Raw genomic sequence first — 72,089 nt, forward strand, 5'->3', positions numbered from 1 at the left:
TAGCACAGAAGGGCAAACCCAACATGGAGGGGGCAGCGGAGAAGCACATGGGTTAGAACGAGCAGCACAGAGCGAGGTGGATATTGAGAGAAAAGCACACAAGGGAGACAGCTGGAAAATTAAGCGTACTCATGGAATGCTTTACCAAAAAGTAGTGACTGAAACCAAGCAGTTGCACGACGCAAGTTATAAAGCTATATTCCTGGGGAGAGACAAAAACAAGAAGAGGAAGCAAAGCCTCACAAACTAACAATTAATAGTAAGCAAATAAGAGTAACCATAAAGCCAACCGATGGTAAGCAATCGGTGGGCTTTAACCCCCTGTAAGTTGAACATTGGTCTTTTCACATACCAAACACCTTCTGCTGTCTGGTAGGCAAGACCTAAAAATGAAAGAAACACACCCTTAGCATTTCTCTCAAGTGTACCAGGCTTGGATTTCCATGAATCGGCAATGAAACACATATCACTGCAACAGATACACTTAAGCCAGTTAGGACATACAGTCTATCAATCCAGAAGTGTGTGGGAGTAGGAGGATTTCACGTTACTTCCATTATATTAAATCGGCTTCCCAATCCTTACATCTTGTAAGTTTTGAAATATTATAATATATCCCAGCGGAACCTTACAAGTAAATGGATGGTGTCCGCTTCTGAAAATTTGGCAACCGAATCCTTACATTTATCAACTGGTTCCTTTGCAGAATGATACTACCCAAATCATTTGGGAAGGACTTAAGGCAAGAGTGTCCATAAAGCGGTCAATTCTGCCCAGGAGTAAAGGTTCTTCTGACATGCCCAGATGTCTGAAATATTTGAAATATTAATAGGCGGCTCACCAAGTGAAAGAATGGGGTTCTATTCTGAAAACTAATGTGGTTTCCTTGTTTTGGAAGTAGTGCTGGTTGTAGGCATCTTCGGATACTAGTGAGGATGCCTAATTAATAGACCCTGATTGTTGCACTTGAACCTGATTATAATTGATGGAAATGTCGGATTAAGTAGCCTTTAAGGGGAGTTTGATATTGTTTGCTCCTCCGTATACCCTACGTTAAATCCTTGACTTTAAAGTAGCAGGAGATGGGAAATATGACAAGTGGAAAAGATAAAAGAGCTGTAGAATGGCCAGTGGTCTATATTACAATGTATTTTCAGGGTTGAAACGTCATTTATTTTTAGGAAAGTGGCAAGAAGTTCAAGCAACTAGAAAAGGTGATATCTGTACAAAATAAGAGGTCCATACAAAACCCCAAAGGTACACGTTGGCTGATTTGAATGATTTAAAACAGTACAGCTGCAGCTCAAGGGGTCGATACAACACCAATTCCAAATGAATGGACAGGATAATGTGGAAAGAAGAATAAAAGAAAAACGGACCAAAATGCATGGCTGTATTCACAGTATGAGGCCAGCAGGGCCAATCACAACTGAACATATTGTATGAATGATGCTACATTCCTTTGAGATGCCAGGCTATGGTGACACACAGATAAGAGTAATGACTTAATTGTCCATAACATACCAAAATCACTGTTTATGTTGCTGAAAGAAGTAGAGTACACATTGGAGGCGGCGTGGCTTGCCAGCCGAACATGGCGGACGTGTGAGCCTGAAGCTCCTCGTCGGCCCATTTCATATACTGTCGTCATAGGTGTCCTAAAGGCCCAGAGCGGGCACTGCGGTCGGTGTAAACACTGCGGGCCCGACAGAGTCACGTCTGGAGACCCGCAGACGGCCCGGCATCCTGAGGAAGCGGAGCCTCGTGGACAATCAAAGCGGCATGGCGCTGCTGGCCTGGCCAGTCTGGCGGCTGCAATGCGACCCAGAGTGAAGCTGAGGTAGAGCTCGCATATCGCTGACACATGGGTGGGTCCACCTTCCAATGCGGGAGAGGTGCATCGAAGACTGGGGCCTGGTAGAGTATCGACGGACCCGATGCAAGACTGTCGGGGAGCGGCGTTGGAACCCAGAATGGCTCGGAGGGACATGCCTGGCCGAGAGTGGAGGGCGGAAACCGCAGAGTACTGTGGCCGTTGTGGCCAGCAAAGGAGAGCAGTAAGAGGCTGGAAAACCACATGAACACCACAAAAACTGAGTATATATATTAAGCCTAGTGGATTAATGCCGGGGAGAACACGCTCTCGACTGTCCTCACATAAGAGGGGTGCTGCCAAACTCAGGATCCGGGTTAAACAGAGTGGCCCACACTGGGCTGCTCAACAAGTAAGGGAGGCCCCCCGAGAGAAGGGAACGGATGAACTTGGCCTGAGCTATAGGGCCTAGGCAGGGAGCCCCATAGGGAGGTGCTGAAGACCCTTCAACTTTGAGGACCAAATGTGGACTGCCCCTGGCCTCCGCCCTGGACTTCTGGAACACATGATTATACCAGAGTCCTGGCCCGGGGGCCCTGCAAGGAAGATTGATGATTCAGGCTGGCTCCCGCGCTCTCCGAGCATCCCAGCTCCCTCCTCATTCTTAGGCAATAAGCAGAGCTGAGGAAAAGGTTCACTGAAGTTGGGAAGCCTGTAAGCCTAGTAGTAAAGACAGAGGATACCTGTTTTAAAGGCAGAGAGTTGGCTGCACAGAGAAATAACAGAGGTGAGTGAAAGCCCCTAAGACCCTGCTGAGAGGTCCCCTCCCATGTGTGGGCACACCTGGGCTGATACGCTGTGCAACTATAATCTGGAAAGCCATGGCGCTCGGCAAAAGGCAAGGGCAGACATTGGCAAGCATAGAATGAAATCGACTGTGATACCCAGGAACAAAAGATCGCCCCTCCGGACCCCAGCAAGTGTATCTGCAATTCCTGCCACCAGAAGACCCAGTGCAGCAGCAACTAGTTACGTTTTTGGAGGCCATAGCAGACACCAAGGCAACGTTACACCAAGATATAAGTACAGTTTCAGAAGTGCTTGGATTCTTGAGAGCTGAATACCAAAAATTGCCTGATGGAGTGGAGACAGTAGAATCCTCTGTAGCGAAACTCACACCAGCACAAACAGCACTGGCATTGCAAATGACAGACATAGCCAGTAGGGTAGGAGCACTTGAGTGCAGAGTGGAAGATGCGGAAGGGCGCAATAAAAGGAATAATATTCCGGTGGTGGGATTGGCTGAGAAAGTGAAAGGCAGAGACGTGGTTGGCTACCTTGAACTATGGCTTCACACAATGGTTGCACCAGAAGGCCTATCTCCTTTTTACACACTGGAGAGGGTACACCAGGTCCCGGCTCGGCCGCCAGCCCCTGGCAGTCCTACACACCCTGTAGTGGCTAAACCTTTACATTATAAAGATAGTGACCTGCTGTTACAGAAAGCCCGAGCGGACGGTCCATACACAGTAAATAATTGCAAAGCCTCCATCTTTCCTGACTACACTCTGGAGGTCAAAAAAAGGAGGATCTTGTTTCTTGAAGTGAAGAAGGCCCTACTCAGTTAGGGACAACAGTACTCCCTGATGTTCCCTGTGTTCCCTATTAGATGGACAGGCTCACTTTTGCAAAGATCCTCAAATGGCATGGGACTGGCTTAAGGCGTACAGGGCTGGGAGGCCAGCACCGAAAGAAGGAACCCCCCGGGAACAATGTGAGGGAGAAGGCCCAGATGAGGCCTATCGAAAAAAACAAGCCCTTCCCAGAGTGAGAAGGAGAGACCTGCGGCACTCCAGGCAGTAACAGAGATAGTGCAAGGTGCTGGAACACTGTCAGAGATGGACTCACAATCAATAAAGGGCACGGAGGGAACAGACTCAGATGGTTCCCGGGACAGCAGTGTGGCTCTGCCAAGGGTCACCCCAAGAACCGCCGATGAGATAATTTGATAAAGTTTGGGAGACGACCTGGGCTCCAGAGACTAAGCATGGATAGTTGTGCCCCGCCGGCCACCGGGGGGTCTGCCTGGGCCAATATGAGAGATGGGCCGATGCCTTAGAGTCCACAACTAGCCAGATTGATAAAGAAGGGAGGTAAATGCTGCTTACAGGTAAACTGAGTGACCGAGACATTACAATTGGCAGCATATATGCCCCAAACCAATTGGTATTCCAATGAGAACTCTTGTCCCGAATGGCTGAATTCGTGATGGGTGCCTTGATATTTAGAGGAGACTATAATTGTGTCGCAGACACAGAGCTAGATAGGTCACATCCCCTGCTGCCAGGGGCCCAAACACATCATACGACAATAGGCTACCAGGAATTGAAAGGTCATTGGGGATTAGTGGGCACATGACGGACACAGGATGCAATGGAGATAGAATACTCCTTTTTCTCCCCTCTACATCAATTGCACACAAGACTAGATGTCTTCCTTTGCACCTCAGACTTTACAGAGTCCATTATTCACACTGAATATCTGGAACGTACCTTCTCTGACACCAGGCCATTATTAATGAGTCACCAACCCCTGGAGCTGAGGCCCCCAATTCCCCTATGGAGGTTTAATCCTGGGCAATTAGAAGATGCTCCCTTTAGGTAATCCCTGGGCACTTCCATCAAGACCTTCTTTGCTACTAATGCACACCCCACCTCCACAAGCCTGGTGGAGTGGGAAGCCTTCAAGGTGGTGGTCTTTGGGCATTGTTTAGGCCAATCAGTAGGGGTCAGAAGGACGCTTCAGAAGGAACTAGAAATAATCGAGAAAAGGTTGTGAGAACTTGAGAACACACAGGGCACAGTTGCAGCAGAGCTGGAAAATCTCATAGATGCTAGGACCAAGTATGCTGAAGCACTGGAACGCTTACATAGGTATGAATATAACAACTGCCTTACTGGGGTCCAGGAAGAAGAGGGCAAAGCCGGTCGTCTACTCGCGTGGCTGATTAAGCCGGAACTGCGAGGCACTCCAATGACAGCTGTTAGTACAGAAATGGGTGTAGCCGTGCATGAACGGGGAGCAATAAATACCCTGTTCCGTGAATATTATGAAGAGTTCTACGCAGCCCCACCCCCAGTCACCCGAGAGGCAGTTAGAGATTTCCTGGCACCATTGCAGTTGGTAACACGGGACATACCGACTCGTGAATTCTTGGGGGGCCCAGTGACCCTACTGGAGGTTTGCAAAACCATAGCTTCAATGGCCACCAGGAAAATGCTGGGACCGGATGGACTCCCGGCTGAGTTTTACTCTGCACTTGCCTCTAAGTTAGCACCCCAACTGATTACCCTTCATGCTGAGTCCCTGAGATTGGGACGTCATCCCAAAACTACACAAAGCGCGCTGGTGATCCTGCTCCCCAAGACGTCAAATTCGGGGGCCCGAGTGACAGAATACAGACCTCTATTTATGTTCAGCGTGGATTTTAAGATCCTAAGCAAGGTCTTGGCACTCAGACTGCTTCCGCTTATGAATATGCTAATTCACACAGATCAGAATGGGTTTATCCCGTCTCGGAACATCTCTTTTAATTTGAGAAGGCTTTATTCTGTGCTATACCACCCTGCGGTGGGAACACGCCCACAGGCGGCAATATTGTCAATAGACCTAGAGAAGGCCTTTGACACAGTGAGCTGAGATTATCTGCTGGAGACCATTGACCGGATGGGACTGGGAGAGGGCTGTATTAAGTGAGTTAAAGTACTATACATGCAGCCCACGGCAAAAGTAAAAATGGGCAGGACGATATCTGCCCAATAAGAAATTTCCTATGGAATCCGACAGGGATGCTCCCTGTCACCTGTGTTGTTTGCCCTGGCGATGGACCCGCTGGCTGCACGGTTTCGCCACGGGGATATGGACAAGGATTGTGTATAGATGGCAAACCTACACCATCTCCCTGTATGCTGATACCTCCTGATTTATTTGAATGAGGCGGTGACCGGCTCAGACACAGCCATGGCATTTTTTAATAGATTTACTGACCTATCAGAGTTGCAGGTCAATAATACCAAAAGATATCTGTTTCTAGTGTCAGGCCCTCTGCTGAGGCCCCGAATTTACCGGAAAGCCTAATGGGCAAAGACTATATTTAAATACCTGGGTATCCATGTCTACCACTCGACCCGCGAGAGGGTAATCTGGATAGGGCTCATAGATCGCTCAAATCTTATGACTTGTTTTGGAGCTTCCTGAATCTAACATGGCGCGAATATCGCTGACTAACATGGTCATGCTACCTGCCTATTATACTTCTTTGTTAATCTTCCCCTAATATTGCTAAACAGATGGTTAACTACTCTAAACTCACATGTGAGAGATTTCATGTTGGGAGTGGGATGGAAGAGAGTTTCCCTAAAAACACTGCAGCGTCCAATGAGGAAAGGGGGCCTGGGAGTCCCGAATTTAGAATTTTATCAATTAGCCTCCCAACTGCAATGGCTAGCGCAATGGTTGTAGGGTGTGAATACAGAGGGGATGTTTCTGTCCATGCCCGGCTTATGTCCCATTTATTTGTTAGCAAAGATACTGGACTACACAATGGTAACTGCCTCTATTGCAGACTGCAGCCCTGAAATGATGGAAACGATGCATGTCCAAAATGGTGGAAACCCCCAGATACACGCTGATCCTCCCACTGGGGAACCTGACCCATGGAGTTCCACGCTTGATATTTGGGTAGGAGCAACTGCTTGCTTGGATGGAGGTGGGGCTAGAGGCAGTAGGAGACTGCTATAGTGAGAACGCCCTGATCCCCTTTGAGGACTTAGTAGAAAATAATGTCCTCCCCGTGGGCCAGTTCATACAATACGAAGCTCGGATTTGCACCTTTGGAACGTTATGGGGCAGAGGTCGTGAAGAACCGTTTACACATACTATCCTACATGCCTTGCTCACCTTAGGCACAGCTGGACACCAAGTAAATTGGTTTTATAAGGCACTGATAGAGACCACTTTGATGCCCTTAACCAAGATTAGATCTAAGTGGGAACAGTCCTTAAACAAAGAATTCACTGATCAAGACTGGGGAAAAGTGCTGGCATCGCCTAAGTCGGTGTCCCAAAACACCAACTGAAATATACCCAATTTAATTTTGTCCGTATGACCTATATGACCCTGCACAGGCTTCAGACTATTCATGAAGCCGAGATGCGCAATTACTCGAGGTGTACCTTCCAAGACGCAGACTTTATACACATGGTCTGGGACTGTGAGTTCTTGCGTCTGTTTTGGGGTGCAGTAATGACACAGCTAGGAACCACCTTCGAGATAGTAGTGGACAATTCCATAGAAGTGTGCTTGTTGGGCCTGTTCCCATGCCCTCCAAGACGGAAAGTAGGGAACACATTCACAGACTTAGTAATGGCACTAGTGAAGAGACGAGAGGCAATGACATTGAAATCTAGTACAGGGCCACAGTTTGAGGCCTGGAGAAGGGACGTCTCTAATTGGGCTGCGGCTGAAGGCCAAGCATTGACCAGGGAAGAAGCGAGAGGCCTAAGGCAACGCCCTATAGCAGACCGATGAAGAGAACTAATGCATGCCTGAGAGTTCCCGACACAGGTGAGTGGTGATGAAGGGGAGGATGGAGAGGTAATAATGCCTGCAAGTAAAATTGCAAATACATAGGTTATTGGAAACACAACCCACCCAAGATAGTCCTATACAAAGTATAGGTACTAAGGACCGGATTCTTGCATGGGATCCAATACCAAACACAAATTCCTATCTTTCACCCTTCTGAGGTAGCACGCAGCAGCCCAAGCACCCCACGCACCTATGACATGAAGTTCCCACCTGCAGAGTTGAGCCTAAAGGCTCAGAGTGTATTAGTAATTTCCTTTATTTTCTATTTTCTTAGTATCGCATTATTTATATCGCTTTGTAATTTGGCTATATGAATACTGGTATACTGAACACACTAGACGAGTCACACACCCCCAGACAAAAGATATTTTAAGTATAACCTACTCCGGCAAGACCTTGCAACAATGTAGATAGAGTCCAATAAACGATACGTTCATCCACTGTAATGCGTTAATACCTGGGGCACAATGCATCATTATAAATAGGGATAAAGTTTATATCTATTAAGCACATAAAGCATTATTTGCAGTGTACAAATACTGCAAACGTATGTATACATAACGGAAATGCCAATAAAAATATATATATAAAAAAAAGAGTACACACTGGACTATGCAAGGAGGATCATGTACTTCCAAGTACTGACAAAAATTGAATAATTAAAAGCTTCTCTGCGGATCTAACAACCTATCACAGAGTAGAGGTAGTTTGGCCAAATTTAGAACCATCCGATAAACAGACATATTTCTTATGTGCCTATGAGAATTCCAGTGAATCGGATGGAGTGTTGGAGCATTCACATATTATTGCCCGGGGAAGCATACATTGATCTTTGATTCGGGCTGAGACTAACAGCTCTTATTTTGTGCACCGAAAAAATCTATTTGCCTGACAATATTCGATGGATCCTTATAATGATAAAATCTGAATCTGCAGACTTATACACCAACAGAAGGACCTTAGTTCCGGGAAATGTCCTAGTATGGCAGTTGTACTACTGGAATACATTTACAAGGAATGGGGATGTTTTTGGGACAGGGGTAAAAGGGTGGCCAATTGCCCATTAAGGACAACCCCAAAAGTGTAACTTGTAGTATTTACATACCTTCTCAATCGGTTTGTTCAGCTCACATGCATGGGAAGATGTACTGCTAGATAACAGGTTGCATTAGGCATTGAAATGATTCACATATCTACCAAGTCTTTGGACAATGGATTTTACAAAGAGGAAAACTGTTGTATTTTGTATAAAAACAGTAATATATAAACGTACTCCAGGGATTGTCTACATGTATAATTTAAAGTATTGGGAATAGTACAGGAAATCCACAACTTTTGGCGATTTCCTTGACTTTTGAGTGAGATTTTTAGAACCCTCAGAATGTTGGACAGCTACACAAGTTGTAGGCATGGTTCTACAAGGAAAGACTTTAGATTGCAGCAAAAATACTTATACATCAACCTCTAGACCATTTTGGGGGAAAGCATTTCGTTGAAATGTAGTGGTTTAGATTTGACCGAGAGGTGCATGGTGTTTAAACAACTTAGTTGCTGAGGCCTCTCTCGCCCAGTACTGACCTCTTTGTTTAATGTTAAGATCCTTCGTGCTTAAGCCTTCACAACATTTATTCCACAGAAAGTATCCAGGACAAATGTGCATCCTTTTTTTCCCCTACATCTTGGGGATTCTAAAGGTACCCGGGGTTGTGGATTTTATTTCCCTGGAGGGAACTGAGAATATATCCAGTATGTAGCAACATGTTTTTCTGAAACTGGCATAAACAAAAGGTTTACTAGGGTGAAATCACAATGTTCACAGCTTTCATGAAAAGCAAAGTTGAAAAAAATAAAAAAACAATTATACCACACACTGTGTTTGCATTTTTCTAATTGGTTGTCCCTTTTTCCTATATTTTGTGGTTCCAACCTGCATGCAGTTTGTGGTGGAAACAGAGGTGAACCCATGGGTGTAACCAAGAAACAACATTTCTGAAAGCTAGACAAAGTCTGAATTCAGCATGGGGTCATTTGTGTAGGTTGCTCATAATTGTCCAGAGGAGGGGGTGTGGTCAGCAGCATGGCACTGCCGGAGCTCCTGACGAGCTGCACTTAGATCCGCCGCAATACTTTTCCCAAAGAAGCGCAAAACCGCCCAACAGGAACCGCAACACCCCGGGAGCTGCAGGAGGTGCAACCGATACACGAATTACGCGGGGCTTCTCAGTAATCCGAGTTTGTAGCCCCGACTCGGCGTTTCCCTGAGAGGCCAAGATGGCGGCCGTGGCGCCCGAGGATCGCTGAAGCGCATAGAAAACATCCCGAGACCGGCGGAGCCAGGGCACACTGCCTAGAAGACGCCGCAGAGAAGCCTGCCCACGGTGCCAGCCGCCCGGTCCACAGTGGGGCGAAAGACGAGACATAGAATACCGGCCGCCTTTACCAAGATGGCGGCCGGCGCGACTAAATACCGGTAGGAGGGAGCCGGGGCAGGTCGCCACCTTCCCCCCCTCCCCCAACCCCCCCCCGGCAGCGAGACCGGCAGAATACGGAAGCGAAGAGCGGAGGAGCTCCGGTGCGCTTCCCAAGAAGAGGCAATTCCGGTGGGGGGCCGGGGACATTGAAGCATAGAGCCCTTGACACAGACCCAGATCCTACACCATCATGACGGCGGAGATCGGGGGACGCCTGAGGGGGCTGAATGCCACGGGAGCGCTGTGAGTACGGGGAGAGGCTAGCGCTTGGCTCATCCTCTCCCTCCAGGGAGAGGGCTGCTCGCCTGCCAACCTGATTGCCTGACCATCTGAAGGGGGACCCGGGGAACCGGGTGCGAAGACTGTTGGGGAGGTCATAGGTGTCTGTCGGCGTTGTGCTCATTGGGGGCGAGGTGGACATCGCGAGGAGACCGCTCTCACTCCGTGGCAGCTGAAGGGAACTCATAATAGCGGATACGGATAGCGGAGACGAATATATACAGAGGGAACTGCGTCCACGGCTAGCGAGAGGGCAGAAGACGGGGGAGGCAAGGGGTTCACAACCCCCACGATACGACGGCGCAAGGAGGGGGAAGAGGACCCCCCCCCCCTGCTTAGCTCCAGCCATACTTTCGGCTCGCCAGGGGTCAGAGGCTTGTGGTCTGCACCGGTGGACAGACATGGACAACTTTGCGGCGCCAAGACACACGGCGGAGCACCACCCGGTGGCACCCGGAGCGCGGTCAGATACAGCGCTATTGATGGAGGCCATTCAAGCATCCACAGCGGACATACAGGAGTCCCGGGCGGCCCTGGAGGTGAAGATCGGAGAAGTGGGCTCCGAGGTTACACTGCTATGGCAAGACTTCCGGAAACTGTCAGATAGAGTGACGGAGACTGAAACGAGGATAAGCGACAATGATGCGTCGATATCCGCCCTGAAGAAAGATATGGCGGAGCTACAGGCCTCACACCGCCAGCTGCTGTGGAAGGTGGATGATGCGGAAAATAGATCGCGACGCAACAACCTGCGCTTCGTGGGATTTAGAGAAGGAATTGAGGGGAAGAGCATGTCATCCTTCCTCCACGCTTGGCTGAAGAACACCTTCCCGACAGCACAGTTCTCCCCGTGTTTTCTCATTGAAAGAGCGCACAGGGACCACCTGGCGAAACCTCCAGAAGGGGCGATGCCGAGGCCGGTCATTGCGCGTTTCTTAAACTTTGCGGACAGAGACCTGATCTTGAGAGAAGCCAGAAAAATGGGAGAGATACGCTTGGAGAATACGACCATAATGATTTTCCCGGACTATACTCAGGAAGTCTCGAAACAGTGTCGCTCTTTTGACTCAGTAAAGGCAAAGCTGAGGACCTTGGACATTCACTACATACTCCTCTTCCCCGCTAAGCTCAAGGTGCTCTACAAAGATAAGTCCATCTTCTTCTCACACCCGGAGGACGCGTGGCAGTGGCTCGAGGAACGCCCGGTACTGAATAGCAGAGAAGCAGTGGGGAGAGAAGCACTGGAGAGATCACTGCGGGAAAGGGCACGCTGGGAGGAGCCAAAGCCACAGAGACGGAAATCAAGACGAGTGAGGAAGCTGACACCGGCGACACCGTATCAGACCCATGGCACGGGAGACAAGAGGGGTGGCAGATCAGCAACACCTGGAAATGACTCAGTGGTTGGCTCCAGGTTCAGTTGCCTGCGCAAATGGCGTCCGTTCAGAAGGAGAAGATGAGGAAGAATCGGAGGGCCGCGCATCTGGAGGGGAGGGGGACTCGGAGGTGGGGGACTCGGTTAACCCGCTAGTCAAAGAAATTCACCAGTTGGAGCAGGACTCCTCGGGGCAATCCGGCGCGCCCGTGCTGGATACACAAGACTCACACTCATGAACAATGGCGCTCTGGGACTTGAGAGATGGCAGCTCGACGAGTGGGAGCACGCAAGTTGACACGCCCTTCTATGTTCTTTAAGTTTCTCTTACTGTTTTTGAGCTTGTGAAGGGAGGGATGCGTGGGTGGGCGACAGGTCTCCACCATCGGATAGTTTGGTCCTCTGTTAGGATGCAGCTGGAAGGGGGGGGGGAGGCGGGGCGGTGGGTGGGGGAGATGGAAGGTTTTCAAACTCTCTCAAGTTGGGGCACGAGAAGGTTAAGGGGGGAGGGGGGCCACTTTCGCGAAATTCACGCAGCAGCACACGTTGAGCTCACGCACCACCGGCGCAGGCCAGGAGTGGACCATATGCAGCTACCACGTAGTTCAATGGCAAGTACTGTAACCACGCCAAGAGGGGAAGATAGGAGATTGGGCATTTTGACATGGAATGTCAACGGTCTGGGTTCTAAAGTTAAAAGAGGCCTGGTGAACACCTACATTAAAAGGGTTGACCCAGACTTTACCTTCCTGCAGGAAACACACCTCAAGGGCACTCTATGCGCCTTTATCGCTGGGGGGAGACACAGGGTGTTGGCACATGCGGGATACACATCTGACTCTAGAGGGGTGGCAGTCATCGCTAAAAAAGCCTCTCCATTTTGCATTACCCGCACCTGGCTAGACCCACAAGGAACTTACGCCGGAGTGCAGGGCACCTGGAACAGACGCACCTACACATTGGTTTCGGTATATGCACCACCCAAACTGCAACCACGTACGCTCACGGCGCTCAACCGCATACTCTTAGAGACCTCTGATACAATACAAGTGGTGGGAGGAGATTTCAATGATGTTATGGACACAAGACACGATAGGTCAGGAGACGCGACGAGAGGCGAGCGCCAGACACCACTCTGCAGCCAGATGTCCGCCATAGGACTTACAGACATCTGAAGATGGCTTCACCCGACACTGCAGGCATACTCATACTACTCCGGGGCTCATAAGGTGTTCTCGCGCCTTGACTACGTCTTTATGTCCCGCCAATTCCTGAGGGTAGGGGATGTTGCAGAATATAGGGCTAGGGGTATATCAGACCACTCGCCGTTGTACGTAAGAGTAGGACGAGACCAGGATAGACACACGGGATCTTGGCGACTGGCGGCTTGGGATCTACAAAACGAGACTCTACTTAGGGGTATACGGGCCGACATTAAGGTGTACCTAGCTGAAAACGAGGGCACGGTAGATTCAAGAGTTACTCTATGGGAAGCCCTGAAGCCGGCCCTTAGTGACAGGATAAACTCTCGGTTGGGTGAAGAAAGGCGTAGACTCCAGGCTGAGGTGACCTCCCTAGAACAGGCGATCCTAGACAGGGAAAGGGAATATCAGGCCCAAAAACAAGACGAGAACCTCAGACAGCTGCTAGATGTCCAGAAGCAGTATAGAGAACTGGTGAACGAGGAAGCGAAGACCCAGGCACTTGCTACCCTCCACAGGCTGTACGATGTGGGGGACAAGTCGGGGAAACTCCTGGCGTGGCTTAGCAGGAAAGAAAGGGCGGCGAGATGGATTGACAGTGTGAAAGCAGGGAACGGCGTTCCTGTCAACACTGATAGGGAGATAGCCGAAACCTTTGCCACGCATTTTGAGGCATTCTATGCGGCGCGGCACCTTGCCACGCAGGAGAAGGCGCTACAATATTTGGATGAAACTGTCCTGCCGACCCTCCCCCCCCCCCGAGTCCATGGAGGCCCTAGAGGCGGCCATAACGATGGAGGACATCACCGAGGCCATTGCCAGACTGCGACCTGGCAAAACCCCGGGACCAAATGGCTTCCCGGCAGAGTTCTTTAAGCAGGCGGCGGACTTACTGTCGCAGCACCTTGGGGGACTCTTTACAGGTGCCTTTGAGGAAGGAGAGCTGCCCCCTGACCTAGCGAGGGCTACGATTGTCCCGATCTATAAAGAGGGCAAACCACGTGAGGATTGCGCCTCCTACCGACCCATCTCCCTACTGAATACGGAGGTGAAACTGTTGGCCACCATCCTGGCAGCTCAACTGCGAACAGTTATCACGGATCTGGTGCATCTAGATCGATCGGGCTTTTTACCAGACAGGGCCACTAAATTGAACCTTAGGAGGACCCACAACTGGCTGCAGGAGGTACGAGACCGGGCCGATCCCCACTGGTTCCTCTCCCTGGACGCCGAAAAGGCGTTCGATGCAGTGCACTGGCTCTTCCTCTTTGCAGTACTCTGTAAGTTCGGCTTCGGGCCCAATTTCATTCGGTGGATACGGCTCCTCTACACTGCCCCGAGGGCCAATGTACGGGTGAACGGGGTTCTAACCCGAGAGTTCCAGATTCAGAGAGGTACACGGCAGGGGTGCCCCCTGTCTCCCCTCTTGTTCACGCTTACAATAGAGGTGCTCGCTGCCAGGGTCCGACAGAACGATGACATTCGAGGTTTTATGAGCAGTGCCGCCGACTTGATGCCTGCAAAAATCTCGCTATACGCTGACGATGTTTTACTCTACATAACGGAACCAGAAACCACGATCCCAGAGCTCTTCCGAGAATTAGAACGTTATGGCAGGATGGCCGGACACAAAATAAACTGGCACAAATCGGTACTCTACGACCCTAGGGGTTGCAATTGGTGGGGGAGTTTACCAAAAGACCTACTGACAACCACCGAGGGCTTCCAGTACCTCGGGATTTTCATCACCGTCAACGAGGCCCTCTCTTTTAGTAGAAACGTAGAAAGGATCATGCTTAATGCAGTGGCGGATATGAACAGGTGGCGACAGCTCCCGCTGACTCTCCTAGGTAGGGCGGCCATGTATAAAATGGTTACATTGCTGAAATTCCTCTATGCGCTGCAAAACGAATACTACCCGATACAGGCTTCGGTCTTCCGCAGGATACATGCGGACTTGCGATCCTTCCTCTGGTTAGGTAAGCATGCCAGGGTGGCTCTGTCCACCCTCCAGAGACACCAATACAGTGGTGGGATCTCACTTCCTAATCTAGAGGCCTATTATTGGGCAGAACACCTAACGCCAATAAATGACTGGCTTCATGCCCCAGCAGATCACCCGACATACGCATTAGAAAGAGCGAAAATGTCGGAAAAAAAACCTATTATGTTTCCTATATGGTACTCCTGGACGGACCTCCCTCCTCCCGGCCACGTCAGTGACACTGTCCGCATGGACAAAGGCTAACCGTCGCATGGGATGGGATAAAAAGCCCACACGACAGACACCACTGTGGCATTGCAAGTGGCTGGCGGAAATCCACAAACTGAGGGGTTTCCAAAGGTGGGACGATATTGGCATTTCTACGATAGGGGATGTGGTTGCCAAGGGGGAGTTCAAATCGTTTCAGTCCCTTAAGTCAGACTTTGGGCTTCACGACACACAACGGTTTAAATACATACAACTTCGGCACACCTGGAATGCCCAAAATATAGCGCTCATAGGTATTCCCGAATACGCACCTCTAGAGGGGAGGCTCCTACAGGAGCGGGTGCCAGGAAAGGCGGTCTCCCTGACATATAAAACATTAACTAACCATATGTTGGGGGATTTGGCAAAGCTCAGGACCACTTGGGAGGCGGAGGTGGGAGGGATGGAGGACTTGGATTGGGACATAGTACTGATGCATCCCCGGGAGGTGGCAATCAAATCCCGATTGCGACTGATTCAATTAAATATTCTCCACAGAACCTACTATGACAGACAGCGGCTATGCAGAATGGGAAAAGTGGAGGACCCAAGTTGCCTTAGATGCCATCAGGAAGTTGGGGATTTCTACCACACGATATGGTCTTGCAGTGTCATACACACATATTGGACCCAGGTGTTCGAAGAACTGGAGGAGATCCTAGAGGCCCCGATCCCACAAGATCCCAAACTAGCTTTATTGGGCATGACCAACGAGGTAGACCTGACACGTCCCCTTCTTACATTTCTGGTCCTAGCATTGGTAGTGGCGAAAAGGGACATTGCAAAGCACTGGGGAGCGCCAGGCCCCCCCGACATGGAGGAATGGAGAAGAGGGATGGATGTCTACATGGCGGCCAAAAGGGTAACATATAAGGCAAGGGGATGTCCCAAAAAATTCCGCAGAGTTTGGTCTAAGTGGGGGGGGAGTTTTTTTCAGCAAAAGAAAAAAAAATGCAGATGTTCAGAATGTCCCTTGAAATGCTCAGAACTATATACTGGCTTACACCGAAAGCGCTCTATTGAGAATTGCCGCCCGACCTCAGGGATATGGGCTAAATGGTCGTGTATCTAATTGCTAGTGATGAGAGGCGATATCTGTCGCTATTGTTGGGAATGCTCAGGTATATGTAACTTGATCTTTGTGAATCTGCATTAAAAATAATTAAAAAAATAATAATAATAATTGTCCAGAGGAAAATAATTGTTCAATTAAAAAAAATTAAATAAGTAGGAAAAATATAGTTTAGTGACAACATTTTCATCTGTAATTTTTTCGCCATGATTTAGAAAGTCACATATTGTTACGTTCATCAGAACCTTCTGGTTCACAGTGATAAAAGAGGAAAGAAGCACACTGCCTTTCATTTTTGATCTGCTATACTTATCCAAATAGGTTTGATCTTGCCCACTGATTGCCGTAAATCTGTGGTTCGGGCTATTATCTTATTACAAGTTGACTGCAGCAATTCTTTAGACACGGGATTCCCTCAATATCTCACACAGTGGACTCAACTCATTCAGAATATTGCTACCAGGCTTCTTTTTGATCTGCTGCCTTATTGTTCCATCTCCATTCATCTCAGAGCGGTGCACTGGTTTTGCCTTGATGCACTTCAAAACGATGGTCCCATATTTGTGTGGCTCTAAAGAGTTTTTCTGCTCCACAGGTCATATTCTGTGTTTTGTTGAGGTCTTGCTTGGAAATATCCCTAACATCAGATGGGATTGCATTGTTGGACGTTTCTTTTTCTAGAGAATGCACCTAAATACTAGAACATTCTCTCTGCAAACCTGTTTCTGGAATCTGACTATTATATTTCCGCTATGGTTGAAAAACGTGACTTTCTCTTTTTCCACTAGTACTTTTAGCAACAGGACACTTGGTAGTGGGTAATAGCCACACTTTAGAACAAGCATTAGAAAAGCAATTGGTCTCGCATTTTTTTGAGTTAAGGCTATTGGCATAGCTCAACAGCTACCAGACAGAAATTGCCACTTTGCAGGTGTCGAACAGAGCATTGATCCGTGAAACGGCCTGCCTGGAAGCCTAAATCGATGTTGATAGCCTACAAAATAAAAAGGCAGATCAGGATGACCCGGAGGAACCGCTGGACGTATTGAGATGGCCAATGCAAGCAAACAATGAGTGAAATCGCCTGGGCGTGACACGCAAAGGTGGGGGAATCAGACCCAATGCACCAATAAAAACCGTGTATTTCTAAATGGCACAACAGCAAACAAATGGCAATTCATGGGCATGCCAAAACGATAGAGGAGATAACAAAAGGTCTTGCAGACATTGCATGCGTACTGCCAAGGCTCAACCTAAAAATCAGTCAGCCAGCCTTACCAGCAAGGGACATACTAACAAACATGGGTATGAAAAAGCCATAGTTTAGTTTCCCTGTGTTTTATACATGGGAGTCTCAGCCACTGTGAGACATAGTAAGTGGGGCGGTTGTACTGATTCCCTTTTTCCACAATCATAGTGTTAGACAGGGGTGCATCTTTGTGCCCTTCTTGGTTCTGTTCAATATTACTAACTTTGATACTTTATTTACCACATATGGGCGAGCTATGCCTAAGGTAGACATGACCCCCACACCGGTCCCATTTTATGCCAATGGCGCGGCGTTATTGTCCTGGACCGCTAATGATCTGAAGGTCCTTGTAGATACATTTGTAGAGTTCATGGATAACCTTGATCTTGACAGCCGCCTTGATAAAACCTTTTATATGCCTTGTGGCTCAAGTAAATGTAGGACGAGTTATTAGCATCAAAGGGGTGAACATAGAGAAGGTAAATCATGTCCCCTATCTGGGAGAAACTTTTGACACCTCAAGCTCTCAGCTTCAGTGCCTATCCATACGGTGCCAAAGGTTTTCCCAGTCAGTCAGCACACTGTTTAATTTGCAATATGCTGACCAAACCCTTGCTGGAAATCTATTATTTTCAAAAAAGGTGCATATCCCTATTACCTTGTGGGCAGAACTATCGGGGTATTCCCAAAAAGTAACATTCAAAGGGGAGGAGAATTATTTTGCTGTCAGTTACTGGGTCTACCTCCTAGTTACCTTGTTTATGTCCTGCATGAAGGGCTGGTGTACATGAAAGAGCAAAAAAACTGGGGATAATGCTATTCTGGGTGTCTGTATGGACTAACCCCAATGCCACAGTTAACTGGAAGATTATACAGGATTGCATAGTATGCGATTCTGTCCATTAAATCCCTTGGTGTGGGCATGTTAAATAATGCCAACATAAATACTAGGCTGGATTTATATGCTAGCCATAATTTGATCAGAAAGAATAAGATTCCCTGGATGAAAAAACAATTTAGAGAGCATGTGACATCCATTAGAGAGGATGAGGTATTAAAAAAATCCACTGTACTGGACTATAATATAATTCAGATGACAAGGAAAATGGAATGATTTCTAAATTAGGTAACAAATCCCTGCGAAAGAACCCTTCTAACAAGATTTTGTTTGGGTTCCATTCACAGTCGTCTTAGCGTTCCCATAGGGCAGTATCATTCAAGCCTCCGTCCTTGTCTGTCTTTGTATTTTTCTGTAAATTTTACCAACTTTTTATGCAACGATTTTTAATGCCAGTTCTTAAGAACTATAATTTAGTTAAATGTAAATCAGCACTTAACTTTTTATGGAAACTGAACAATCCCCTAATATTCCACTCTGTGGGTTGTTTCTTAAAATCGGTGATCAGACATTGTGAAGCTACGATATTTTAAGTTGAATTGATTTTATTTATGCAACTTTCTACATACTGGATACATTTTTAAGATTGCAAATGTATGATGTAGTTTTACGATTTATTTTTAATAATCGAATAAAGGCTAATCGAATTAACTCAATCAGCCATCTAGCTAATGATGCTGAATCTCTTTTTGCCTCTTGTTTTCCAAGGAATTGTAGCAAAAACCTAGACTCATCTTAAAATACCACCAGCATCACCTCTTTTTGGGATAGGGACTGAAAGGACATTGTGTCACTCTTAAGGGCTAAGGACAGAAAGAATATTGTGATGTAAAGAGACTGCGGAATAACATTACGCAATATTTTAAACACTGTTCCAATATGATGCAATAAATGCTCTAATTGGTATTGTACATTGAGAATATGTATATGTTCCCACCACCACTTCCACAGTGTCATACTAAGCACAGCTTTAGTATCACTGCAAACGTCCATGACCAATACACTGAAGCCCTGAATAGGTTTACAAGGAAGAAGCCATTCCATCCTTGGTACTGGTGTCATGCAGCAGGTATTGGCAACTGCTGAAACAAGACTAAACCAATACCTGAAACTGTTTTTCAAGGTATCAAAAAAATTGGTACTGCCTAGCATGAAACCAAGGAGCTTTCACTCAGATTCATAAAACATTACCAATTATCATCAAAATAAGGCAGCAGGATCCATCAGCATTTTCTTGCTTTCCCTGTTGTCACCAGACTCCAGTCCAGTTAAATGTCCTTAGCTTTCAGTGGATGATGCATTAAAATTGACCTTTTATTTGTTTTATTAAAGTATTGCAGCAAAATTCATCATCAAATTCCCTGATTTTACTGACGACTCATGGTTTGGATCGAGGATTGCTGTTTCTCAGGATCTCGTGGGATTGCAGTAATCTTAAAGGTCATTAAGATATTACGAAATATTATGTCACACTTGCTATTCTCCCTTGACCCCTCTGCATACTGCAGTGTCCTCTTGTCTTGATATCCTTCCCACTAGTGTGGTGGCTAACTTTACAGCGCAAATAGAGACATTTTACAGAAGTACCTGGTATTGCAAACCAAGTTACACCCTCACCACCTCTCTATCTTAAACTTTAACCAAGGCTGCATTGTTTCAGCGAGGGATCAGGTCCACACCCTCATTCACTTCAAGGATCCCAGCATACCATTTGACAACCTTTAGAGCCTCAGGGTACCAATACCACTTTTAAGCATCTGGTGTTGTAGGCTGTGCATGGACCTTCTATGCTTCTGATCAGTAGCAAGCATGAAATATCAATAACCACCAGTATCAGATTCCTCTGTTCATCTCCTCTTCTCTAACTTGAAAATGCTGGAAGCGCTGCTTGTTTTGCTCCGCTGAGCTGCCGCACTGAATCTCTGATCTGTCCTCTCTCCACATAATGATTGTAAGATGGCTGCCATTGGGACACAACTCTACTGATAGGGCTGTTTCATGCAGTTCCCTGCAGTTTGGTACCGCAAGCGGTCCCCACTAAATGTTTGACTGTCTCGCAGCTCCTGCTTCAGGGTAGGTGCTTTCTTACCTTGTAAAAATGTTTCTTTTTTTATATAATGAGTCCTCAAAACATACAACAAAAACATAAAAATAAATTTCCATTGGTCTCAACAGTCACAAAACTAAAAGATACCTAAATATACAAAGACAAACAGATTTCATCACAGGTTGTCACCAATAATGGAGAGGACCAATGGAAATAGTTTTTTTCATCTTCTCCACCCTTTACCCCCCGCTATTTCTTTTATTTCCTCTTTGCTTTCTTGCTGTCTCACGTCTGTCTCTCACCTCTCCTCATTTCCTTACCACACCTCAATACCACTTTGGGGTATTCCAACTGGTCTTTATTATACCCTACCTTCATAGTACCTCTCTCTCCTCTCAAGTAAATGGTCATGTACCCTGCTTCAGCTCTCATGCTCCATTAAGCGACTGTTCCTCACTGCCCTGTATTATGTCTATAATTCTTATCTTTTTAAAATTTCCAATAAAAATGATTTTGAAATGAAAAAAAACTTGTCCCATCGAAGTGATTTTTGTTGGGTCTTATTATCACAGGACAAACACATATTCAACAATATACCTTGGACAGAACTTCTTGTAAGCATGGTGGTGTGAGAACCACAGGACACAGGTTGTGTAGGAACCTAAATCCTTCTCGTACAACCACAACCATGAAAGCTAAACTACCAGTTTCTAATTCCAACTGCTCATCCTCGTTTTTTCTAATGTGAAAAGGCTGGTAAGATTTTAACCATTTTTCTTTACCTAATGAAAGTTGTCCTATTTAAGTGACGTCTACAGGGCATTTTCCACAAAGGACAAACCCATATTCAACCAGCTTAAACAGGACGTCTTGCATACATTCAGCGAGGCATACACGTGGTGCATACAGCAGGAAATGGCAGTGACCTCAACAGCACATCCAAAAGGTCTTCAAATTTCATAACAAATTACAACATCTCGGATACATAAAACACTTCACAAGTACCCCATATAGTCAGTGATCACATTGCTCCCATGATCAGTCTCCATCGTGAGGCACAGCTAGTCAGAACATCTTACAGGTTTTAGGTGACTATACTGGGAACCTTACCATTTTGTTTTGTAGGACAGTGTGATTTCCCGAACACAATATTTTTGTTTGAGGATCATAATGCTGGGGGAAGATCCCCCTCAACCACGTGTTTATTTTTTATTTTTCTTTATGTGAGAGGAAGGGGAAAGGGGACATACACTCTCAGCAATCCCTCATTGATGTAACTTTTGTTCTAAAGGCTTATCTACATTTCCTGTATAATCAGAGGGAAAAGGAGGTACTAAAGAACAGGTCGTCCTCCTAAAGAGACATATGAAGAAAAAGAGCCCAATTTCTGGGTTCGGAGACCTGTCTCGTGTGGTGGCTGACTACAAAATAAAGTCTAAGTGTAGCCAAAAAAGAAAGAAACAAGCATTTACAATGCAATGGTTTCGCCTTTGGAAAAGTTAGAGCTATTGGCATTGTAAATGACAACATTTGTATTTATGTGTTGGTTTTGAAAACAGATAAATAAATGGCATTGCCATTTACATTGCCATGTTAGGGCTTGTTAGGGGTACAGTCGAGATTTATTTGAAGCAAATTGCTACCTGCACTGAGCCTGCTTCTAAACTCCCCCAATATTTTCTTATAATAGGAGAAAGACATAAGACTATGAACTTTCCTTTTGGTTGGTGGCTGTAGGTGGTTATTGGACTGAATCTACAGTGGATACTGACATGTGCAATTACTTTTTCGGGTTTTAAGACTATTTCATCCATTTGTAGAACAGTAACTCATTTTGTAAACTTCTCTCCCAAAAGTGGAAATATGGAGCAGTTGAGGCTTACTCCAGGAGGCGGCAAAGAGTATGGAACTCAATTACAGTATGGCAGAGTATTCACAAGAAATATGCTCAATCCGGATGAGTTATAGCTTTGAAGGGTGTCCCGGGCCGGCAGCCAATCACAGCGCGGCCCGGGAATGATGTCACGGGGGTGTCCCCGGCCGGCAGCCAATCACAGCGCAGCCCGGGACAAAGGGGCGGGGCTTTAAAAAAGCACGAGAAACGCCCCCGAATCGCGTTTTCCCCGAGAAAGCGCGATTGACAGCCTCTGTCTCCCAATGGCTAGCCTCCATTTATGGAGCTAGCCAATTGGAAACAGAGGCGGTCTAAACATCCCTACTGAAAACAAAAGTTTTCAAACTGGGAGGGGCACTTCGTGCCCCTCGCCAGGTCGAAACCTAAAAATGTCTTTCTTTTAGTCCCCTCACTCACCGGTGTTTCCTCACGGTGACATGCTTCATCATCGGGGCCATCCCAGTTCTCTACAAAAAGGGGCGTGCTGCGACTTGCGAACTACGTAGGAGCACTTTAGTAGTGAAGGACTATGTGTGGTGTAGAAAAAAGTGGAGTGGGTGAGTGTGTGAGTTAAAAATACCGTGCTAGTGGGCCTCAATGTTTTATTCTGCTCCTAGACTGGTATGTTAAAAATGGGGTTATACTGTACACCAACCAATAATGTAGGTAGGTTCAGTATATGGTCAACATGTTTCACGCTACCCCTAGCGTTTCGTCAGGACCATACAGGGACCAGCCCTGTATTGTGCCACTCCTAAAAACCTAAATTTAGGTTAAGGAATTATTAGTGAAAAAAATATTTACAGTGAATGACGCTGTTCCACTTAGATACATCCGTGGTTCAGAATACATACGCGTGACCTTTTGGGCGAATGTATTGCTCACTGAAGAACATTTGTAGGTGCTTAATAGCACATCATGGTCTCTGAGGGGGGCGGTATCGCCTCGGTGGAAACAATGTTCCTATTCAGCAACGCCGCGCAGTACTACCTAGCTGCTTCCCCTCGGACCGCATCTTTGTTCTAAAGGCTTATCTACATTTCCTTCATTCTGAATCTTCAACCTGAGAATTGGTTTAGCGTTGCTTACGGGTCAAAGTAGGCCTTGTGTTCCCTTCCCTTCCCTTCCACTGGGCTTACTAGGAAGGGAGTGCATCTGATACCTTTTGCATATTACCCTGCCAGTGCCTCCAGAATGAATTGTTAACTATCTGCAACATCCTGGCCAAATAAGGCACTGCCAGCTTAATGAACAGGGACACCTATGTATCCCCAAGAACCTGGGAGTAATAATGGTTATTTTGAGGTTATATTTTCTATCAACTATTTTAGAGTAAGGAACCACATATATTGAATCCCAAAATGGGATCATGTAGTCTAGTATACAACACTAAAATCAATAACTTTTCAATAATATGCAAAGAAAAGACGACAATATGACATAATTTGAAAATGAAAATGGGTGCTACAAGAAATTAATAGGTGACGGCACAGTGCTCAGGTGATTATGAGGCAAACTAGGAGAAGGAAGAGAAGTGCATGGTCAAAGCAATTCAGTGGAGGCATAATTAGGTGAAACTGCTTACCTACATCCATGTTACTTGGGGGCAGAAGAAAACACTTAATTCCAAAGCCAATTAGCGCAGAGAAATCAATGAAGGGGGCAGAACATGTCCAAGTACTAAGTACCAATTAAAATGACAACTCTCAAAGTAGTCTTCACAGTACAATAATCGCAAAATAAATTGCAGAGTGTAGAATTAAATGAAGCCATGTTACTCACTGTGACACAATTGGGGAGAAAGAAAGTGGAATAGTTAATGCAAAGCTCACTATCATGGCCGCATACCTGTCAGCTCACACAGTGGCACCATTTTTTTATACTGCTAGGATAGTGGTAATTTTACTAGGTGTTGGCGCCACAGAGGAGTGTACACTTTTCCTAGTTAAAGGTAACCGATTTTATAACTTTTCAACGGTGCTACAAGGAGAAGAGAACCACTTTCCCTCTTCTAGTTAGGCAAAAGTCACAAGATACTTGATACTCCTTAGCACACGTTTTGTATACAATATTACAAATATATACATGTGTTTCCACCATACATTTCGCACACAAAAATAATATTCATTCCTTTTATTCAGGGTTGGTTGATGTTTATTTTTTGGAGACGTCACAGCCGACACGTGTTGCAACATAGAAGAAGCAGAAGGGGCGAATAATTCTCCTGTGAAGATAACAGCGAAAAGCTGTCATACATTCAACCAATACTTTGGTAACTAGACGGATGAAGATTTCCTAATACGTACGATATCCCCACAAGAACCCCTTTGAGGGTTGGAATTATCACCTCATAAGATAACGAACGACATCTCGGAGAATAGCCTTGAAAAAGTCGGGGGTTACATTCCCTAAAACGACGAAACACGTGTCGGCTGTGACGTCTCCAGAAATAAACATCAACCAACCCTGAATAAAAGGAATGAATATTATTTTTGTGTGCGAAATGTATGGTGGAAACACATGTATATATTTGTAATATTGTATACAAAACGTGTGCTAAGGAGTATCAAGCACACAGTGGCACCATGTGTCACACGATTTTGAATACCTTCACACGGTCACATTGTGAGGAGCCGAAATCATTCGATGGCAGGAAAGACAACTGGAAATTACTGCACAGAACAACTTTCCAGCTCTTTTTTGGAGGCTGTAAGAATCCAATGGCCATTAAGAGGCGAGACAACACCACAGGACATTGCGGAGAGCACAGAAACTGGAATCACACCATACAGATATACAGTATTGATATAATCAACTACATTTTCTGTGGTTTATAGCAAAACGAATAAGGGAAATGGCATATGGATTTATGAAACTATAAAAGAAAATAATGTTGTTCAAAGAATGTATACCAATGTAATACTCTGAATAAGTAATGATTCTATTCACGGTGGTTACCGGTATGTAAATAGGTTTTTAGATGTAGAGTGTATGCTATGTGTGATGAGAGAGTTTTTAATGAGGGGATGAATGGGTAGGAAGTGGGAATGGAAAGCTGATTCTATGTCATTACAAAATGTTTTCTAAAAGATGATAAATATTATTTGTATAAATATATATTTTGCACAGATGAAACATATCCTAATAAAAGAAAAACTTTGATAAGAACATTTGATTCCATATGACATTAATTTTGGCACATGAAGTAGATTTATATTAATAAATAATTTTGAAATAATTAGTAAACTCAATATTTCTAAAGGGAGGTGGTGCTTTTGATGCCTTTAGCGACCCTTTGTTTTTTTTGGGTGGGGAAGGGGTGTGGGGGGATTTGGGGATTTGTGGGAGGCTGAGGGCCTCCTCAGTAGCTTTAGGAACGAGGCCCCGCCCCCTTCAAAGCACTGGCCCCTCCTCACAATTAGAATTTTTTTGTAGGTTGACAGGTCTGTGACTGGAAGAAATCAAAGAAGACGCTCCAGGAAGGGGATTGATTGTCAGTGTCCCATTTATGAGGAAGCGCATGTGAGTCAGATATGAGAGGAGTGGACATGGGTGGCAGAGCCATAAAGTTAGCAATAAGACAGTGTGGAAGGACAGGAGCATGAATCGTTGGCGTGGCACGGGTGCTATGGGCTCTCATGAAGAGAAGGGAAATGCCCACCCCCAGCCACAGTTTAGTAGTGACATACAGCCATAATTGCGTCCCAGAGGGGCCTCTGCACTTTTGGGCCCTGGTGCTACTGCACTCGCTGCAGTGTTGATAGCTACGGCCCTGGACTTTATGTAGACAGAAAACCAGAGCAATAGAACAACACTAAAAGTATGTGAAAAAGATGTGTGGTGGGCAAAACATTTATATTGCATGACTGAAGGACAGAATTCAGAAAACAACTGAAAAACCCTAACTGAGGATAAATAAATAACTCACAAGTCTAGTGGAAAAAAATCACAAATAGAATGCAAGATTTATGCATAATATAAACAGAATGCTAGGACATGCAAATTATGTTTTATGTAATAACAATATAGTTCAGACACTGTTATCTTAAGGATTTTGAGGAGACCGGGCAAACCATCTTTTAGGGGCCTTGTATGGAAACAATTTTAAATGTATTACCCATTTCCTGATCATTCAAGTCCACATGATGCCAAACAATACTACATTTTATGTTGCATTTTAACAGGGTCCCACAAAAACAGTTGAAATATTTCTAGTACGGACCTCAAATAGTCTTGAGATGATGCTGGTTTAGTGAGACAGAGTTAAAAGTAGCGGTAGGCAGAGGGAGAGATGTGTAGATAAATAAATAGAATAGACAAATGCCAAATAGTGAGAAAGCTGGAAGGTGGGGGCCCTGGGCAATAGCCCACTTTGCCCATGCCTTAAAGCGTCTCCGAGTACAGACATATGCTCCGAGTTGGATCAACACCCAACCACAGTGAAGACAGAGATTTAGTAAACCTAAAAGACATAGATCTACTGTTAAACCATTTGCATTATGAAGTGAACATAGTAAATATATTTATACTGTATTACATGTATGAGAAACACACAGCCACACAGTTCATCACTTGATGAGAAAAGTGTAGCAATTCAAGGCTACGACATGCAGATTAAATCCCAGGCATCTGTATCCATACGTTTGATAAAGTTATGCCATCATTGCCAATGTAGCAGGTTAATCAGAGTTGTAAAATTAATTGTACTTTAACACTTAGACAAGTTCTGCCCCTTGATTGATTCCTTGCATTGATTGACTTTGCACGTGAGTTTTGATCCCTATTACCAAGTAAAATATAGGTAATCGGTTTCACCTAGTGCTTGATTTCTATCACCACCCACCCTCTACATAGTTTTTATGTTTTGTTATTCTTGTGCCCACAGGGTTGGTAGTACTTAATAATGTTATTTTCCTGATGATGACACCATAAACTACCCCAACTGGTGTTGAAACTTTGACAAACATATCAGTGTTGGCAGCACCCTATGAAAGGGCAGTCGGTGGGTAAAGGACTAACTACTACCTACTTGCTACTCAGCTTTGAAAATTATGCAGCCACTGAAATGTTTTTACATTTCATTTCTCTTCCTTCAAATGTTTTGCACATGATAATCATCTGAGCATTTCGAAATGTCTCTTTGTATAAGGGCTGCAGAGTTGCCGTAGGCAATGTTGGTTTATGTTCATGATTTATTACATCGTGGTTTAAAAGGATTACTATTGCAGCTCCTCGTTTTATGGTATACATTTTTAGACATTTTCATCTGTATGTATTCATATATTTTGTCTTTTGTTATCAATATTTATCCATATTTAGTTTGTGTTTCATAAAAACATGAAGTTGCAATGTACGTTTTCATATTTAATTAACTGGTGAAGGTACAGTCACACTTGGAAGCCTGATGGCTGTTAGTGGTGTAAGAATCCATATATAACGCATCACGCATATACAATCTGCTCAGATGAAAACATTATTACATTGCTGGATAACAAACATTTGCACACCTGCAGCTGTTTAAAGCTTCGTTAGGAAACCTCATTCCTTTTAGGGTGAACCTCCCAGGCAGCCCATTGCTTACCATTGGTTGGCTTTATTGTCTCTCTTATTTGCTTTCTTCTTATTCATGGACTTGCCTTCCCTATCTTGTGTTTGTCCCTCTACTGGGGTATAGCTTCTTTATATGTGTCCTTCCACTGCTCACTTTTAGTGATCTATGCTTTTGTTTGGTTAAGCGCTCCATGAGAATGCATTTGTTTTCAAGCGGTGTCCCTTGTGTGCTTCTCCCACTTCGGTTCATTTTGCTCTCACTCACCCATATCCTTCTTTACCCCTTGCAGTCTGTGTTGCACTTGGTTGTGTATTTCTCCCTTCACTCCTGTGTTGTTCTTTCGTTCATGTGCGTATCCCCTGCTGTCCTTTTTGCTCCCTCCCTCGTGAGCTTCATTTCTCTTCCCAGGGACGGCCTTAGGCATGTGCAAGCTGTGCACCTGCACAGGGCCACCAAACTCCAGGGACCACCACGCCAATATATATCCTTAATATACCGTATTTTCCGGCGTATAAGACGACCTTTTAACCCCTTAAAATTTTCTGGAAAGTCGGGGGTCGTCTTATACGCCGGGTACAAAATGTTATGGTATGTTTTCATGCGCTTTTTCATAGCGAGGACTTAACTCGAAGGTGTCAGACCGCTTCACAATAGGAAATAACAAGAAACAACACACCTTATGTTAAAAAATACAGCCACCGACACTGGCAACGTCCACACCCAGCCCCCGCGCCATAAATTGTGCAAGTATCGAAAGCGAGCGTTTTTTTTTCATAGCGAGGACTTCACTCGAAGGTGTCAGACCGCTTCACAATAGGAAATACCGTATGTAACAAGAAACAACACACCTTATGTTAAAAAATACAGCCACCGGCCCTGGCAACGTCCACAACCAGGCCCCGCGCCATGAAGTATCGAAAGCGAGCGTTTTTTTCATAGCAAGGACTTCACTCGAAGGTGTCAAACCGCTTCACAAGCGAGCAAATGGCGCCATGAGTCTTACCTCGACTGCCGCTGCCGCTGTACACGCGCCTCCAACCGCTTGCACATCCCCAGGCAGACGATGCAGCAGGACGAGGCAGCAGGACGTCCGAAATACGGTATATGGTAACGGGCAGCCAGCGCCGAAGATGGCAGCGCCCGGTGTGTTGACACGTTTGGCACGTTTGGCACGTTTTGGCACGCGCCCCTCTCTCCTTGACATGGGCGTGGGCACAGAAAGGGGACTGTCGAATGTTCCCGAATGTTACCGAAGGCAGTAGAGCACTTGCCATGATTGGCTGGTTGTTGCGAAGAGGAAAGGCAGTCTGGTGACCAGATACCGTATTTGCCGTACCGTACGTGTGGTGTTGAAGACAGTCTCTGCACCTGTTCATACTGTACAGCACCAGTACATCCAGTGCTAATGGCTGACAGTCAAGAACCCGGCAAGGCTCCAGCAGCACATCCAGTGCAAATGGCAGACAGTGAAGAACCCGGCAAGGCTCCAGCAGCGCATCCAGTGCAAATGGCTGGCAGTCAAGAACCCAGCAAGGCTCCAAGAAGAAGGAAATATGAAGCCAGTTACAAACTTAAAGTTGTGGATTTTGCCACGGAACATAATAACTGTGCTGCTGCAAGACAATATGGAGTGACAGAAAAGATGGTTCGGGCCTGGAGAGCAAATGAGAAAGCATTACGGAGTATGCCAAGGGGCAAGTGTGCATTAAGAAGAGGCACCCCACATTGGCCAGAACTTGAAAAGCATGTAGCAGACATGGTGGTCGAGCATCGGCAAAGCGGTTATGTCGTGACCCGAAATAAAATCCGATTGGTTGCACTTCAGTGGGCCAAATCTAATCCAGATCTCAGCCACAGATTTAAGGCCACTGTATCCTGGTGTACCAGATTCATGGGAAGGCATAATCTGGTAATGCGGCAAAAGACAAAAATTGCCCAGAAATTACCTGCGGATCTTGATGCCAAAATGCATAGCTTCCATCGCTACGTTATTAGGCTGCGCAATGAACATGGCTATGCGCTAAGTAGCATCGGAAATATGGATGAAACTCCAATGAATTTCGATATGATTGCCAACAAAACTGTCCATCAAAAAGGCAAAAAGACAATTTTAATAAAAACAACAGGACATGAGAAGTCCAGTTTCACAGTGGTACTAGCATGCACAGCTGATGGCGCAAAGCTGAGACCAATGGTTATTTTCAAAAGAAAAACAATGCCGAAACTCAAGTTCCCTGTTGGTTGTTTTGTGCATGTGAATGAGAAAGGATGGATGGATGAAGAAGGGGTAAAGCTATGGCTTGATAATGTATGGAGCAGGCGACCAGGTGGACTTCTACAAAGACGTAGTCTACTGGTGTGGGATATGTTCAGGGCTCATTTAACTCCGAGCACCAAGCAAAGGCTGGCAAGAATAAAAACAGATGTTATACCTGGAGGATTGACATCGTTGGTGCAGCCACTGGATGTGTGCCTAAACAAGCCATTTAAAGATCGCATCCGAGAACAGTGGAATGAGTGGATGGTTAGCGGTGAAAAAACATTCACAAAAGGAGGAAACATGCGTGCTCCACAGTTGGATGTTTTGTGCACCTTTGTTATAAAGGCCTGGAACGACATTGATGCAGAAACTGTAATAAAGTCTTTCAAGAAGTGTGGCATATCAAATTCATTAGATGGTATGGAGGACGACTATTTGTGGGAAGGTGAAGAGGATGCCGAAGAAGAGACCACATCATCTGATACGGAATTGGTACCAGATCCATACGATGACTGCCTTACAGATGTACCACAAGATCTCATTGACTTACTTATGAGATCAGATGACGAAGAGGAGGATTTTGAAGGCTTTTAAAGGGAACGTTGTAAATCCTGTAGAAATCCTTGGATTTATGGAAAGTTATGGGAAGTTTAATCCACTTGCACTGTTTCATGCACTTATTTATGTTTACCGTACCGTACCGGTATATTCAGAAGTGACAGTTTTTCATATGGTTCTAAATAAAAACATTGCGAGTAAAGCAAGATTGTTTATACAACCAATTTGTTTGAGTTCAGTCTTTGAGTTTGTAAAATAAACGATTAGGTAGGTAACACTGTCCACTGATAAAGCCTTACTGCTCACCCACAGGGAGGAGGACTAGACTAATACGGTAAGTTCAAAATACCGGTACCGTACATTCTCGGAATGGCTATGCAGGACTGCGTTGGACTGCGCTGGAAGTGGGGGTCGTCTTATACGGCGAGTATAGCACAAAACCTAAAATTTTTCAGGCAAAGTAGGGGGTCGTCTTATACGCCGGGTCGTCTTATACGCCGGAAAATACGGTAATAATCCTCTGAGGATGGATACATATTTGCGTGGCGGCCCCTGGCAGGGATTTGGCGGCCTCCGGCTCTGTTCCACTTCCAAACACCCTGACCCCCCGCTGCCCCTCCCAGAACCCCTCTTCCGGGGCCCCCTACCTACGCTCCCTGCCCAGGGCCTCCATGAGCCTAGAGCCGCCCCTGCTCTTCCTCTCTTCACCTGCTATCCGGACACTCTCCTCTGTTGCCCCCCCCCAATCCTTGCAGTCCTGTTATTTGTTTTTCTAGCTTTTTTGGAGAGAGAGGCAGCCAATTGCTGTAGGCCCATCCCCATACAAATAAACGTTCTTACTCACAACCACATTTACCTTTATTTTGTTTTTTTTAAATTTACAAACCCATCTTGGATTGGTAAATTAAAAGAATGTCACCCATTTCATGACAAATTCGTGCATACATCATGACACATCCATGTGTATACAAAATGAGGCAGCTGCACCTACAAAAGGACAAAGCCTTCAGCAGCAGCCATGTCATCACACCTTTTTTCCCTTTTTATAGCACAGCATGAACAAAATGCATTGTCAGAGCCGATAGGTCACAAGGGAGAGATTTAGCGGCTGTGCCAATGCCTGTTTTTACCTTCTCTTCCTGTTTGTCTACATTAATGACCTGACAGTCATTCAGAAGGCAACACGTAACCGTGCCAGACGTGTACTGCCTGACACCGCGTTCCGAATACTATTGGAACCCTGAACCCATTAGGTGACACCTGATGAAGGGTCAGACATTGACCAGAAATGCATTGGGTTTATGATCATGCCATGGATTGGATGTGATGGGTTACCATGGATTCATGCATACGTACTGAAATACATTGAATGAACATTCACATTTTTTTATTTGAAAGTTCAATAACTACCTGGATTGAAGAGTTTGAGTGTTTTGAAGACTTATCTCAATAACAATGGATAACACTGTTGGTGTTATTTAAACTGTGCTCCTACCGGCAGGAAGGGGGTCCCTCTTGCACACTTAACAGTATTTAGTCATTCAGAAGGCTCAACAGAAGACCTATATTCTCGGGGTGATTCCCATATGTAAAAAGTAAATACAAAGACAGGGATGGCTTTTTGTTTTTTTTCTGTAAAATCAGTAAAAACAGAAACATCAGGGCTCACTACAGAGAGTTTGAGCTCTGTGAATGCAAGAATGATTGTGGGACACCACCTTGTCCTGCAGTCTGTTGTTTTACAAAAGTGTGCCACAGGATGTATGCATTGGATTGGCCACCACACATGGTGAATGTTTGTGAGAATACAGTAAAGGACGAGTCAGTAACTGCAACTCCTTATACTTTAACTTAGCAGGGGATGGCTCTGAAAATCCAGATGGCATTCTTAAATTTAATCTCAGACTCTTAAGGAAGCGGGTTCTGGTTTGCATATTGTACCGGGGTGGAAAACTGAGCTGCATCTAACTGTGAGTCTCAATTGAGGACATGTTAATTTTACCCCTCACTAGATGTTCCAGAGATCACTACAGATTGAACATCAGATGGGACTAATTAGACCCTGTAGAAACAACTTGAACTGGGCGACAAGATGCTCTGTGGACTACATCTGCTGTAGTCCTACCAGCTTATTTACCTTTTGAGAGCTCTTGCATCAGGGAATGGCACAACTAAGGGATAGATGACTTCAGAATTCCGGAGGAAATTGATGATCCAAAAAGCTTGTCAATATCTCCATGAAGGGGAGTATATAAAATAGTTTGGGACTGACCTGCAGCTAGGAATTTTATGAGTCCTTAACCCTTCTCTACTACCTATAATAATAAGTGTGAAATAAGCTTCAATACACCCGCAATGATTTTCCAGTAAGGCTTTATTACTTCCAGACTTCATCCACTGGCTGTCCATTGAAACTGCCATACCTAGAATCTCCCTTTACGAGTGTTTCATTTTATTAACATTCTGACGGGACTGGAACAGGCAAGTTCCAAGATGCCATCCTTCCTTTTTTTTTTTACTTATCACACAAAATACAACTGTTGGGCTTGGCCCTCTCTGCAGAGTTATCCACAAGCATTTTGCCTTCACCCCTCCTGTTTTCTGAACCTGTTTTTGCAGGCTTTTAGGACTATGCACATTTTTCAACTTCTAACCAGTGCTAAAATGCTTGTGCTCTTCCCTAATAGTACAATTGGCATACACTTGATTGGTAAATTTAATCTACTTGTAAGACCCTTGTCAAGTGTACCACAGTTACCCAGGGCCTGTAAATTAAATGCCACTCTGTGCCACCCACTAAAAGTAGCCTTTTAAAACATGCTTCATGCCTGCCATTGCAACCTGTAGTGCAGTTTTAAACTACCAATTCAGCCTGACAAAATAAACCTTAACTTTTTGCCAGGCCTAAAACTTCATTTTTAACACATATAAGGCACCCCCAAATTAGGCTCTAAAAAGCCCATATGACTGAGTGCATTGCATTTAAAAAGTAGGATATGTGTTTTTAAGTTTGGAATGTCCTCGTATTGAAAAACTCCTAAATTCGTTGATCACTATTGTAAAGCCTACTTTACCAATAGGATAACTTTGGATTACCATATTAAGTGCTAACTTTTGATTGGGAGCAGATAGAAATACCATGTTTGGAATCAAATAACTTGTAAATTAAAATGACCTCAAATGGTAAAGTTGTATTTTAGATTTCAATTTTGAAACTGGCACTTTTAGAAATTTTGCATTTTTCTGCACTAAACTTTCTGAAGCCTTTCAGGAGTTTCCACCTTCCTGAGCCTGTTAATTGCTTCGATATTAGAAATACATTCAGACAGTGGACAGTAGGACCTGGGTGCAGCTGTGAGAGGGCCATCCTGCCAGTGGGAGGGGGGCAGAGCTGTTCCCTACCCCACTTCAATTTCAAAAAAACGTCTCAAGCACACTCACAAAGGAACTTGAGACCAGCCTTTTCTCACCATAGACCTCTTGGAGCCTAGACAGGAGAAGAAAGGAAGGAACTTTCAAGAACCAGATGTGGGGTGGACTAGAAGTTTCCTCCACCTCAAAGAGGGGCACCAGGTATTTATTATTGTTCCCCTTGAGTCACTCAGCAGTACACTCCTGGACCAGTTGACGTTACAGAAGAAGGACAGCATTGTTCCCCCGAAGACTGCCCTGCTGCTTGAGGCCTGCCTTGTTTCCAGAGGCCTGCATTGCTCTCTTAGAAGGAAGGCCAAAACTGCTCCATTCATCCCAGTCTAACCTGAGTGACTCCAAGGGCCAGTTGGTTGACCTCCTATCATGAACTACAGGGTCACAGCGTGCTCCAGAGGCCTCCCTGCAACTGCCCTGCTAACCTACTGCAACTGGCCCAATTTAGACCTGCTACTGGACCTGCCTGAGCCCTGCTAGCCTCTGCTGGAGTGAGTTCCTGATCCCCAAGTGGTGCCTCCCTGGTCTTGGAGCCTTGGCTGCCATCAGTTGAGCTCCTCCTGCGAAATACTGAAGTTTTGAACTCTGCATGCTTGACTTTGAGAAGATAACTTTTTTAGTGAGACTAACATGTTCCCTGCAGCCAGTACGCACTACATCGCGGTCTGCCTGAACTTGTGACTTTGTACTGGTCTAACGGACCAGATATCCACAGTTAGCACTTTCTGCTTCATGGCGCTATATTCACTTAAACATTTAAAATAGCATATCTCAGTTTCTCTTGGTCGGATATTTCTCGTTTTGATCTAATTTTATTAATTACATTTTAATCTATTATTCCATTCTAAGTTGATGTGGGATATTTCTTGTATTGTGTTTTAACTTTTAGTGCTTGTTTGCTGCATAAATACTTAACACATGCTTTTTGTGCTAAGCTACCAGAGTGTTAAGCACAGGTACATTTAGTGACCTATGTGGTTCACCCTAACAAGGATTGTGGTTGCTGTTTGAGAATGGGTTTTACTCCCTTCAATCAAAAACCCGATTTCTTAAAAAATATATATAACATAATCTGTTAAAATTGAGCAAACAAAAAGTAACTATTCAAATGTAGAAATGCATACTTCTCTATAAGAAATTCAGAACTGATTGATCAACTTACATGAATCCGATACTTGTTGGTCGACATACTCATTCAGGTAACCAGGTCTCTGTGATCTTCTAGAACTACTTTTACATCCACTGTTTTAAAAACATCCACAAAACCACACCTTCTGATGGGCCCGACCCCTCACAAACAAAATCCCATTGACCTATTTACTTACCTTGCTCTACTTGTTTTCTTTTATGCGAACCGGGGACGACTCACCATGGAAGCCCGGACCGAAAACCAAGAGAAGAAGGAGAAGATTACCACTGAAAGGAGAAGAACTCAAAGCCTGTATCAGCAATAAATGTTGCTTTCTCCTCTTTTTTTTAAGTTCAAGAAAATGTTATTTGTTATTGACAAGAGAAAAACCAGGTGTCAAAACAAAGTACATTGGAGTATAAACGTAAAGACTATAAGGAGAATAAAACAAGCATACAGATGCAAACATTATGAGAAGATAAATCTGGGTACTGGAGAAAAGAAAAAGGAAAAGGTAAAGGAAAGGTATATGAAACAGCAAACATATTAAGCATGAAAATATTAAAAAGAAATAAGAAAGTGGTACAATGAAGAAAATGGTACAATGAAGAAAATGGTACAATGAAGAAAAAGTGGAATGTATCGAGCATTTAAGGAGGTTTGAGGACTTCCTGTTGCGAAGGTGGTGGATGAAACAAACGTTCAGAACATGAGTCCAAATAAAGCGTGACAAGGAGCCATAAGTCCATGCGTTTCGCAGCCATACATGCCGGAAAAACATAAGCAGTGTCAAGTCTATGGTTATGCCAGACATTAAACCACCACGCCTTGAAGGAAATATTGGAGAAGTCTTTCCAATTGACCGTTATTTGTTGGAAGGCAGCGGCCAGTAGTAAGTCAACAATCTGAGGCTTTAGATCAACATTGTCCCAGCAAGGGGAAAGGCTGCCCATGAAGACGTGTGTGTGAGAAAAAGGGACACAAGTATGAAAAATCAGATTGATTTGAGCCCAGACCTGTAACCAAAAACCACGAACAGGAGTACATAAAAATAACATGTGAAATAGAGTAGCTTGTGGTGATGAACAAGACCAACATGTGTGGGGGGTGTTTGGAAAACGTTTGTGAAGGTCAGAGGGTGTAAAAAGAAGTCTGTTGTAAATAAAAAACAAAGTCTGTGTAAGGGTTGCCGCTCTCGAGGATTTACGGATCTTGATCCAAATTTTGTCCCAAAATGAAACTGGCCAGGACACAGACAAGTCGTGCTCCCAACATTCCTCCACCTTGGATTTAGGTCTGACAGACTCACCAGTGTGAAGGTATTTTTAGATAGCGGCAGCTTTTGGTGTAGTGCGTAAAAAGGAGTGGAGTGAGGAAGGGAGAGTGGATGAAGCAGGAGGAGGACAGAGCTGAGAAAGCCGATTATAGTTTGTTAGGACTGTGTCCTTAAGCAGCTGATAGTTGCGAGCAAAGGAGGCAGGTAAGTCATAAAGGGAGCGAAGAGTAGTGAAAGGTAAGAAAGAGGAGTGAGAAAAGAGTTGGGAAATCCACAACAGACATCTGCAATGCCATGTTTTCCAAAAGAAGGGTCTGTTACGAATGAGCAGAGCAGTGTTATGCCAGATGGGAGAGGAAAGAAAATCAGCAGTGGTTGTGGGAGGGGAATGGGAAGAGGATAGGAGCAATTTAGTAGTGAATTTATGAATAGGAGTAGAAATAGAAGCGGGTTTGCAAGAGAAGGAAAGATATTCGGTAAAGGAAAAAGGAGAAAGAAGAAGACGTTCAAATTTAGACCATAAAGGACAGGGAGTGCTAGGGTCCTGTAGCCAAAAGGAGGCTTGTCGCAGTTGAAAAGCTTTATGGTAAGCAGGAAAGTCGGGGAAGTTAACTCCACCCTCTGACTTAGGACGAATCAGTTGAGCTAAAGACATTCGGGGCTTCTTTTTGTTCCAAAGAAAGGACGTTAGAGTGGAGTTAATCTTTTTGAAAAATTTAGAAGGGATGGGGACTGGAATATTAGAGAGAGTATAAAGGACAATGGGAGACAGCATCATTTTGATAGTGTCAAGGCGACCCCACCAGGATAGGTAAAGAGGGTGCCATTTGGACGTTAAATCCGTTAACTTTTGGATGCATTTGGACATACAAAGAGAAACAGTATCTGGAATGGTGGGAGTGATGTACAGCCCAAGGTATTTAATATTAGAGGGCTTCCATGTAAAGTTAGATGCGGCAAAATCAGGTTTGAATGTAAATTTTGTCAAGGGTAGGATCTCACATTTATCGTTGTTAAGCTTATATCCAGATATTTGGGAATATGCGCGCACTTCAGTCAAGAAGGCGGGAATCGAAACAGTGGGATTGGAAACAAAGAGAAGGATGTCATCCGCATATGCGGCCAATTTGATGTGAGAGTCTGATAGTTGGAAACCTTGGATGGAGGGATTTTGACGAAGTTTAGAAAGGAAAGGTTCTAAGGCCAAATTAAAGAGAAAGGGAGACAAGGGGCATCCTTGACGAACACCTCTTTTCAAATCAAAAAAAGAGGATATTTGGCCATTGGCACAAACCGCCGCACGCGGGTTGGAATAAAGTAATGATATTAGGGAAATGAAATTGGGACCAAAACCAAACCAACGGAGGGTGTGAAAGAGATAGGTCCATTCGACCCTATCAAACGCTTTTTCAGCGTCCAGGGCAATGGCCGCAAGGGAGTGGGGTAAAAGGCGAGATTTAGAGAGAATATTAAAGAGAAGCCTAGTGCTATCAGTAATAAAGCGGCTCTTGACAAAGCCCGACTGTTCCTCACCCAGAAGATCTGGGAGAAGAAGATCAAGACGTGCCGCAAGAGACTTCGCAAATATTTTATAATCAATATTAACCAAAGAGATTGGCCTGTAATTTTTACAGTGTTGAGGATTCTTCCCCTCCTTGGGTATGAGGCAAATATGCGCATCTGAAAAAGAGCCTGAGGAGGAACCCGAGGTGAGGAAAGCGCCAATGAGGGAATGGAGTTTTGGGATAAGAAGCTTTGAAAAGTGAAGAAAAAATTCTACAGTAAAGCCGTCTGGCCCAGGAGCCTTATCCTTTCGGAGAGTTTGAAGTGCCTTGAGCAGTTCTTGTTGGGATATGTCAAGCTCTAAGTGAGAAAGGTCAAGTGGGAAGTGGGCTGGTTTTTGAATAGTAGAGAAAAAATGGTCTAGGGATTGAGAAGAGGGCTGGGTTTCAGAAGAGTATAGGGTTTTGTAAAAGGTAGAAAATTCAGTAAGAATATCTGCGTCTGTGTGCTTGAGAGTGGAGTTAGCGTCGTAGATCGATTCAATATTCAACTTATTTTGCTTAACTTTTAGATAATTAGCTAATATCTTACCAGCCTTATTTTTGCCCCCATAAAACTTGGCACTTGATTTCAATAGATACAAGGATGCATCATCCGTGGATTTTTTGTTAAGTTTCATTTTAGCAGTAATCAAGGCAGTTAGACTTTCCTGTGAACGGGAAGTAAAATAAGAATGCTCCAATTTCTTAATATCCAGAAGGATAGCCTTTGTAAAGTTGCGAGCAGCTTTTCGTTTTTTTGCAACAAAGCCAATTATGAAGTCTCTTGCTGCAGCTTTAAAGGCGTCCCAAATGGTGTGCTTGGGGATGGAGGGATTGTCATTGAAGGAGAAAAATTCATCTGAAAAGGCAGTGAAGGAGGTGGTGAATTTAGGGTCTAAGAGAAGAGAATTGTTAAAACGCCAACGTTTAGGACCAACTGATTTGGGTAAAATATCCAATTGAACTAAAGTGAGGGCATGGTCAGAGAGTAAAATCGGACCAATTTCAGCACAGGTGAGAGTTTGAACAATGTTATGGGTAACAAAAATGTAGTCGATCCGGGATTAGGAGTGATGGCACGGAGAATAAAAAGTAAACTCTTGGAGTTCTGGGTTACATAAACGCCAAGCATCAGTAAGTTTATGCTGGGAGATAGTTTGAGAAAAGGATTTATGAGACTTATTAGGAATGAAGTGGGCCTTGGAATTTCTATCCAAAAAGGGGTCTAGGGGCTGGTTGCAGTCTCCTGCTAAGATAAAATTGTCATCAATAAATCTGGTAATGTGCTGGGAAAATGAATGCCAAAAAGTAGGATCACCAGTAGTAGGGGCATAAACATTCAGAAGAGAAATTGGAACATTCTTGATAGAGAGCTTAGCATACGTCCAACGACCATCAACATCCGATTCCTGAGCGAGCAAAGAATGAGAAAGCTTTGTGACAGAGAATGGCCACACCATTACGTTTGTCATCCCCAGGAGAATAGTAAACATCACCCACCCAACTCCTCTTCAGTTTAACAGATTCTTCAGCAGATAAATGGGTTTCTTGTAAAAAAGCAATATCCACATTTAAACGTGCAAGGTGAGATAAAATTCTCTGTCGTTTGATGGGAGAATTAATGCCCTTAACATTCCATGTAATTACTTTCAAAGACATATCACATAAGAAAGGAGGAAAATATCAACATGAAGAAAAAAGATGTAGGAAGAACCCAGAGGGAGAGAAAAGTCAAAAAGAGTAAGAAAGTCTATAAAAGGTAATACAATAAAAGATTGAAAAGGGGGGTGAGGAATAGGGAAAAAGAGTAAAAAAGCAATAGTTAAGACCTGTTGAATTAAAAAACAAGTGAAGGTAGTACAAGTAAAAGAGAAAGTAATAGGAAGGAATTTATAGCAGAAGAATTGTTGAAAAACAGGAGAGGAAGACACCTGTGGAACAAGGGAAACCAGTGAAGATGAGAGGAAAAAAGATACAAAAAGGGAAGCGAACACCAGGGAGAGAAGGGAGAACATACTTACGGAGGGCATAGATGAGGAGGGATGATCACCGGGGAGAGGAGACGAGGAGAAAGGAGTGAGGGGGGAACGCCAACTAGAGGAGGCAGAGCATCCAATGCAAGCGAACCAGCAAGTCGAGGGGAGAACGCAATACAGATTGTAAAACCTGCAAGGAAAAAGAAAAAAAAAAAAAGGAATAACGTGTGTAAAAGAAAAGAAAACGTAACAAAGGTGAGTGGTAAAAAAGGATACCAAATACACTAGTATACATTACATATCCATAGATCAGGGACGTAAGAAAATGAGCAAGAGTCAAAAAAGAAACATAGAAACTGAAGACGCTGGAAAACCCAACAAAGGCGAACAGGAAAACACCCAGCATCAAACATCAAACATGCAGATTAATTGAGACAACAAAGCTGCATCATGCAAGAGTCATGGAGGAAAAGCTGATGAAGAACCGGATAAGTCCATATCAGACGCCTGTGCAGAGTTCAAAAAGCTTCGGAGACGAACAGCATCCTCGTAGGTCGTTGTCTTGTTGTTGTGAGTGACTCTGAACAGGCAAGGATGAAAAAGGCCATATCTGGCTCCAATAGAGCGAAGCTCTGGTCGCATATCTAAGAAGGCTTTGCGACGGTTGGCTGTGGTTTTGGCGTAGTCTTGCGCAAAAAAAAGATTGGAACCTGACCATTGAAGACGAGGTGAGGCATGAGCCGCTGAGATGACTTTGAGAAGGTCAGTATATTCTAAGAAATACATGATGACACCTCTTGGCCGTGAAGAAGGGGAAGAAGTAGAAGAGAGGCGACCTAGCCTATGTGCAGGCTGGATGTTAAGCGTAGTACCTTCAGGCAAATGAAGAAGCTTGGGTAAAAATGATTTGAAAAAGGGGATGGGGTCAGTCCCCTCACAATTCTCCGCCAGGCCGTAGAGTCGAAGGTTATTGCATCTGTTTCGGTTCTCCAATTCTTCAACTTGCTTTTGGAGAGAGGAAATCTGTGACTGCATGTGTGACACCTTGGAGGATGACTCTTGGAGAGAAGTCAGAGAACGTTCCACTGTAGTCACTCTAGCATCCATCTGAGACCAGTTGTCAGTAAGAACCTGCAACTTAGAATTAGTTTCCTCCATGAAGGGCCTGAGGGCACGGATCTCTTCCAGTAACATCTCCATGGAGACAGCCGATGTGGATCCTGTCGGTGATGGAGGATCTTTTTTAAGGCGTTTCGTCGTGACTTTCCCTGAAGGCTGGATAGGCCGCTCCGTGTTAGATTGCGACATCTGAGCAACGAGCGCCTGAGAGGCCTCGAGGTGCGCCAATGCAGAGAAAACTTTTGAGTTTTTAATGAAAACACGACGTGGAGTCTTGGGAGTATGAGGAATTGCCCTTCTTTCCATAAAAAAAGAGTCACTGTTAGAGAGAAATGAAGCCCAGTAGTATTCACTGCGTGCCCGCAAAACCTAAAAGTGTGCGCAGGAACACCTGATTGAGAAAAGGCACACAGACTCCAAAAAAAGGAAGGAAAAGAAGGCTATCAGCTCGGAATTCAAGAACGTCAGGGAGTTAGTAAGATGTGTGGAGCAGCGCTCATATGGTTAATTGGAGGAGTTAACACATTGAATGATGAAGCAAAAAAATCACCATGATGATGAAATGCAGAGAAGTGGCATATTATGGAGCAAAAGAAGTCCATCAGGGAAGGCGCATTATGGATGTGAGAAGAGCAAATAAAGGTGAATGCGCAAAAACAGTACGAAAAATTGCCACAAATTGTAAGTAACCATATATAGGAAAGCGTGGGGAATTGCAGCGCTTTTAACAGAGAGTAGGCTGGAACTGCGTGTACAGGCAGGTTACTTGAGGGGAGAAGAAGTCCAATGACACAAAATGGCCGCCGAATTTATAAAAACGCGAGTGAAACTCGCTTAAAAGTAGCATGTATTAAATGCATGCGGCGGTAATGCAGAAATGAAGGAAATAGCTCACCATGAGCAGTTGGTGGAAGGTAGAGCTCCGTGGCAGGCACGCATGACCTGCGAGCGGGTGCGCCGTGAATCGCGCTGAGAGGAACCAAAATGGCGGTCGCGACTGTTAGAGAGCCGCGTCCGCCACAAAACTGGTGAAAATACTCATTCCGCCGCTCGGGTGCTGCCGCATTCAGGAGCGCGCTGGTGTCCCTGTGCTCCGGTCGGGGAAAATCGACTTTGCAGGCGCAGGTAAATTGAGAAAGGCAGCGAAGACCCCTGCCGACCCGGAGCGCTCACATCAGAGCTGCCGTCCTCGCCGGGCGCCAAGCCACGCCCCCCGTTGCTTTCTCCTCTGATATATTCTTTTTGCATATTGTTCTTTCAGTCTTTCCTCAAAACAAATGCCAACATTGAGAGACACATCCTTCCCACGATATATTTTGTGCAAATCAAACCCCTGTGAACTCATCGACCCCACATGAGGACTTAACAGTGTCTACCTACCAGTCGATTACACACACCATTATAATTTCCTTCATCGCAAAACCCCTCCAGCTTCTGGGACAAATCAAGCATCATTGTCCTCCGTATTCCCTCTGTTTAACTTCAATTCTTTTCTATACCCTGAGTGTGCACCTGGACTTTTTTTCTCACAAAACAGCAGACCATTCTACCACTGTCAATCATCATCATCATATTACTTTATTACGTCCAAACGCCCATAAAAGTACAGTACAGCAACATCAAACAATCATACAGATAGCCCAGTTAAAACAATCAAATAAATACGAGTTCTTATAAAAATAGATAGAATACAAGGTACAAAGTCAGCATCTAAAATCTTGAGTGTAATAGAAACAGGTATAAAGTACAATGGGCTAGAATATAGCTAGACACACAAAACTGCATAATGCTTGACATAAAACATATCATATCAATACGGCAGATTACACATTCAGGTTTACCAGGACGTAACTGCTAATCAATTGTAAACATTAGCTCATAAACCTTGGGCTTGAATATAGCTAGATAAGCAAAAGAGCATAATACTTTAAATAAAGCATTTCATAAAGCAGAGGACAGAGTACAGGTTTGAGTTTACCAGAAAATAGCTGCTAATCAGTTGTAAACATTGAATCATGAGCCTTGCATTTGACCACTCGCCTAAGGGCGCAGCCTTTAATGCACCAGCACGAAGGGACAAGACCCATTTTTAAATATCTTCTAAGGGCAAACACAATGACTTCAGTCGTATCAGTTTTCATTATGCATAAGTCTACCTCGCATTGATTGACTCCCATATTTCGACAGAGAGGAAGGATCCATTTGGCCCTAGGGGCTTAGTGCTTTAAACAGGACAATAAAAAGTGAATATAGGATTTAACAGTGATTGGGCAGAAAAAGCAGCTCTCGAGTCCTTGTCCGCGATGTTCCTACTTTACAGTGAAGGACCTCAGAGGCAGTGTGCCAATTCGAAAGAGTAAGTACAAGGATTTAGCATCAGCTGGGGTAACCCTATCAAGGAATTTTTCGAATTGCGGAGTGGGCTTGTGGCTCAAGAACTTGTCTACCAGCCCTTCAGACCTCGTATTATGCAACACCCTTTCTAGGACTTAGTCCCAGAAGAGACCCTTTACTTGTCTGTTTGAGTTCCTGCCGAGCATTGAAGGGTCTTCCCAAATTTAGGTTGTTGCAAAAGGATCTTACAGCACTCAACCAAGGTGTAATGCAGTTCTTATCGAGGGTCATGAGGTCCTGCAAGGCTGCTCTTTATGGAATCAGCTCTTTGGTTGTCCAGATTCTAGTCCAATAAGTCAATATTTTAAGGTGAGCAACATGATCAATTACTTTCAGGTTTAAATCCCACCTAAATGGTATAAGGTGAGTACTAGATGGGACAATTACCAGGGACCTTATGAACCAATTTTCCGTGATGGTAAGTCAGTCAAGACCCATATTTCTGCACCATAGACGGCTCCAGCCACTGCTTGGTACACCTCACCAGCAGGAAAGAGTGTTCTACTATTAGATGTTATTTTGTGTTTCCTAGCAATCACCACTGACCTATGGGGCAAGAGAGTGTTGCTTTTCTGTAACTGAAGGTCTCAAGTGAGTTTCTAGGAGATCCTGACTCCCAAGTAGTCAAAGCTCTTTACTTGTTCAATTGGGTTTCCATCAACAGTTAAGTTATTTCTAAATGAGCAATGGGGATTTTGCACCATCAGTGTGGACTTCCCTGAGTTAATTTCAAGACCTCTTTGCTTACTGAATTCTACAAAGTGATTCAACAGATGTTGCAAGCCCATTGGGGTTCATGAGACCAATAGCGTGTCGCCCACAAATAGCAGAACTTGGACAGGTACACACCAGCAATCTTTGGGGCATCGTGCTGATAGTTGGCAGGTCTTCCACCACTCCGTTCATAAACATAGAGAACAGGATGGGAGCCAGCACACACCCCTGGCGAACACTCTACTCAACTGGGATCCAAGCGGTTAAACTATCCAAGTTGTTCCGCCTCACATGGGCATATGTATCTGTATGTAGCAGATTAAAATATGCAGAAGGGCACGAGGCAGTCCCACCTGGTCCAGAACCCTTTTGAGTGTATGCCTCAGTACTAGATCAAATGTAGTCCTCATGTCCATAAAGGCCATATACAGATGCTCATTCCCAATAGTGTTGTATTTCCAGCACAGAATAATAAAGCGGAATATCTGGTCCACCGTCCTCATCTTCTCTGTAAAGCCCGCTTGGAAATCTGATATGACGTTCTGATCCGTCATCTACTCATGAATCCTAGTTAAAACTTGGCGACGATCTTCTGAGTGCAGTCTATAAGGCAAATGTGCCTATAGTTTGCAGCGGTGTCTTTTGGTCCTTTTTTGTGGCTTGGGACTATTATTGCACCTGTTCATGTTTCTGGGGGTTCCTCCTCGTGAGAGAAAGCATTTGTTAACATATTCAAGTAGGGGACCCAGATGTTAGGCTCCAAGTGGAATAAATCCATGGGCATGCTATCCGGGAATGGGGCTTTTTCTTTTTTCCTATAAAGGGGAGTATTTCTAGTTTCATCCATAGTAAATATTAGTAGACAGTCCTCTATGGCATGGAACCTGGGAAATAGTCAATGTGGGGGCTTTACTTGAAGGGGGCCTAGGCAACCATTTGCTCCCATACTATTAAAAGTCTTGAAGTTTTCAACCCAGAGTTCTGCTGAAATAAACATTTCAGTGGTAGAGTTACCACACCCCTTGCCCACAGCAGCCAACCTCCAGAAGGTTCTGGAGGCATGTTTCCCCAAGGATTCTAGCATCTTTGACCATTGTGATTTCTCCCAATCCTGTTTAGCTTTGACCAGACAATGCTTGTATGTCCTCGTTGCCAAGATTATTTCAGCTTGGGAGCCTTCCTTGATTGCTTTTTACCAAGTTCCGCTTAGCCGTCCTACAATAAGATGAGAACCAAGGGTAAGATGTTGGTCTAGCTTGTGGCTTCCTGATCTGCTTAGTGAATAGAAGTTTTAAGGTTCCAAACAATTCCTAATGATTAGTACCGTAATTGGGCAAACTCCCTGAATGGTGTAAAGGTGGGTCAAAAGAATCAAATTTATTGACTAGTGCTTTGTAAGTATCTGCCTTAATGCATTCATTTTTACTGATAATAGTCCACTTTATGTTGCTACAGCTGTTTTCCAATTTCAAGGGAATTACAAAGGGAGCAGTATTGTCTTCAGGGGCCTTTCCAAAGGATTCTGAGCTAAACTCAGTGACAAGTGCATTATGATCGCTGTATGTCCTGTTGACTACTATCATATCGACCATAAGGGACCAAAGTTTATATAGAACCCTCACTTAAAAGTAGGATGAGGAAAATAATTAGTTTTTGGTGAATCCAATTGCTGCTCTTAGGCCATAATCCAGACAAAGATGGAGCCTACATTACGTTATTCAGTAAGTAGCTTGAGTCCAATTTAGTGCAGTGTTAAAATTGCTAGTAGGAACGATGGAGAGTGCAAAGTGTTTGTGTCTCTTGAAGTTGAACTAGACACCAATTTAAACACAAAGGAATAATATCCTGAGCAATAGTTTTCCAAATTAATCAGAAAAGTCCACATCAGTAGTTTTCACAGAGTTCTTCTCATCTTCTTTATTTTCTTATGGCAAAGTTCAACAAAACTTCTAGCCAACATGTGTTTCGTCTTTGTGTGGAGTCAACCTCAGACTTTTTCAGGGCAATTACAAATTAGTTTGGTCTCAATTATCACCATCGCTGCTGGTCTTATTCCTCTCCTGTGCTGGGCCATTATAAAAATGGGTGTGGTCATGACGAGCTCAGCTCGTCATGAGCACAGGAGCACTGTACTGCATGACGAGCTGAGGTCGTCATGAGCACCGAAGGGGTTATGGAATAATTAAAGCTGGCCAATACATGTACTCCAATAGCGTCCGAGCCCACAATAGTTAGAAGTCTAAACCATGAAACTCAGATAGAGATAAAGGACATAAGAAATATGCTCGATTTACCAGAAACGTTCTGAAATCAGATTCGGTGATCAGATAATAACCTCAGAAAGAAGAAATCCCTTGTAGAGAGTGCTCACAAGAAAAGCAGCGTCTAGACTTTTTACCGACCAGTCGATACCACACACCTTTATAATTTCCTTCAAGGCAAAACCCCTTGTCACTTCTGAAACGAGAGCAGGCATCATTGCCCTCCCTATTTCCTCCTTTTAACTTTATTTCTTTTCTATGGACCTGTGTCTGCATTTGGAATTTCTCTTTCACAAAAACAGCATAGCATTCTACCACTGTCAATCATACCCTACCATGCAAAACATTTTGAAACGTTTCTTAAAGCTATGCTGATGTAACCACCATACCAATCAGAAGGACAGTCTTGACATGTGCTGCCTGAAGGTGACTTGATTTACAGCATGTGTTCTACAAAAAAACACGAAGTAAATAAATAAATCATTAGCTGCAGGACTTCAGCATGCCCATTTAAAGTAATCTCTGTAATATTACAGCATGTGTCACACAGCCGGGCCGGGTCCTCAGAGCTGGGTTGACATTTTCTGGCTCCATTTCTTTTCCACTGAAGCAAGACACTATATTCTATAGAAACAACAGCAAATCATTCATACAGGCATCAAACGTAGTCACAAGGGACGACCAAAGAGCTAGTCCATAGATCTCGGGTAAAGCTCAGCCAGCACCCCATATGCCATGGTGATTAGCTGATTCTGAAAGTTATTACCAATCTAAATTTCATTGAGTAGGAAGTGATTTGTTTTATTTATTTATTTATTTAAGTTCTTGTATAGCGCAGGAATCTTGGAAGCTTGCTCTTTATATGGTATACAAAAAATAGGTATACCATGCAAAGAATACAGGTAGTCCATTACCAGTGGACAGGGGCTTGCTCTAGCAATCCAAATGTGCTTTTCTATGGGGTAATGTGGTGGTTGAGTAGTCTTAGCCGGCTTACCAGATGGGAGTGTTAGGTATCTGCAAATACAATACAAAATACAAAAGTCAATAAATGATACACACGACTCAATAGGGAGATCCACACCAATTTATACAAGTAACACATATCTTTATATATGTTTAGGCACCAGAATCAATAAGATCAGGTAAGTATGTTTTTCAAGAGGAATACTTCTTCATTTAAAAAGTTGACAGTGCATTTTACAGACGCTGCAATGTTATCCTATAGGAGGAAAAACAAGTATGGCATTCAGGTACAGTGCCGAGACGTACAAGACCAATCTCCTGAACTTAAGGTGAATATGGGGCAAGGTCCAAGGCACCACCTACAGGTCACCTCGGGCGGCACTGGGGCGGCCGGGTGCAGAGGTGCTTTTCAGTGTCTGGTGCCTTATGTTATCTTATGGGGATCGATCTAGTTGAAAAGAGGCAGCAAGTTTGGACTGGGGAGTCAGTCGGTTTGAACCACAAGCACTAGTCTGAGGGTGGACACACATATCTGAATAAATAATTCTCCCACCAGTCCAGGTGCCAAATGGCTCTAGACAAAGGGGCTTGGCTTCTTCTCCTGAGAAAGAAATCAGATTCACATACCAAAGGTAGTAGACGTTTTGAAGCTCCCCTGCATTGGAATGTTAATCTGCAGGTCATACTGTGGGAGTAGGTGAAAACATCCCTTGCCCAAGCAGGCCTTGTTTCTAGCCTTCTGTGAGCAAAGGCCCTCACTCATGGGAGGGTCAAACACTCATCTCTGATGGCGGGCTGACGAAAGCCAGTCAGTCATCACCAGGAGCTGGTAGGTTTTCAGGGCACTCCTCTAATGTCCGACACTGCCATTGGTGTGGGTTTAATAATACGAGATGTTTGATATCAAACATCCCTCTTTTTAGTGAAGCCATCATGTAGCTGGGGAACTCGTTTACACCAGTGTCTGGCGCATATTTTAAAATTGCTTCCCTGTTCACTTGTACTTGCAGTAATGGAACTGACCATCACAGGGGCATATCTGCTCATGCAGATATGTACTTGCATGTATTATAAGGCACCCTGCCTTAGGGCTGTAAGGCCTGCTGTAGGGTTGACTTACAAATATAACATGCAGTGTTAGGGAACATGGCACAAAGGGATGTGCGTCATGTTGTGATTTCACCTTTGTCTGCACCAAGACATGCAGACTGCAGGGACAGTTTGTATGAGCTTGGTGTGGGTCCTTTAGGGTGACACAATTCATACTGCAGCCCTTAGGGACCCTCTAAGTGCATCAGGCCCTGGGTACCATTTGCTAGGGACTTACAGAGGGTACTAAAGGTATTGCCAATTGGAGTAAACAATTGCACAGTTTTGGGAATTAGATAAAGCACTGGGTCCTGGTTAGCGTGAACCGAGTGCACTTCCAGTCGAAATCACATCAAATACCAGGCAAAAGAGGTGGGTGACCATGTCAAAAAAGGCACTTTCGTACAATTTGATAATGCAAACCACCTGGAATTACAGTAGTCTTCTCCTGTATGATTTTGCCCAGTAATCCTGCCAACACACGGAACCTATCGCGATGGGAAGTAACAAGAGCTTGCTTTCATTTGGGTTTAAGTACATGCGAAATGTGTGTGAACAGCCTGCTTTTAGTCCTTTTATGGGTCTGTGATGCAGTCGGACTTAAATGCCAACATTAGTAAAATGATTCAGTAAGTGTCTGTTACCCAGCGAGTTCATAAAGACCAGGCTTGTCTCCTGTAACTTCAGCTGCGCCCCTTAATTAGAGTTTGTGCAGCCTGCATAATCTTTCCTGAGCTGTACAAAGAGGTACCTCGAACCAGGCTACCAAGTCCTTAACTTCCAGCGGCTTTCTTGATAACCAGCGCCGCGACTACCTTACTGAATGGATTGCATTTAGAGAACGTTTTTGTAGTTTGAAGAGTCACTCAGACTTCCCTATGCTTCTCCCATCTGCCATTTTTGGAAGCTCTGTAGTGTGGAAACTTGAAAAGGTTTGTTTCCTAAATTTGCACACCATCACTTTCTAAGAGTAACATTTTTCACAAAGAGGCCGAGAACAAATACTTTTTAACTGGGGGTATTTTGGCTGCGTTCATACCATACATCTGATGTATTTGATTGTGTTAATCTCTTACTGATAATGTTATAGAGATATTCCAGACAGAAGCCTCGAAATGTAGAGTACTCCTGTTTGAGGAAGCCAACAAAGACCCTAAACAAGGTCAGTTATATACGACTTGCATGGCCCTTGACAGAAAGAGAACATGTGAGGCCTCTCTAATTTGCATATGACGTGAAATTACAGGAAATTACATAACCAGAAAGGCCATCAATTAACCATTATTCCTCTTGCATCATTGAAGCTACTTTGCAAAAGGCAACTTTTCTGAGGCAGTTATCAGTAAAACTAGAATATCACAAACAATAACCATATTAAACAATAACCATATTAAAGTTCTACGAAGTGGAAATGTTTTATATAAGTCACACTAAGTGGAAAAGCTTAGCCTAGATCTGAACAAAACTGATAGTTTTATTCAAATGTTAACACATTGTTTCCATGTTAGCGCATTATGTTTATCTGTGGTGTTATTTATATACCATAAACCTAGCTGAAAGGCAGCTGAGAGTTATTTAGGGTCAAAGGGTGGACACATTCAATATGTGTTTGGAGAGGTAACTGGTTTGTGGACTGTTCCTGCATTATAATATAGCGCACTTTACAGCGGAGAGTATTCAGCTGTTTCTTCAATTGGAGCTGGGTTTGGGCTGTCGTAATTAAGGGTGGGCGGAATTTGCGTACTCGCGTTATACAAATCTTTGCGAAACGGTAAAAAATCTCTGCGAACACGCAGAAATTCCGCGAACACGCAGAAGTACTTGTTCGCAATGCTTTTTTACTGTTTGCAATCACTCTTTGCGTGCTCCGGGGAAATATCTCGCGAACACGCTTTTGAGAATGCGAACAAGCAAAACATTTTGCAAAGTCACGGAACGCAGAATTTTGGGCAATTTTGCATTCTCCGCGGAATGCAAAATTACCCAAATTCCGCAAGAGGAACGGAATTTGCCACCCAGGCCTAGTCGGAATGGATATGAGGATATCGTTCCAGTTCGTAGGTGCACTGGTGGACTGTTCCTTTTGGAGCTGGGTTAAGACTGATTTGCATATGGCTGAGTCTAAACTGAGGTGGCATGGTGGGCAAAAGAACAACACGTTGGAATGCTACCCTAAGTGATTGCCATTGGTTTGACTTATTGTGAGCATTCCTCCCATCACCTTTTGTGCGGTTGAGGCACAAATGAAAAATACATGTTGCCTTGTTTTTAATGCATTTGTTCCTTTCCATTATGAAGGCGTCCTGGTTATTGGTGAGTTGGGAGCCAATGGAGATGTGAACTTTCCAACCAAGTAGGCAGGGGTGACTGTGGAATGGCTTTATAGATAATGCCGCTGGTTTTGAAATTGAGGCCATTATCAAGGAGAGCCCTTGGAGATCCATTCTGGAGGAAGGTGGAGTGATGCTATAATTTTCCTTCAGGCCCTAATGAGGTGTGCTGGAACATGTAGGATGCCCTTCAAAGAGGCCAGTGTGGACTAAAATCCAAAGATGGTTTGCCAGATACCGACTGCATGACTGCACAGCAGACTGTTGATCCAGAAAGATATGAAAGCAAAACAAAAACAGCTGAAAATAGCTATTAAAGGCATCATTCAAGTAACTATAAAATTAAGAAATTATATCTGGTGAAATAAATCTTGAGTTCTGATATATTTGCCTTTTAATTTGGAAGATTCTAAAGCACAAAGCAGGCATAAGAAAAGGGCACTAGAATGCATTGTTACGATTTTCTCTTGCAAGAATTATCATTTTTAATCCCAAACTTGCATCTCTAAATGTAAAACTACCAAAATTCATTTTTACATAGGCTAGAGGGCTTGATGGCCCATGGCTACAAGACCCCTGCCAACTTCCTCTGGCACCTTTAAACGTTCCCATGCTAATTAGTATAAACTTAAGTGGTGCAAGAGTGCATTCCTTTTGTAAATTGGCATGATGCAGATTCAATTAACAGTTTTGAGATATACCTTCTTTCATCTGCATTCAATTACTTTCCCCAGTTTTGTAGCACACCTGGATGGCACACGCCCAATTGTAATTTAATGATGCTGTAAACCTATCTCACTAACTGGCACCCTTCCTTGAGCCTCACAGCACCGGACTAAGGCTCAAAGTCCTATTAGAGGGAGATCAGACTTCTAGAGATGCCACCTGGGCAATATTTGATCAATATGGGCAGAATTTACATGTCTAAACTATAAACCAGAAGAAAAGTTGGATAAAAAAGCAAAAGCTGTTTTTTTTCTACATGAGGATAAATGATAATTTGCGTATAGTTTTTTCCTAGTCTGTGTAGCATACTGAGCAAACAATGGTGGACTGAAATGCTAACTACAATAATTCAAGGATTGCATCTTTCAGTTTGTTGTTTTTCTCGGTGAAACAACCCACATGCAATGAGTATGCCAGTAGACCATAGGACGCAATCTTTAGCACTGAAATGGCCTAAAAAGTCTGATACCAGTCTGTAGTTGTTTGTGTTTTCATTTAGATGTGACATGACGTGACAGGCTGATGTTCCTGTAGGGCCAAGGCAAATTTGCATAAACTTGGTCCTGGACCGTGTTTACTTAGTGAAAAAAGAAAATGGACTGGTATTCTACTCAAATAGTGACTGATATCTGAGATGAATACAAGCATTCTCTTCCCATCACTTTTTTATGTCACGGCACAGCGAAAGGGGCGCAAATCTCAGCAGAACTTCTAGGCATATAACATAGAACAAAACGAAATCCTTGGTTCTCTGACGAATTACAACTTTCAAACTGGAAGCGTTCAGATTATAAAGACAATGATGTATAGACTGTGCCTTAAATAAAAGAACAGAGTATATCAAAATAGCTGTCACCTATAAACTTAAAATCAGGAAAAGCAAGAAAGGTCCTTCCCATATCATGTCACTCAAACTTTGAGCATGTCGAAAAAATTATTCCGCAGTGTATTACAACTACAATCTCCTTCAGCTCCTCAATTACCTAACAATACTCCAACAACCGATGTGACAATCTTGCTCAATTCTTGTTGAACTAGATTGAACTAATAAGCAATAACATCGAGGCAGAAAATATTCTTACATCTCTTAACCTTCCAATGACAACTCGCAACATATAAACTGTGACTACTTTAAACTCTTTCGCACCAATTGATCAGGCTGATCCTGGTACTGTTGCAAGTGGTTGTCTCACTAGCCTCATGACTAGCTAAATTAATGAAACCTCTATTTTCAAAACTCATTTACTAGGAACTGTTGTTTATCGCACAATATTTTCCCCATTGCTTGGAAAACTACAACTGTAAAACTACTTTAAAAAGCAAAATCCATCCTTGAGTCACAAGACCTCAACGTTTTTCAGGCAATCTCCCTTCTACTGTTCCATGCCAAACTTTTTGTAAAACTGGTCTTTAAACAGCTCCAGCAATCTGTCAAAAAGACAACAATCTTTTGAACGCCTTTCAGGTCGGGCTCCAGCCAGGACATCATACAGAACGTGTGATGCTATTAGCTTTGGATTACCTTTGATGCCTGGTCAACGATGGGGGTGTCAGGACACTGGTACTTATAGATCTGTTAGTCACCTTCAAAGCCATAAGCCATTCCATCGAGAAAGAAACGAGCAGAAGCAAATTACATAAATTCCGTTAGTCTGTCAACCGGCCGCTAATTTACCAGCTTTTAATTCCACACCCTAGAAACTAGAGAGGTTAATCCTATCCCTTGTTTATAATCTCTAAATTGGACCCCTAGCCACTCCTCTAGAACACCTCCGACGTCTGTTTCTTTAGATTTGGGGTTGATTCTTAATCCTATCTAATCCGAGTGAAAATGTGAACTTTATAACAGGAACAACTTCGAAAGAGTTTGACCCTTTGACCAATGGATTTTCTTTAACATTTTTGTGACTGTCCTTGAACTTTCTTAAGTAAAACCTACCAAAACTGAGGTGCTGCTAATGACCAAAGCACCTCTTTCCTGGCTCAGAGCCGGCTTACCTCAATTTATGCAACCTCAAACATCCCATCTAAGGACCAATGCATTACAGCACCTATCCGTCACACGAAGCATAGGTGACAGATGTGTCTCCTATGGATATGGCCAACCCACGATCTTGAAAAAACTTTGACCTAACATTGACAGTGACCCTAAGGCTATGTATTTAGCACCCTGAAAACACTAATTTATCAACTTTAATCTGTAAAAAATGCCATTGGCTGCCTCATAATCTGCATCTCAAGATATGACAGGATATGATAATTGCTAAGAACCCTGCAGTGGCTACCCACTGGTTCTAAAGATGTCTTCAGCGCCCTTACGATCTCATATAAAAAAATATATCACCACTGCCTTACCTTTCTAAACTCCACTTTATTTTTATCAGCCAAACAACACCTTAGGCTGCATCAATCAGATCCTGCTAATTGCATCACAAACTAGAACAGTTACATAAGAGAACAGATCCGTTTCCTTCATGGCTGCCAAGTTGTGGAAATCTCTCTCAGCTCTCATTCACTCAGAATCTATTGCAATCAAATTTAGGAAAGCCATCAAAATGTAGCTTTTTAACTAGTAACTTATATGACTTTTTTTTAGGTTAGGTTTGTTACCGGTTTAGCTACAAAAAAAAATAATATTGTAAGTGTGCTCTACAAATAATTATAGCATGGCGTAACACGTGTTTTATATCCAAGTATGTACATTTTAAAAAGTGCTGGGTGCGATGAAAATGAGAATGGAAGGGTAAAATAGAAGACCATATATGCCAAGTATAACAAGAAAGTGGAAACTGGAAGACTGGGTAGTTCGCAAGTCTATATACGCCTACAACACCACCCAGTTCACATGATTGGTACAATAAGTTATGTATTGCACTGTTTCAAACAGTAATTTCTTATAAAAATGTGGGTAATCTTTTAGCATAACACAGATGATTAGTTAGTTCTTCAGACAAACAAAGCAGGTCTTTGTTGAAGGGACATGGCCATGTGCAAACTGAAAGCTCACTGTGCAGCAAACTGATGACATGATTTTGCACAGAGATGGGTGGGGATCTGGGGACTTCAATGCCTGTTGGGAACAGGAAAGTAACTGATAGTAATTATTCTTTGAATGTCAAAAATATTCAAAGGCATCTCTAGGGCCCCTCTTGGGCGCATCGCAGTGCTGGCTCTGGGCCTCACAGCACTTGATCATAGCTGTGAGGCCTAGGGGAGTAGGGCCCCTTCCCTGGGACATGCAAAGCTGGCGTGACCCTCACAGTGCTGGGCCATAGATATAAGGGTATGCGGTGCTCCTTTCCTGAGCCTCACAGTCCTAGACCCTGGCGGGGAGCCCTCAATGATAAGAATCACCCCCATCCCCTCTATCGCTAACTTCAAACAGTGAAAAGTTCCACCCCCTCCCTAGGGCTCGCTCCTCAGTATGGTAGCCAACTTTCCATTATTGTTTCGCAGGACACTTAGGGTCTGATTAGGATCTTGGCGCATTGGGTTACTCCGTCACAAACGTGAAGGATATACCGTCCGCCAAATTACAATTCCATCATATCCTACGGAACATGTAATACGGTGGACAAAATATCCCTCACATTTATGATGGACTATCACATCAGCTAAGATTATAATCAGGCCCTAGCAGCCACATGCATCAAAGGAAATTGCATTCGCAAATGGTGCGAATCGCAAAATTCGGCCGTTTGCGAATGCAATTTCCATTTTTGGGATGCATTAACATTTTGTACTTTTCGCAATTTAAGAAATCGCAAAATTGCGATTTCTTAAATTGCAATTGGATTTAAGGAATCTCAAATTGATTGGCACACAGACCAGATGCCTCCACTCTGCCAGCCTCCTTCTTCCCCATTTCCCCCGCATCGGCCCCGCCAGAAGTAGGGGCCACACCTTTTTCAAGCTGGCCCCAAAGCTTGGAATGACCACCCCTCGCACATCAGAATTAGGCCTGGGCAGAATTTCTATTACGCCGGAGTAGTTACAGTAATTTCAGTAATTCTGTGTTACTCTTTGACACAGAGTTACAGATAATTACATGATTACGCCAGCTCTGAAAATCTTTGGGGAAAAATCCTACAGTAAGAACATATTTAAGAGGCTTGAGCTGCTGCTTGTGCTCTCTAATCATATACTGCCTTTTTAGTGCTATTTAATAGAGCTAAAAATGCATCTGCATGTCCATTTTGGATGCAAGAGTGCATTTTGAGCTAAGAAAATATCCCTTAATGTCGGGAATAAACTGAGGAAAAATCCTACTCCAAGAGCATATTCAGCAAGTTTGAGCAGCTCCATACACTCGATAATTGTGTTCTGCTGCATTTAGTACTATTTCTTAGTGCAAACATGCATCCGCTCGTTCATTTTGGACATGAGGAAATACCACTAAACGCAGAATTACTCTTTTCTCGTAATTCTGTGCAATCTGATGGAATTCTTAGGTAATTCTGTTTGATTACACTACATGGAATTACGGGAGATACACCCACCCTTTATCAGAACCACCAGCTCCCTCTTAGAATTCTGAAAGAAACTAAAAAACTGACTCTTTCAAAAGGCTTTAGTCAGGGGTGCCCTCCCCTTCTTAGGTGCCAGGATACGCTCCCATGTGATGTGTGCTGTACAAATAAGCATAACGATACCAAAGGGGATGATGGACGGCGCGTTTGAGCAAATCAAACACTCACCCCCAGTCGACTGATCTGGGTTTAATCCATCATCATTCTTTAGCTCACTCCACCACCCCCGGCCATATGCAAATCAGTCTGACCCTGTGCCTCATGGGAACAGTCCAGCCCGAACTGCCAAGCCATGTCTTCCCTTGACCGGAAACAAGCATCCTGGGACCGGTTTCTGGCTAATCAGCCGCCATCACCCAGGCTAGTTGTTTTTGCATCTGTCACCCCGAGTGGGACGGGTATGCTCAGATGTGAGTCCTGTGCTCTCCATACCACTGGATTCAAGCTATCCTGGCTGATGAGGGCTGAAAGCCCGAATCCGGTCCTAGGATGCTTGTTTCCAGTCCAGGGAGGACCTGGCCTGGCAGTTCGGGCTGGACTGTTCCCATTGGGCGCAGGGTCAAGACTGATTTGCATATGGCTAGTGTAAAATACTTTTTGCGCTGGTACGTAAATACCCTTGCAAGCGTTCGCGTTGCTTAGTATCACTTTGCCTCACTTTGCCCCGGCGCTAACCTTTACCAAATCAGTCCCTATGTTTCTGTTAAGCATGCTTCGCTGTCAAATTAGAAAAAAGAAGCTAGTTTAATGAGCAACGTTATTATGGCAGGAATTTCAAAAGTCTCATTCACTTTACTGGGGGACCTCTGGAAAGTGGGAGTCCTGGACAATTGCTCACTTTTCCCATGTCATAAAACTTCTGTCATTTGGATAAGTTAGGAAAGTCTTTGTTCTGTGGAAAGACCACATACTTCGTTTGTGGCGTTTTTGAAGAATATTTTTCTAGCAGCCTTATTTTCAGTTTTATTATGTTTAATGCAGATATGCACAGGTGGGTAAAATGCGGTGTCCATACTGACTAGGCGAGAATGTACATAACATCATCTCTAGAAAAAGGAACATGAAAGCAGTGCTATGTGACAGCAATCTGTACAATCAATATCGGGTATAATTCTCAGCAAGGCAGCACTTATTCAAGTAATGTACAGAAGATAACCTTATTCGATATTTGTTGCTGACCAAGAAGATTTGCTTGGTTGGAACATCCTTGGCTATATGCAGCTTTCGACATATAGCCGAGCCCACATTGATGACTACTTTCACCCTTAGTATATGTTTGGAATGCGCTCTGTCTTCTTTCAAACCTGCTTACCAGGTCATTTACTCATGCAGTTAGCTTTTCTAAAGCAGAAAGAGACTACAGCTTGGACCAACACATTGACATTGGCGACGAGGTATTCAATTTCCATGAGTGAGACCTTGTGAGCCCTGCTGCCAATTACCTGTTAGTAAGAGGCTTGCCTGTAATAGTGGTAAGGGGGATTGCAGGTTCTCCCAGAGTCCTCAAGCAATAGCATGAGACGTTCCATTGGCAAATCAATGTTAGTAATTACCTTGGTTGCGCAAGATGTCCTTCCCAAAAACGTGAACCTTCCTACATGACTCCCTCATATTGGTCATTGTACTTTTTTTCCACATTCCCTCAACAAAGCCTCATATGTGCCAAGCATTACTTTCTAAGAAACAGGAGTCAAGTACCATCTTACTCTCCCACTAGGACATGTTTATAGGTGTCTGCATGGTGTGTAAGTTGCCCAAAGGTTTTATAGTTGGCTATACCTTTCCTAGCTTAGTGTTCTTTGAAAAAGGATTAGATAGGGAAAGATCACCAGTTCCTTTATTTCTCTGTGAATCACCCAGTGGAGAAACTCCATAGCACAGTATGCATTCGGCCTAGGCAGACCCTGCCCCCTCCATATAGGTTGCCCAATTTGTTATGTGAGTGAGATAGCCATTATCCAAACCCTTTATAGTTCACAAATTGGGGAAACGCCACTTTGTCTAAAACAGGAGTCACTGGGGAAGCAAAGGAGGTAACTCGTCTAACTCGTCTAGTCTCAACATTGTATCCCAATAGTTTTTAGTATCTGTCGTGAAATCTAGAAGTGAATTAATTTGTCTATTTAGTGGCTTCAACCATGGTGAAATGTACGGGCCTCATGGAAAACATTCTTACAACTCCAGTGCATGGTATCTTGCATTTGTAGTTAGCCAGATGACTGTAGGCTGTAATTGTTACGCCAGTTTATACCTCTCCATCTGTGGAAAAGCCAAACCTCAATCATAGTCTCATAGAAAAACATGGATAGAGTAGTTCTGGAGACTACCAGTTTTTTATTTCCCCATGAAAATGACACAAACTGACCTTATATATTTCTCTTAGTCATGTTTAAAGCACTTAATCACCTATCTACACACACTGAACCTCCACACACATTTCATCACAGCTTTAAAAAATCTTTAAAAGATATCCGGCAAAGAGTCCCCTCGAGGGGCCCGTTGGGCATTGCCGCATCAGCCCAGGGTGGAGCTGCCCAATGATGAAGCATGACACCCATCCAGGTGTGCGAAGGCTCTTGCTTCTGAGCAATCACTGATTGACCAGTCTCTTCCGACCTGTTTTCTGGTTTTCTTTCTCCTCTATAGGATCTGCATCCCTTTTTGTTGATACATACCTTGTGCATATCCCATCAAACTGTGCTAGACCACAGACGATTAACCTAATTACTTTTACACACTTCCATACATTCTACTCTTGTCACAGATGTTACATGCGGCGAAATATGGCCAGTGTGTGTAAGTGACTATGCGACAGTAATCACACTTGGCGCTAAAGACGCAATAGCAGGTCCATTGCCGAGATGGCTTCGCCCTAAAACAAAGAGTACGGTACTTAAGGGCTTTTATGTTCTTTGCCGAGGGGCCGTCACCTGTGACTAATGACTACTGTATTACTCTTTTGTTTCCTTTTATATTAAGCTGACCGATACCGGTGGACATGTTATTGTTTTTTTAGTCTTTCATTGTTGTCTTTCTTAATTCTTTTTTCTATTTGTCCTTCAATAGATACAAATTGGCTTAAAAGAGGATGGTACCGACCTGGTGTGAGTATCGAGTTGTTTGATATGACGTACTTTTATTAAGGTTTTTTTATCAATTGCATGGATATATTCTACAGTATTTGATAATAATTTTCCTTGTGCTTGGCATGGCACTGACTGAATCCTGAGGCGTTTTCAAAGTTGTGAAAAATAAATATGTAAGCTCTGTGCTACCACAACAGTACAAACAGCAGTTTAATAAACATTCACATTGCTTAATAAGGGGGGAATCCGTTATTCATGGGGGAAATCCGTTATTCATGGGGGGAATCCGTTATTATTCCTATTTATAAAATAGGCAACAAATCAGAAGCGAAGAATTACCGCCCAATCTCCCTACTTGATTCTTCATTAAAAATCATGAGTAGGGTTTTATTGTTAAGATTGGAGGAGTGGGTCTTGGATAATGAAATTATGAACAGGCACAATATGGTTTTAGAAAAGGGTTAGGCACATTGGAACAGTGTATTAATTTGGAGCTTTTAATCGGCAAATATACTGAAGCCAAACAGGGTCGGCTTTTTTATGTTTTGTTGACTTAAGTAGCGCTTTTGATGTGGTAGATCATGGAGTATTATGGTCTGTTTTACTCACTCTTGGGGACCTGTAATGGCAGAGTTTTTGGCTTTATTTAGCAGTGATATAGATCATTAGTCTTGCTCGCATCTAGTATAGGTATTCTTAGCCTGTGTTGGTCTTTTTAAGCCTTTTTTCCAGACCTAGAAGAGGATAGCTGCTTAATATGCCTGTATTCTTGACTTTAACCTGTCTATTGCCTATTGGCTTTGACATATTAGACATATTGGTATGGTTTATGTAGGTATTCTGACAGAGCTAAGGAGCATTTCACCCCTTTCAGGCCTACAGGCCTAGAGCTAGAGGGACTCCATCTTGATGAAGCTGAGAGGCTTTTCAGGGCAAAGGCAAAGTTTATAGTTATAACTGTTGTTCGCCCTAAGCGGACCGGAGAGAACCGGCCAGAGCTGAATCTAATCAGGAATTGTTCCCGGGCTCAGGTCTCTAGACGAAACAAGCAGACTGGTCACTGTGGGAGCGTCTAGCGCAAGGAGCCTGGTGCATGGGATTGGTGGGAGGAAGCTGCTGGCTGGAACTTTCCATGAGGAAACAGCATTCTATATCAGTGAAGTGCAGAGGCGGAGTCAGTGAGTCAGCCAGAGAGTCAAGCAGAGTGTGAGTCCAGCAGAGGGAGTCCAGCAGAGAGTCGAGCAGTGGAGTGGAGTTGGCAGAGAGAGAGAGAGGGTTCAAGCTGGAGAAGAGCTGAGTTGAATAGTGAGCTGGAACTGAAGGAAGCAGTCAGAAGCAGTTGCTTATCAGGAGGAGGTGTGAATAGCTGGAGTCTGAAGTAATGCCTTTTAGAAGAGACGGAGGAGAGATCGTGGACTAACCTATGGGAGCAGATGGAGTTAATTGGACATTGGCGCAGAGACAGAGTGAATAAGCTAGTGGAATGAACGGTGATCAGAGCGGCAGGAACCATTAAGATTGAAGATAGAAGGTGGAGACAGTTCGTGTGGGGGAGAGGAGTCCAGAGACAGAGCGATCAGCGCAGAGGTGTACCCAAGAGTGCAGGAGAGAGAGAGAGTCTGAGATGAGCCAAGGCACAGACGAGAGAGGAACCCAGATGACAGCTAGAACAAGACTTCACACTAATCAGGTGATATTGTTTTCATCACATTAGTTACACTTACACTTTATGTCTAATCTTTTCCCTTTCAGCGGAGTGTTCCTGTTATGTTTAATCTTTTCTCTTTCAGCGGTGTGTTCTACCTATAGTCTTTGTCAGATCTGTGTAAATGTTTATATTGTTATAATAAAACAACCCCCAGTTTGTAGAAAACTGGTGTGTATCTCCTATTCTTGTTCACTGAAGGTAAATGTATCTCCTAGGTAGTTACTAGGTACGTGAATGGATGAGTAATCCCAATCAGGTAAGTGGTGATCACATAAATAGGGAGTGAGTGGACCTATGATGTCAAGAGTAGGAAATATATGAGATTAATTGGCTAACTCCTAATATTGTAGTAGCAGACCCTTAGTGAAGAGACTTCCCAATATATATATATATATGTATAGGTGTTCATAGGAATGTGGTCGTCGTTGATATGCGGCGTTAGTGAGAACACTGGGTGGGAGACCAGTGTGGATACCCACTGGATTGTGGCTTGAATAAGTGAGAACACTAGGAGGTCGAACTAGTGTGTAGTTTCGCAGGATTGCGAACAGTTTGGAAAAGGGAGCATTGGGTTCTGCAGGCCCATGTGTAGACGCACCGGATTGTGTGTCATATCTGCCCTAGGGTAGAACGGTCTGGGTCAGGGTGGCCGCGAGACCAACTGATGTAAATAAGTGTGGTGTAGGGTATGGATATCCCTAGTAATCAGTGAGTATTCTTAGTATCCCTATAGATTTAGTGGTGTTTTTAATAATATGAGCTTGTATATTGCGAGTTCCCCATCCTCAGGTAGGTACCAGGTGCCTGGATAGGTGGTCCTGAGGAGGGAAGGTGAGTACGTTCTGGCTGGGTTGGAGGGGCCCCTGGGGGCTGATCCCACCTACTCAGAAAATCCAGCCATTACAGGACCCGAAACCTATCATTTATTTTTTGGCCAGGTTGTATGAAAACCTATCAACCAATGTTAGATATGGCCGGAAGGGTGAATGCACCCCCAATTTTAACGTTAAACGCGGCATTCGCCAAGGCTGTGTACCATCCCCACTACTTTTTACTTTGTTTATTAACAAAGTTGATGCTGTACTTAAGAGGATACAGGCGGATTCGCCGCTAGTGGAGGGCAAGGAAGCACCAGTCCTACTTTATGCGGACGATGCTGTGCTTTTATCAAGAACACCGGTTGGCCCCCAGAGGTTAATAGATGGGTTTGAAGCCTTTACCAACCAGAGGAAGTTGGTAATCAACAAAACCAAAACCTTCACAATGGTATGCGGCCCAAAATATAAAAGCCTGAAACCGTTTTTTATTGAGGGTAATAAAATAGAAAATGTGGATCATTTCTGTTATTTGGGTATCTCTTTCTCATCGGATGGGAAATGGAATTATGAAATATTCCAGGTTCGGGCTAAACTGAGGAAAAGTATATATGGTGTTTTTAAATTTGCCATTAATTTGGGGGATCGCCGTATTAAAGACATGATTGAGATCTTTAAAGCAAGATGTACATCGGTTGCCCTTTATGGGGCAGGGATATGGGGAACAGAACCCTGCCATGATCTACAAGTGGAAGAGAACTCCTTTATAAAAAAGCGTTTATGCCTCCCTGTTTCTGCCCCCTCTGAACTCATCCATTGCGAGGTTGGTCTTAACTTTTTGAGTGATTTCATAGCATTGAGACCGCTTCAGCGTTGGCGTTCGATATGGTCTAAAGACGAGACAACTTTTACTAAGTCTATCATATACGATTGTCTACACCTGGAAAATTACCATAAGATACCTTGGCTGAAATATTTAACTCAAACTTATGGGGACATTTTTGATCGATCTGTTCTAGGAAAGCACAATGAGACATCAGTAACATCTAAACAGGAGTTAAAGAACACCTTCTTGTCACATAAGAATGCATGTAGGAGGGAATTAACTAAGAAACAAACCACATACCAGTTTTACCACCAATATATGGATACGGTGGGTTTCCAATCCTATCTTTCATTAGTCACAAGATCTTCCCATCGTTATGTATGAACCAGATTGAGGTTAGGCCTTGTGCACCATCTGGTTGCGTTTCCTGTGATGAACCAGCACCCCGTTATTCCTTGTCCTTGTGACGGGTTCACAAAACAAAGCACTCTGCACTTTCTGTTTTTATGTGATCTTTTCCTGCCTTTAAGGATTGTTTATCTCAAGCCTTTGTTTAAAAAGTATGAAACCAAAACCATCAATGCTGCTATGACCCTACTTTTTGCACACAACGTTCCCGATGTATGTTTTTATACTGCCACATTTATTTTAAGTGCAATTAAGATAAGAAAGAGTATGCTGTTCTAACGTGAACTTTTATCCTCCATTCTGCTAGAGGTAGTCCTATTGCTTCTGCACTTTGCACTTTAGCATTTGCACTTTTTTAAGTCATTGTGAAATGATTCAACGCTACTAATATCATGTTATGCTGCTACGAGTCTACTGTTAACATCTGGAGTTATGTTTTAATTTATGCACTCCATACTGCATTTTATTTTAGTGCATTTAAGATAGAATGGGTGTGTTGTTCTAACATGAAATTTTATACATGGGGATAGTCTTACCAATTCTGCACTTCGCATTTGCACTTTTTATGTCTTTGCGAATCGATTCTTTGCTATCGCTATCAATATCTGGTTATGCTGTTATTATTATTATTATTATTATATTTCTTATATAGCGCCAGAATCGACCCCCGAAGGGGTATCTCCGCGCTTGCCTTGGGAACCCGTCCTGGTTTTTCCCTGTGAGATAGCCCCTACAGGGCATCCCCAAGGTGAAAGCCAGACATCCCGCTGCGGGGGGCCGTTGTGGAGATTAAGCAAGCTTAATGCCCGGAGTTGCAGAGTGTGAACCCATGATTAGGTCAGGCACCGAAGCGAAAATTATCGAGTCCATGGACATTTGAGCTCAAGGCCCTGCCGCGTCGGGAATTGAACCCTGGTCTCGGGTCTGACCTCTGCTTCAGGGTCTGCCTGCTCTAACCAGTGAGCCACACTTCTCCACGAAGTGGAGTCAATTGTTTACACCTGGAGTTATGTGTTAACTTATGCACTATATACCACACTTTGAAAAGCCCCGATGGTCCTCCCTAATTTAAATATGCAATGCTACTCTGTGCTCACTGTTTATTTTAGGAGAAGATAAGCATCGTCTGTCGGATATTGTAAAATGATAACCGTATGTGGTTTAATAATGTATGTTGATCTGTATTATGGTATTTTAGTTCGTTATGTGCTATATATTGTGCTTTTATGGTTGTATGTCCCAACCGAATAAAGCTTATTTTGAATTGAATTGAATTGACTACTGTATTACTCTTTGTTTCCTTTTATATTAGGCTGACCGATACCAATGGACATGTTATTGTTTTTATATTCTTTCATTGTTGTCTTTCTTAATTCTTTTTTCTATTTGTCCTGCAGTAGATACAAATTCATTTAAAAGAGGATGGTACCGACCTGGTGTGAGTATCGAGTCGTTTGATATGACATACTTTTATTAAGGTTTTTTTTAATCAATTGCATGGATATATTCTACAGCATTTGATAATAATGTACCTTGTGCTTGGCATGGCACTGACGTGAATCCTGAGGCGTTTTCAAAGTTGTGAAAAATAGATATGTAAGCTCTGTGCTACCTCAACAGTACAAACAGCAGTTTAATAAACATTCACATTGCTTAATATGAATACAAACACATGAGTAGCAGAATCTGTTTGTGGTCTAATGTTTGTGGGTGTGGGTTCTCTGCTGCATATCTCAGACAGAAGGAATTAAAAATACATACAATGTTCCTACAATGTTGGAAACCAAGACTATGTTTGCCAAAACATTTAATTTAATTTGGGCTATCACTTAAAGAATAATAATGTACAGCGCATTGCGATTGGTTGAGTAAAAAGACACGGTCGCAGCAGCAGCCTTTTTTTTCAGTTTGAGGTTGCCTCTGCGAACCTCACCTCTACAAGTTACTCTGGGGTGTCAGTCACTGCTGAGGTTCACGACTTCCTCCCCTTTCACATCAAATTCTGAGTCAATCCCTTAGAAGGGGGGCAACTGGACCCAAACATTGGCGGCGGGGGCGGGCTAAGAATCCCAGCCAGGTCTGGCCCTAACACTGGTCGCGCAGGGTGCAACAGTCTTTTTTTGGAGCTCCCTCCCCCAATTCCTCCTCTATCAATTCCCTCACTACCACTCGCCAACAATGCACTTTATGACTCTATAGCCCCTTTCTGACAAACAGAAGATATACTTTTATTTGATTTCTGAAAATCATAAAAGGGTGGAACATACCACCATAAGATAAACAATGTAACGCAGTAAACTGGATTAAAATGAAAGCAAAGCATTTTTTTTTATAAATAGTAATGTAATTAATTCCAATATCCAAAATTTTGTAATAAAATACCTCAACCAGAGGTCTTTAAAACCCATACTAATAATATAAAGAGAGAGCCCAAACCTTTGAGGCGGGTAATCTCAAGAACCACAGCACCAATCACAACACCCAATACAGCGTTGGAAAGGGCAGTTGCAGCAGAAGGACATAGGCTATACAGACGCCCACTGTTGGAAATGGGGGTTGCCCAAGTCTCAAAGGGGGTAGCATGGCATCAAGCGGGCAGGCCAAACTTCGAGGACATGTGAAGCATTCACGCAGTACCCTCAGTCAACACACCAGGCACACTACAAAAGATGCAGGACACCAATTTGAGTTGGAAAATTAAGCAGTTTAGTATCTCCAACCTGCAAGGCAAAAATGCATTAACAGTGTCATCATAACACGGCGCCAACTGGCACCAGAGCCAAGTACTTCAGAGGGGGATTATTTACAGGGGATAAAAAGGGTTGAGTCCAAAGTCCATGCTGTAAGGGAAAAAGGATGGGTTAAAATTGTCATTAGATCTGGAGCCCAATCTGGCGGGGCCAACTCAGACTCTCATCCTACAGGGAAGGCTGTAATTGCAAAATACCACATTAGCATAGATATATATATCATGCACAATCACGCCAACCCAACCCCTGTAAAAGAAAACATCAGGGCATCATAGTACCTCATAAATAGGAGCACCTGTAATAAAAGGGCACAAAAGCATACCAACACCCATCAAGTGTAAAATCACAGTATACCTGGGCCTCAATAACATTAGTGTAGGCATAACATTAGCATAACCACATCAGCAAGGTAATCAGCCTACAATTCAAACTAGGCACGGAAGCGCACCACACTTTGGCAGGTAACATGGAAATGCTGCATTACTTTAGGGCAATCAATATCCTAACTAGGATTAACCATGGCAATTAACCCTTGCAGGACCCAGGGATAAACAAGCCACTAACAACCAGGCTAAATTACCCCAACCCTTCACTCCACAGTGCCTACACCTAGCCAGGGGTTAACTTGTCCCTGTACCAATCCCAAAAGGGGGGGTTTCAGTAATGTCCCGGTCTGGTTTAGGGGCCTAAACGGGGCCCCATAGGGCCAGCGAGGCTCAGAAACAGTTCCCAGGGGCGAGCACTAGTCCTGGGGTGAGCACCGACCCTGTGCCCCGACTTCCACACAGGTTAACCAAGTCCCCACTCACCGGGCTCTCCTCGATGGCTCCTGCGGGGTTCCCTCTGCAGGGGGGAAAACCAGGCACCGACAATGTGCCTCGAGTTGCAGGACTCCCCGGTGTTCTGCGCCGGTCACTCGGGCCCACAAGGCCCCACTCAGGCCTCAGCGCCGCAAACGGGGCTCCCTCTTCACTATGGGGGCCCCGTTACACCACTCCTGTTGGCTTCAGGCCTCCTCTTGACTCCACCCCTTTTTAGGGTCCCAGGGCTCTCCACAATACGAGCCAGAGCTCCTTTCCAGGGGAGGGGGCAGGCACCGGCAATGTGCCTCGAGGCCCCTCCCTCCCTGCGGCATCACTCGGGCCCCCTCCCTCTCTTCTTGGGGGCCCGGGGCGGTCACTGCACCTCTGGGCGGCCTCTCGCGTGGGCACAGACCGGCGGGGTAGGCTCTCGCTCCGGTCGCTCCTTCTGTGGCGGCGGGGCTGGCACCGACAGTGTGCCCCGGCCCCGCCTCTTCAACCGGCCCCTCTCTCTCTGGGGCACAGACCGGCGGGGTAGCCTCCCGCTCCGGTCGCTTCTCTCGGGGCTCCCCCTTCGTCCACGGGGGCCCCTTACCAGCGCTTCACCCGGGTCCCCCTCCTTCCTCACGGGGACCCGGGGCTCCGATTCCGCCTCTTCTGGCCTTGCCGGCCGTCAACCAATCCCTGCGCGGCCTCACAGGTCACGGCCGCGCAGGCCAATCCGTGCGCGGCGGGGGCGGGCCGATGACGCGGTCCGGCTCCCCCGTCACGTGATGAGGGTCAGGCAGGCTTCAGGGCCTAGCGCGGCCCACTTCACATCGGCGGCCCTCTCCTGGCACCGGGGGCCGCCGCGACGATGCACACCACCGCGAGGGGCCTCCCTGGCAGCGTGAGGCAGCGCGAGGCAGCGCCAACACTCCCCGGGCCGCGACGGTGATAAGGGGTAGGCTCCCTTTATTTAATTATTTATATGGCGGACAGCGCGCCAAAACGAGGGTAGGCTCCTCACACTCGATCCTCCTCACAGTGCCCTCAGGCCACAGCGCGATTCTCATGGCGGACAGCGCCAAAACGAGGGTAGGCTCCTCACACTCGATCCTCAGCGCCCGGGCTGCGATAAGGGGTAGGCTCCCTTCTATTTAATTATCTATATGTCGCTCTTCTCCACAGAAGAAAAAGGGGCGCTTTTCTCAGAGGACAGCTCCTCCCTCAGCCCACACAGTCCTCAGGGCCGACAGCACTTCGGGGGCCACACCAATCACAGGGCACAGTCCCTTGGGGGCACAATCCTCCCCAGGCAGCTCCACAGGCAGCAACAGTCTTTGGACACCCAGCGCTTAGGGGGCGATACTGCAGTTTACAGCACTTGGCAGCACACCTCACAGGGGGGTAAACAGTCCCGCAGTCCACCTCAGGGGCACACTCCTCACTTCCTGGGCGCTTCCTCACGTAGCGCTGGCGTGGTACCCGGTCCAAACAGCGTCAGTGACCTGGGTTGGGGCCCTCCCTTGACAGGGGCCCAGGGGGGCAGCAGAGGGGGGGAGTTTAGGGGTACAGGGCCCAGCTCACAGGCCCATGTGGCGGTAGCACCTCACAGCAGGTCCCCCTCCCTTCCTTGTCCCAGCGCTGACTGACTCTCTGGTGACACTTCCCCCTATTTATACCCTCCTCCCAGGCAGTCGAGGACCTTCTAGAATGTTGGCACATCTAGCCTAAACTGGTTCTAGGGGAGGGGGTGAGCACCCTGGGTGCCAGGCTTTCCCTCCAAAAGCTAGGGGTAGCTGGGTAATATTAACTAGACCGCTGACCTATGTCAGTCCAGTGGCAAAACCCATGGCCATGGCATCCATTTTAAAAGCAATACATTTCAGTCAGGTGCAGTTTTAAAATGGGGGTTTTTACAAGTGCTCACATTATGTCAGGTAATTTACATTTTTCAAAAGGGGTCTCACACCACTCATGGCCTATACAGGTTTAATCCCATGGGGGAGACAATCCAGATAAGGGGGTCAAAAGCGAAAAATTTGGGGGGAATAAGGCCAAGTCCAACACGACTCCCCCGCAGCCAAAAGCCAGGGTAGACACATCAATGCCTTGATGGGCTTCCCTGCTTGGGGCGGAAAAAGGTGGACGCAGGCCTGCAACTACAGGAGCCCCTGCAGTCTCTCCTCCACTCTGGAACCCAATGGTTCTCTTTCGCAACCCTCCCTTCACCAACAGAACCACCCCACTGGTGTTCCCTAGTGGGATGTCTCTCCTTCCTAGAGTGGGAGGCTCTAGCCTCAGGCTTGGAATTCTCTTGAACCACTCTCCTCTCTCCAAATTTCCACTGGTCCACCCACCTGGGGTCTAGACCCTCAGACTGACCAGCCCTTAGGGGCGAGGCTCCCCTCCCCCTACTTCTCCTCCTTGGGTTCCTCCATCTCCTACGCCTAGGGACACCCTCACACAACTCTCTCCCCAACCTGGAGTCGAAACTCACAGGCTGAACCGGTGACAGGGGCGAGTCCTCCCTCTCCCTGCACCCCCTCCCAGAATTCTGCACCCTCCTACCCGGAGAAGTACCCCTGGGAGTCACTTCCGGGGGGACTCTGATTACAGATGTCCCTCCCACCAGGGCAGGCAACTCCTGTCCCTGGCCACCCAACCCGGGATCTATGCCCTGTGGCTGAGCCGGTGACAGAGAAGAGACCTTCCTCCCTCTGCACCCCCTCCCAGAGTTCCGCACCCTCCCACTGGAAGTGGTACCCCTGGGAGTCAATTTGGTAGGGACCTGCTTTACAGGAACCCCACCTTCCAGGTCAGGCAACTCCTGAACCTGGAACCCCAGTCCAAGATCTAGACCCTGTGACTGGTCAGTCCCCCGAACCACCGAAGCTCTGATTAATGATGCTCCGGGTTCTCCTGACATAAGGGGATCCCTCCCTCTGGATGACACATCGGGGCAGCCTAGCCTCCCAAGCTGGGGTTCTCTTAAAGAACACTCCAGGCCTGGTGGCCGCAGCTGGGGTACCTTGGGACACCTACCCGTCTCACTCCCTTCGGGATCATTCCCCTCAGCCTTCCCAGACGCTCTGGCACTTACCCAGAGGTCTGCCTCCTGTGCAAGTTCCCTGGGGTCTGAGAACCCGCACTGCAACAGATGGTGACGCAGTCTTGGGAAACAACTCCTCAGCATGTGCTCCCGAATAACGGCATGGCACAGCCCTTCCCAATCCTCCACTGCTCTCCTCACCACCCAATCCTCCAGTACAGTCCAACACTCCTCCTCGAACTCTCCCCAGGACTGATGGGACAGCTTTCCCCTGCCCCTGAACACTAACCCGTCCTCCTCCTCCGGGGAATCAGGCACAGTCTCCTGGGCTGCGGGAGTGGGACTCCTTGCACTGGACCTACACTCGCTGCCACCACTGGATCCCACCCACCTCGGTGAATCCAGACTCCTGAAACCACTCTCAGGGGTCAACCTACCCACCTGAGCTGATCTCTCTCTGGCGAAGGCCCTCTCCGCCTCCGCCATCCTCTCCAGCGCTAGGACTTTTTCAGTCTCTAGTCGCTGCTCTTCTACCCTTAGCTGCGCTAAGCCCTCGGCATGCCTGAGCTTTGCCAGCGCCAGCTGATACTCCCTCTCTTCTCTCCTATCTACCCACTCTTCTGGGGACAGGGAAAGGGATGGGGCAGTGCCCCCGGAACTGGACCCAGTGCGAGACTCCCTATCTTCGGTGTCCTCCACAGCTACTGGCGTCTCCGCCCTCTCAAACTCTTCCTCCTCCACATCGGAGTAATTACCTCCCAGGGTTCTGGATGGGGAGCCTTCTCTCTGGTCTCTAACCCACTGACCCTTTAAAACCTCGGGGGGGTAGTCAGACAAGTCCCCATCAATCTCTAAGGGCTCTCCCCTCTTGAGGGCCTCATAGAGAAACAGGTTCCTCCTAATGTTCCCTACTGGGGGTATCCCTCTCTCCAGGAGGAAGTCTATCACCTCCTGTTCGGTGTACTCCATCAATTCCACTTCCTGGTAGATCAACCCCATCGTGGCGAGGTACATCCGGGACACACCCTCCCAGTGGAACGAGGGGACAATTCAGAACACTCTCAGGAGGAAGCAATTTAGCAAACAACAATAATCCCCACAACAAGGCTCGGATTACATCCAAAGCTCTATTTGCAGTGTAACCTGTGGCCGCTGTGGTACTGCGCAAACACAAGTCCTATCCCACCGCTTGCCACCAAATGTTGGAAATGGGGGTTGCCCAAGTCTCAAAGGGGGTAGCATGGCATCAAGCGGGCAGGCCAAACTTCGAGGACATGTGAAGCATTCACGCATTACCCTCAGTCAACACACCAGGCACACTACAAAAGAGGCAGGACACCAATTTGAGTTGGAAAATTAAGCAGTTTAGTATCTCCAACCTGCAAGGCAAAAATGCATTAACAGTGTCATCATAACACGGCGCCAACTGGCACCAGAGCCAAGTACTTCAGAGGGGGATTATTTACAGGGGATAAAAAGGGTTGAGTCCAAAGTCCATGCTGTAAGGGAAAAAGGATGGGTTAAAATTGTCATTAGATCTGGAGCCCAATCTGGCGGGGCCAACTCAGACTCTCATCCTACAGGGAAGGCTGTAATTGCAAAATACCACATTAGCATAGATATATATATCATGCACAATCACGCCAACCCAACCCCTGTAAAAGAAAACATCAGGGCATCATAGTACCTCATAAATAGGAGCACCTGTAATAAAAGGGCACAAAAGCATACCAACACCCATCAAGTGTAAAATCACAGTATACCTGGGCCTCAATAACATTAGTGTAGGCATAACATTAGCATAACCACATCAGCAAGGTAATCAGCCTACAATTCAAACTAGGCACGGAAGCGCACCACACTTTGGCAGGTAACATGGAAATGCTGCATTACTTTAGGGCAATCAATATCCTAACTAGGATTAACCATGGCAATTAACCCTTGCAGGACCCAAGGATAAACAAGCCACTAACAACCAGGCTAAATTACCCCAACCCTTCACTCCACAGTGCCTACACCTAGCCAGGGGTTAACTTGTCCCTGTACCAATCCCAAAAGGGGGGGTTTCAGTAATGTCCCGGTCTGGTTTAGGGGCCTAAACGGGGCCCCATAGGGCCAGCGAGGCTCAGAAACAGTTCCCAGGGGCGAGCACTAGTCCTGGGGTGAGCACCGACCCTGTGCCCCGACTTCCACACAGGTTAACCAAGTCCCCACTCACCGGGCTCTCCTCGATGGCTCCTGCGGGGTTCCCTCTGCAGGGGGGAAAACCAGGCACCGACAATGTGCCTCGAGTTGCAGGACTCCCCGGTGTTCTGCGCCGGTCACTCGGGCCCACAAGGCCCCACTCAGGCCTCAGCGCCGCAAACGGGGCTCCCTCTTCACTATGGGGGCCCCGTTACACCACTCCTGTTGGCTTCAGGCCTCCTCTTGACTCCACCCCTTTTTAGGGTCCCAGGGCTCTCCACAATACGAGCCAGAGCTCCTTTCCAGGGGAGGGGGCAGGCACCGGCAATGTGCCTCGAGGCCCCTCCCTCCCTGCGGCATCACTCGGGCCCCCTCCCTCTCTTCTTGGGGGCCCGGGGCGGTCACTGCACCTCTGGGCGGCCTCTCGCGT

Source organism: Lissotriton vulgaris, chromosome 11, assembly GCF_964263255.1.
Source record: "Lissotriton vulgaris chromosome 11, aLisVul1.2, whole genome shotgun sequence".
Taxonomy (NCBI): domain Eukaryota; kingdom Metazoa; phylum Chordata; class Amphibia; order Caudata; family Salamandridae; genus Lissotriton; species Lissotriton vulgaris.